This window comes from Lepus europaeus, unplaced genomic scaffold, assembly GCF_033115175.1.
Source record: "Lepus europaeus isolate LE1 unplaced genomic scaffold, mLepTim1.pri SCAFFOLD_105, whole genome shotgun sequence".
NCBI classification, from domain to species: domain Eukaryota; kingdom Metazoa; phylum Chordata; class Mammalia; order Lagomorpha; family Leporidae; genus Lepus; species Lepus europaeus.
This window is the reverse complement of record NW_026909023.1, coordinates 313,254-378,630: the sequence shown is the minus strand read 5'-3', so window position 1 is coordinate 378,630 and position 65,377 is coordinate 313,254. Positions and strand designations below refer to the sequence as shown.

Genomic DNA, 65,377 nt, shown 5'->3' with positions numbered 1-65,377 from the left:
GGGGCGGGGCTCTCTGGCTACCCCTCTCCCCTTTCTGCCTCTGCCCTGTGCCCGGCCCCGGGCTCTCTCAGGTGTCCTCTGGGCTCCCCTCTAGGATCCTGGCAGGGTGAGAGGGTGGGGGCGCAGGCGCTGGCCGGAGGCACGAAGTATGGAAGGCATTTCAGTGCGAAAGCGTCCATGGTAAGAACGCGGCCAGCCAGATCCGTCCCCGCCTGCCTTGGCCACGCCCTCCTAGGGCCCCTGTCCCAATAAAACTTTATTTACAAAAATGTCTTGCGGACGGTCTTCCTGCGCGCCCCAGCATGCTCTGCTCCCCCAGCCTGCTCCTCACTGGCCCACCAGGTCCTGCACCCGGACTCAGCACCGCAGCAGGCCCCGCCCCCACGGCAGATAGCCCCGCCCAAGGGCCACGCCCCCCGCGCATGCGCTCTGCCGGCCGCCGGGCGCCCTCGGCCCCCCGCGTGCCGCCGCGCGTCACTTCCGGGGCGCGGCGGGAGCGAGGCTCACTTCCGCTCGCTGAGGAGCGGCGGCGGCGGCGGCGCAGGCCGGACTCGGGCGCGGAGGGACCGACGGACGGACGCACGGGCGGGCGGCCGGGAGCCATGGAGCGCGGCCCCGGGGCCGGGGGGCGCGGGCCGGGGCGGTGAGTGCGGGGCGGGGGCGGGGGCGGGCGGGGCGGCGGCCGGGTGGCCGCGGCCGTTTGGGGAGCCGGGCCGGGCCCGCGAGGCCCCGAGACCCCCCCACCGTCCTGGTGGCCGGCGGGGACGCAGCTCGGCAGCTCTGCCGCAGGCGCCGTCTGGCCCCCGAGGGCCGCGGCCGGCCCGAGCCTGGCGCCCTGTGTCTCACAGCCCGGCTCCGCCCCTCGTCAGGTGCACGGCTGCCTGCGGGACCCCCGCCCCCCGCCGGGCGTCCCGCCGCCGCTCTGCTCCGTGTCCGCAGCCCCGCCCCCGGGGTCCGCCCCAAGACGAAGCCTGGACCGCGCAGCCGGGCTCCCCGACCCCCACCCGCATTCCCTGGGACCCCTGCGCGCGCTGCCTCCCGGGCCGGGTCCTCGCTCGTCCCTCTGTCCATCGGCTGTCACCTGACCGCTCCACGTGTCCCTGTCCCCAGGCAGGTGTCCTGCCCGGGCCCGTGGCCCCTGCAGTGCGAGCCTGGTTCCACGCCTGCGGGCAGCACGGGGGCCGGGGTGTGTGCCCGCTGCTCCCTGGTGTGGGCCGGGGACCCGGGGGACCCTGAGGGTCCCCTGAGCCTTGCCCACCCCCGCAGTGCTGGTGAAGGGGCCGGGGCCCGCCGATCCTGGTCTTCCTGCTCCTGGAGTGGCGGGGCGGGGTCTCAGGGGAGCAGAGGGGGCAGGTGAGCGGGTCCTGGCCAGGGGGAGGCCTGGCGGCTGTGGCCCGGGGTCCGAGCTGGGGTCCCGGTTAGATGGAGGCCTGGCGGCTGTGGCCGGGGTCCGAGCTGGGGTCCCTGTTAGATGGAGGCCTGGCGGCTGTGGCCGGGGTCCGAGCTGGGGTCCCGGCCAGGGGGAGGCCTGGCGGCTGTGGCAGGGGTCTGAGCTGGGGTCCCGGCCAGCGGGAGGCCTGGCGGCTGTGGCCGGGGTCCGAGCTGGGGTCCCGGTTAGATGGAGGCCTGGCGGCTGTGGCCCGGGTCCGAGCTGGGGTCCCGGTTAGATGGAGGCCTGGAGGCTGTGGCTGGGGTCTGAGCGGTAGCCTGGCAGTGCGGGGAGGCTGTGGGGACGCCTGCAGAGTTGTCCACCCCAGGGAGGGGTGAGTGGTCTGGGGGGGGGGGGTGCTGTGAAAGTGACAGGTGATGCCGGCTTGCGGCCCCTGGTGGGTGGAGGGAGGTGTCCGGGTGGCACTGTCCCTGCTTGGATAGCGTGGCCTTGTCCGCCCTGGTTGTGTCCCTTGATTGTCCAGGCTCGCCCTGCCCTGTGGGCACTCAGCCAGAGGGCGCTCCCATGTCTGAGGCCTGGGCTTGCTTTCTTCCTTTTTTTTTTTTTTTTTTTTTTTTAGCCAAGCAGAGTTAGTGAGAGAGAGACAGAGACAAAGGTCTTCCTTCCGTTGGTTCACCCCCCAAATGGCTGCCATGGCCGGAGCTACGCCGACCCAAAGCCAGGAGCTTCTCCTGGTCTCCATGGGGTGCAGGGCCGAAGCACTTGGACCATCCTCCACTGCACTCCTGGGCCACAGCAGAGAGCTGGCCTGGAAGAGGGGCAACCGGGACAGAATCCAGCGCCCCAACCCGGACTAGAACCCGGGGTGCCGGCGCCACAGGCGGAGGATTAGCCTAGTGAGCTGCGGCGCCGGCCTAGGGGCTGGCTCTCTGGCACTGCACGCCAGGCCAGGTTGTTCAGCGCTGGGTCCCCCGGGCACTGCGGGGCACAGGGCAGTGTTGCTGGCCACCCCCACTCCGTGCCAGGGCCGAGTGGGCTCCCTTGGAGACCCAGCCTCACAGCTGCTCTATGAGGAGTGCTTGGCGGGAGCTGCACCCTGCCCCCCCCACCCCCTACCCCCGTCCCTGGGTCTGCGGGTGCGGCCCTGTGCCCCCCCCCCCCATCTCGCTGCGTCCCTGGGCCTGAGACAGCTCAGCGGCGGCCTGCGTCTGAAGCACACCGCCCCGGCCAGCTGTGGCTCAGAGGCGGGCGTGCCCAGGTGCGCGGGGCCTCCCACAGCAGTCCCACGGCAGTGCCCCGGCAGCCTGGCTGCACAGCTCCGTGGTGTCCTACAGACAGGCCCCTTGTCCCGCCTCCAGCCCCCTCCCCTCCCCGGCCTCTGTCTGACTGCACCCTGCCCGCCGCACCTCTGGGAAGAGCCTTTGTTTGCTGCACGCCTGGCTCCTGTCTCCAGTCGCCCGGTCCCGAGGGGCTGGCCCCGGGCGCACCCTGGGGCCTGCTGCCGCACAGAGACCCTGCGGGCTGAGGTCTCGCTGGCCGTGTGGACAGCAGCGGGGCCGTTGTGGCCGTGGGGACGGCCCCCTGCCTGGCCGGCCCCCCAGGACGCGTCTCCGTGTCCCCACAGGGCTTCCCGCCGCACGGCATGGAGACCTGCAGCTGCGCGGCTCCCGGGGGCTCAGCTTGGACCACGATGGGGCTGGGCTGCGGCCTCCTAACGGGCTCTCGTCTGGGGGGCGCCCTCCTCCCTGCCCGCGTCGCCCTCGCCCGCCATGAACGGCCTGTCAGTGAGCGAACTGTGCTGCTTGTTCTGCTGCCCGCCCTGCCCCGGCCGCATTGCCGCCAAGCTCGCCTTCCTGCCCCCCGAGGCCACCTACTCCCTGGTGCCCGAGCCGGAGCCCGGCCCCGGAGGCGCCGGGGCGTCCTCGCTGGGGGACCCTGCGCTCCTCTGCCGGCGCCCCCAGGCGCTGGAAGCTGCACCTGACGGAGCGCGCTGACTTCCAGTACGGCCAGCGCGAGCTGGACACCGTGGAGGTGTTCCTGACCAAGAGCGCGCGCGGCAGCCGCATCGCCTGCATGTACGTGCGCTGTGTGCCGGGCGCCAGGTGAGGAGCCCGGCCCGGGGCCCACCGGGGTGCTCGGGTGGGGGCCGGTGGGCAGGAGCAGCCCCAGGCTTGGGGAGGCAGCGGCTCAGGCCGGGGCGTGGCAGGCAGACTCCTTTGGGGCTGCCTGGCCGCCTGCTCGGGGGGGGGGGGGGGTTCCAGTGTTTTGAGTCCAAAGGGCGAGTTTTTCCCTTGGGCTGGGTCGGGCTGGACTGCTGGGCCTGGTCCCTGCTCTTGGTGTGACCGGGGCAGGCTGGCTGCTTCTGTAGATGGCGGCTCCGGGTGACCTGAGAGGGTGGGCTTCCTGGGCCTGCTGGGGGGCAGGATGGTGCCTGGGGAGGGGAGCTGGCCCCCAGCAGAGCAGTCAAGCACCTTTCCTGCCCTGAGCCGGGAGCGGGTGTGGGTGCCGCCCTGGGGCTGTCACGCCTCCCCCGCAGGGCGTGGGGTCCAGGGTTGCCTCCGGTCCAGGGGCGGCTGCTGCGGCTGCAGCTTAGCCTGGAGACCCCCAGAGAGTCTCAGGGTGTTCTTGAGATGAGAGGTCTCAGGGTGTTCTTGAGATGGAAGCCTGGGCTACTGCTGGCTGACCCTGGCCCTGGGGGAGGAGCCAGTCCCTGTGCAGCCTGGGAGACCTCAGAGACAGAGCTGAGTGTCCCCCCCGGCCCCGTGCCCCTGATGTGCCCTCCCTGGGAGACAGAGATGGGGCTGAGCGTCCCCCGGCCCGTGCCCCTGATGTGCCCTCCCCTGGGAGACAGAGATGGGGCTGAGCGTCCCCCGGCCCGTGCCCCTGATGTGCCCTCCCCTGGGAGACAGAGATGGGGCTGAGCGTCCCCCCGGCCCGTGCCCCTGATGTGCCCTCCCCTGGGAGACAGAGATGGGCTGAGCGTCCCCCCGGGCCGTGCCCCTGATGTGCCCTCCCCTGGGAGACAGAGATGGGGCTGAGCGTCCCCCCGGCCCGTGCCCCTGATGTGCCCTCCCCTGGGAGACAGAGATGGGGCTGAGCGTCCCCCCGGGCCGTGCCCCTTGCCAGGTACACGGTCCTCTTCTCGCACGGCAACGCGGTGGACCTGGGCCAGATGAGCAGCTTCTACCTCGGCCTGGGCACACGCATCGGCTGCAACATCTTCTCATACGACTACTCCGGCTACGGCGTGAGCTCGGGCAAGCCCTCGGAAAAGAACCTCTACGCCGACGTGGACGCCGCCTGGCAGGCCCTGCGTGCCAGGTGCGGTGCCCGCCGGGGTGGGTCAGCCTGCTTGCCCCGCGGTGTCGCTCAGCCCTGTGGTCCACGGAGGGAAGGAGCTGCACAGGTCCTGCTGGGTGGGGTTTCAGGAGAGGGAGCCCCAGGGGCCGCCCTGGACCCTCACCTGGCACCTGGGGGCGCGGGCTGGGGCTCGTGGCAGGGCCTGGGGGACTCTGTCGGGCAGTCTGGTGCCAGGCACGGCCTTGGTGGCCAGGGAGGTCAGTGGGATGCGCCTGGACTCCAGATGGCTAGCCAGGGTCGCCCTGTGTGGACTGTGCTCCCTACTTCTGCCCTCAGACACGCTCATCCAGGCCCTCGCTGGGGTGTGTGGACAGCCGGCCTGGCCCTGCCTGCTCTGAGTGGGACCAGGTGCAGCGTGGGAATTGGCACCCCGGTGGGGGGGACCCGGTCGCCAGGCTGGGAGCTGGGTCCCCGATGTGGCCTGGCGCTGGCCACCTGTCCTGGGCTCCCAGCAGCCTCAGCGCCTTCCTCCTCGTGCCCAGAGGGTGTGGCCGTGAGCTGTGTGCGTGTTCAGGTGGTGTCCGGGGCTCGCCTGGAGCTGGGTGACAGGGCTGGGCTGGCACTCGGTGTGGAGGGAGCCCGGCCGGCCTTCAGGTGGCTCCTGAGGCTGGGGGTGCCGGCCGTGCCACGGCCCCTGGGTGGCGTGGGGGGCTTGTCTGGGTTACTTGTGCACCAGGCCGGGCATCCCTAGGGTCAGGGCTGGAGGGAGGAGAGCCAAGGAGTCCTGTGTGGGCGCTGGCCAGCAGCCCCCAAGCAGGCGGGAACCTGAATCAGGCCAAGGACACGGGACGTGGCGTGGCGTGGTGTGGTATGGGCAGGCCCAGGAACCCAGCACTCTGAGGGTTTACTGCCGTGATGGCCTGCAAGCCGGCAGGGCCCCCGGGGACCGGGAGGGGGGGGGCAGCTGTCTCCTGCTGGGGCAGGACGAGGTGCAGGGAGGGCGCTGTCGGGGTAACCCTCCACCCGCCTGTGGCAGGTGAGAGAGGCCAGGACCCACCTTGCCCCGCAGCCACCTCACCTGGCGCCTTGCCATGGTGGGGGCGGGGAGCAGTGGGCTGGGACCTCTTTCGGCCGGCTTTTTCTTTTTTTTTTTTTTAAGATTGATTGATGTATTGAAAAGTAGAGTTAGAGAGGCAGAGAGAGGTCTCCATCCCCTGATTCCGTCCCAGAGGGCCGCAGCCAGGAGCTGCTTCCGGTCCCCACAGGGGTGCAGGGCCCAAGGACCTGGGCCGCAGCAGGGAGCCGGATGGGAAGTGGAGCCGCCCATGTGGGATGTGGGCAGCGGTGGGATTGGGATGCGGGCGCTGCCGGCGGCGGCTCCACCCGCTGCGCCCCAGCGCCGGCCCCCTGGCCTGCTTTTGCAGGCTGACTCCGCGGCACCCGTCGTGGAGCCTGGGCCTCACCCTGCTAGCTGGAGGCCGTGCCTGGGGGGCTGCAGGGGGAGGCCCGCGTGCGGGCACAGGTGACCCTGCCTCGTGCCGCCAGGTACGGCATCAGCCCGGACAGCATCATCCTGTACGGGCAGAGCATCGGCACGGTGCCCACCGTGGACCTGGCCTCGCGCTACGAGTGCGCCGCCGTGGTGCTGCACTCGCCGCTGACGTCCGGCATGCGCGTCGCCTTCCCCGACACCAAGAAGACCTACTGCTTCGATGCGTTCCCCAAGTGAGCGAGCGGGGGTGGGCGGGGCCCGGAGGGGCGGGGCCGGGGAGGGGCGGGGCGCCCAGGCCTGACCCGCCCCTCCCGCCCCAGCATCGAGAAGGTGTCCAAGATCACGTCTCCCGTGCTCATCATCCACGGCACAGAGGACGAGGTGATCGACTTCTCGCACGGGCTGGCGCTGTACGAGCGCTGCCCCAAGGCCGTGGAGCCGCTGTGGGTGGAGGCGCCGGGCACAACGACATCGAGCTGTACAGCCAGTACCTGGAGCGCCTGCGCCACTTCATCTCACAGGAGCTGGCCAGCCAGCGCTCCTAGCGGTGCCCGCCGCGCCGGGACCTCAGCAATAAGGGGCCAGCGGACTCGCCCCGCCGCGGCCCGGGGCTGCATGTGGACCCCGGGCCCGGGCCCCAGGCGGTGCGCGGGTGGCCTGAACCCGCCCCGGCCCAGGGGCCACGGACAGTGCAGGCGAGGGAGCCGCGCGCTCTCTCCTCTGGAGGCAAAAGAAGGAGAAACGTGAAGACTATTAAAGAGTTAAAATTTTAGGGCTCCTGTCCTGCTCCTGGCCCAGTGCGCGCTCCTGGGGCTCTGAACTCCAGGACCCGACTTGGCGCGCGCCCCGGGGAGAGCCAGTGCGCACCTCCGTTCTCTGGGGCAGGGCGGGGTCTGGTCTGCAGCCCCGAGGGTGGTGGAGAGGGGGTGGCCTTGGAGCCCAGGGCCCTGGTCTGCGGCCCAGGGAAGTTGGCGGGTGCCATGGCGACCGTCGGGAGCTGCCGGAGGGGTGAGAACGCCCACCCCGGCTGTGAGGTCCAGAGAAAAGCCGTGGATGGCCCCGGGGACCCGTGTCGCCGGGCTCCTGCGCACCCCGGAGCTGTGTCCTCCCGTCGGGATGCCTTGTGGACAGGAGGTCCAGCCGCGTCTAGCAGCTCCCGCAGCGTTCCTGACAACGGTTAGGTCTTGAGGACCGGGGCTCCATCGTCCATCCCTGGGGCCTGGCAGCGGCTGGGCCAGGCCGCCAGTACGAGGTCGCTCGGGTGGGCGGCCCCTTTAAGGGAGGGCGGTGCTTCGGCCTCGTGGCGGGAGAGGGCGGTGAGGGGCGTGGCCGCCGCGGTCACCCCGCCCTTCCGTCGCGCGCGGGGCGGGGCGTGCCGGGCGGAAGCGGAAGCGGCGTCTCGCCTACGGAAGTGGAGGCTGCGGCGGCGGCTGGGGCGGTGAGTGGGCCGTCGCGGGGCCGGCTGCGGGCGCGATGGTCCTCCGAGCTGCAGGGCTCGCTCCCGAGTGGGAGGAGCGGGGCGCCGTGTCCGCCCGCGACCCGGGCAGCGCCCCTGGAGCCGGGCCGGCCTGCGCTCCGCTCCCGGGAGTATGCGCCCTGGGAGCGGCCGTCCCGAGCTGCTGCCCAGAGCGAGGGGCGTGGCTTCGGGGAGCCCGAGGGCCGCAGATACATCACTTAAAAAAAGTTTTTTAGTTATTTATTTGAAAGGCAGAGAGAGAGGTCTTCCATCCGCTGGGTCACTCCCCAGATGGCCACAACGGCCGGAGCCGCGCCAATCTAAAGCCAGGAGCTCCATCCGGGTCCCCCACGCGGGTGCAGGGCCCAGGACTTAGTCCATCGTGCACTGCTTTCCCAGGCCACAGCAGAGAGCGGGACCGGAAATGGAGCAGCCGGGACTCGAACCGGCGCCCACATGGAATACGGCCCTGCAGGCGGCGGCTTTACCCGCTGTACCCAGCGCCGGCCCCAAGTTTTTTTTTTTTTTTTTTTTTTTAGAGCTTCCATTCGCAGCTTCATTCCCCAGATGTTGCGGGGCAGGGCTAGGCCACAGCCAGGAGCCAGGAGCTCCGTGCAGGGACCCAGCCCCCTGCACCCGCACCTGCTGGCCCCCTCCCGGGATAGGTGAGCAGGAAGCTGGATTAGGAGCCGAGCAGGGGTGTGTGCCGTGGCGCAGGGTTAAAGCTGCGCCTGGCAAGGCTGTGGAGGACGGCCCGAGTGCTTGGCCCCTGCACCTGCTTGGGAGACCCGGATGGAGCTCCCGGGAGCAGGCCGTGGCAGGGCACACCCGTCACCTGGCCACGCCCCTCCTGTGCCTGCCCACTGACCTTGGTGCTCTCAGGCCCCTGGGGGACATGGACAGTGGGCAGGGGAGCCCAGCGGCCTGTCCAGGACACACGAGTTCACACTGGCAGCAGGGTGCCCCTCTGCCCAGCCCACGGCTCCCCGAGCAGACGCTCTGCACCCGAGCGCCCCCCAGCCAGGTGACCTCGTGGCTCCGAGGACTGGGTGCGGCTGGGGGGGGGTGCAGCTCCCCCCTGGGGAGCAGAGTGTGGGCCTCAGGCTAGGTCTCACGGGGTCCCCGTTGTCTGGGGGTGAGCTGGCCCTCCCCTGCTTACTCGGGCGGTGCCACCTGTGCACCTGCGCCCCTTGCTCCCCATCCCAGGGCCGGCGCAGACCGTGGGGGCCACTGAGGGAGGGAGCCAGGCCAGGTGGCCTCCAGGGACCCCACCCCTCAGGATCAGAGGAAGGGAGGGGAGAGAGCATCGTGCACCTGCTGCTACCTTCCCAGCCGAGGATCAGAGTTGGGGCCAGGCCGGCCAGAGCCAGCTTCCGGGTCTCCCACGTGGGCGGCAGGGGCTGAGCACTTGGGCCAGGCCAGCACCGTCCCAGCGTGAGCGGGGAGCTGTTCTCACAGGCGGCGACCGAGCCCACCACGCCTCACGGTGCGAGAAACCTCACCACCCAGCTGACCGCTGGAGAGGAGAGGCCTCCAACAGGGCCCCGGGAGCCGCCCCGCAGGTGGCACAAGGCCCAGCTGCTGGCTGGGGGTCTGGGTGGGCAGGCGGTCGCGTGGAGGAAGTGCAGGCCCGTCCCTGGGCAGGTCTGACCACATCCTGCCCTGGGGCGCCCAGCAGGGGCAGCGGGAACCCCGGAGGCGCCCCTGCAGGACGGCCACATGTGTTCCTCCTCGTGGCCCTCTGCCCCCACCCCTGCACCACAGTGAGTGATGGAAGTAAACAGAAGTAGGTTACGGGGACGGTGACCGACGGCGCGACGCGGAATCTGAGGACCAGCTCTGCGGGGAGCAGGGACAGGTGCCGCGCGTGCTCCCCCACGCCCCCAGGCGCTGGTTGGCCACCTGCGAACACTCCTCCCCCTCTGTGGGCCCCAGGCCTGGGGGTGTGGCTCGGTGAGAGTGGCGCATGGGGAGCCCAGCCCTGCTGGGGGTCAGTGGCAGCAGCCCCGCCCCCTGTGACCCTGTAACCAGCCTGTCTGCATCGACGCGGCCTTAGGGCAGGGCCACTGCCCAGCCGCCACCCCTCCTCCTCCTCCTGGGGGCTCGGTAGGGGTGGCATTGCTGGGGGGCAATCCCCCACCGCGGCACCTCAGTGCCAGCTGCCGGTGCGCCCGGCGTCTGATTAAACGGCCTCTCGCTCAGCTCCGGTGTCAGCTTGTTTTGTGTATTTTTTTTTTTTTAATATCTCTACATAAGGGGAGACACAGCGGTCGCACAGCTCGGCCGGGGTGGGGGGTTCTGGTCACCACGAGGCCGGGACGGGGGACCCACGCCCCCTGTGCCGTGTCCTCTCCTGCCCGGTCACCACGCAGGCTCCCGAGGCCTCTGCCTGTGTCAGCACTGACCTTGTCTGACCTCAGGGGCTGGCCCGGTGTCTGTCTTGTCTCACGGCCGGACTGACACCGCAGGTCTGGGGAGAGACTCACAGGTCAGGGGTACCCAAGACCCCCACGGCTTCACCACTGAGGCGGGGGCCCACAGGTGCCCCCCAGTCGGCTTCGGCCTTCCCACGCCCTGTCCTGAAGGGAGCCGCAGGTGCAGCCTACGCTGGGGGCGGGAGGGGGGCGAGGGGGCGCAGGCAGAGTCTTCATCCGCTCGCTCCCTCCCTCCTCAGATGCCAGCAATGGCTGTGGCTGAGCCAGGAGCCGGAGCGCTCTCCGGGGTCTCCCACGGCGGGGCAGAGGCCCGAGCACCGGGGCCGTCCTGCACTGGTTGCCCAGTGTCTCAGCCAGGAGCTGGATCCGAGGCAGAGCAGCTAGGCCGGGAAGGGGCGCTCCGATCCGGGATGCCAGTGCCTGGCAGCTTTGCTGCGCCACAGTGCCGGCCCGGGCCGGAGCATCTCAAAGAGCAGACGCCGACGTGCACCCTGGGCTCCGGGCGTGCGCTCCCACATCACGCCTTTGCTTCCGACCCTGGCGAGGGTGTGTGGTGGCTGTACCTCTGCTCTGCCAGGCCCGGGAGACGGGTGCCCTCCCGCTCTCAGGCAGGGGCCCGGCACCACCTGGCTCTCGTGTGTCCCCCAGCGAGCTCCACCCTAGGAGCCCCTGCCTTTGGAGACTCGGCCACAGGGCCATTGGGCTGTCCCTGGGCTCCTGCCCATATGCCGTGAGCACGGGGGAGGCACTTGCTCCTCTCCCAGCCCCGATCCCGTCTTTTTGAGGTTTATTTATTTGAAAGGCAGAGAGAGGACAGACAGGTCTTCCATCCAGTTTCTCACTCCCCAGATGGTTGCTACGGCCAGGGCCAGGACGCTCACGTGGGTGCAGGGGCCCAGACCCCTAGGCCGTCTTCCCCTGCTTCCCCAGGCACGTTAGCAGGGAGCCGGATCGCAGGTGGCACAGCTGGGACTTGAACCGGCGCCCACGTGGGATGCGGGGACCGAGGACATCCTGAGATTCCTCATCTGTGAGACGGTGCCACCAGGGCGAGGGGAGGCCGTCCCTGTGTCAGCGCCATGTGCTGGGCGGCGGCCTGCTGTCCAGAGGTGGGGGGGTGCACAGAACCCTCGTTGGCTGCTGCCTCCCACCCAGGAGCTGGTACCCATGGACTGGCCGTCACGGGCCCACAGGTGACAGCCACGGGCCCGGGACCCCGGGACCCACTAAGGACTCTGCTGAGAGGCACCTGTCCGAGGGGCGGGGCAGCTGTGTGCTGCACCCTGAGGCCCAGGCAGGGCTTGTGCACCCCCCCCCCCCGTCCTGTCGCTTACCTGCCTCCCGGGGACTGAACCCCCTCCCAGAGCAGGCCCACGGACCTCAGTGGAGCGGTGCCTGGGTACGAGCTCTGGGAGGGGCCGTCAGGCACACCCCGTCCTAGTCCTCCACAGCCCCCCCAGGCCCCCTGAGCGAGGGCGGGACGGCTTGCCGGGGCCCGCGGTGGTTCACCTGTGCACACAGGAGGCCCAGCAGCCATGGTCCTGCGGATGGGCTCTGCTGGGCCTGGCCAAGGGGCAGGTGTGTCCCCAGGGGGCCCGTCACAGCTTCCCGAGGGCCAGGCCTCGCACGGCCAGGTGTGCCAGTGGCCAGAGGGCAGCTGGCTGGGGTGGCAGGCGGGCGGGCGCCCTAGGATGGGACCAGGGCCAGGGCCGCTGTCCACACCCAGTCGGGGCAGCTCCGCCCCCTGGAGGCCGAGCCGGCCACTGCACGGCCTTCCCGACCGGCGGGAGCGTGGTCGCCCACTTCCTCGCTTACAGCCCGGGCCTAAGACTCTGGGTGACCGCGGCCCCTTAAGTCCTCCCCAAAGCTCAACAGCACGCGCTGGGCGTCCCGGGGGATTCTGGCCCGCGCCCCGAGGGGCCTGGCTCGGGACCAGGAAGCGGGGCCCCGAGTCCCATCAGGGCGCCCAAGCTTTGCCTCGCTGCCCCCGAGCCCTGCCCTCGCGTCGCGGGCCTCCCGGCGCCCCTCCGGCGAACCCCGGCCGCCCCACCCCCGTGGGACAAGCACGAGCAACTCCAGAGCCGGGTGCAAAAACAGGAACCAGCGCTGGCGCGGCCGAGCGGGTCAGGCCCCCACCCCGCCGGGTCCCGCCGCGGGGCAGCCGGTGCCGGGCCGCGGGGCCGCGCGGGGCTTCGGGTGGGGCGGCGGGTGCGGGGCCGAAGCGGGGCCCAGGCCGGGAAAAAGGTGGGGGGGAGGGTCGCGCACGTGGCCTGGGGGCGGGGCTGGCCGCTTCCGCACCCCCCACTCCGGCCACGTGGGGATCGGAGCCCTCCTCCCATGGCGAGCGGGGGCGCGCCCGGGGCCAAGGTGGAAGCGTCCGGGCTGGGGGCGGGCTCCCGCCGGCCGCGCGCTCCGGCGCGGGGTGGGCGCGCCCGCGGGGAGGCTGGGGCCGGGGCGGGGCGATCCGAGCGGGCGGAGGAGAGGGGGGCGCGCCGGCATCGCGCTCCTCCCGCGTGGGGCGGGGGCCTCCGGGGAAACGAGTGAGAGAGCGCGCGCGCGCGCGCGTGGAGACCCCGCGCTCTCCGGCGCCGGGGTGGGCGCGCCCGGGCCGGGCTCCCCCGCCGGCCCCGCCCCCGCCGGCCGCGCGCGGCCCGCGGGCTGGTGGCGGAGGGCGCGCCGCGCGGGGGGCGTGGCCGCGGCGCCCCGAGGGGGCGTCCTCCGGGCGGGGCGGGCCGCGGCCGCCCCCGCGGGCTCCGGTGCGTCAGGGCGCGTCAGGCGGGGCGGGGCGGGCCGAGCGCGGGCGGCGGCGGCGGCGGCGCGCGCCGGGCCTCCTCCTCCTCCGCCTCCGCCTCCCGCACTCGAGCAGCCGCCGCCGGCCGGACGGGCGCCGCTGCCTCCTCCTGCGCCCGGCATGTCGGCGGCCGTGGCGTGCGTGGACTACTTCGCGGCCGACGTGCTCATGGCCATCTCCTCGGGCGCCGTGGTGCACCGCGGGCGGCCCGGCCCCGAGGGCGCGGGCCCCGCCGCCGGCCTGGAGGTGCGCGCCGCGCGCCGCGAGGCCGCCCCGCCCGGGGCCCCGGCGCCCCCGCCGCCGGCCCCCAGCGCCCCCCAGCCCCGGCGCCCCGGCCGCCGCGCCCCACCTGCTGGCCGCCAGCATCCTGGCCGACCTGCGCGGCGGGCCCGGGGTGGCCCCGGGGGGCGCCTCTCCCGCCTCCTCCTCTTCGGCCGCCTCGTCCCCGGGCTCCGGCCGCGCCCCCGGCGCCGCGCCCGCCGCCGCCGCCAAGAGCCACCGCTGCCCCTTCCCGGGCTGCGCCAAAGCCTACTACAAGTCCTCGCACCTGAAGTCGCACCTGCGGACGCACACAGGTGAGCCGCGCCGGGGCCCTCGGCCTCCCCCTCCCCCGTCGGGACCCCGAAACTGCGTGGCGCGTGGGGGGCGGGGAGGGGGCGCGCCCGGGCCGCCGCCGCCGCCGCCGCGCCGGCCGGGAGGGCGGGGCCCCGTGGGTGGGGCGCGCCGGGGGGCGTGGCGGCCACGCGGTCGGGCGGCCCGCGGAGGGCGGCCGCGGCGGCCCGGGCCGGGGGCTGCGCCGGGGGTCGGGGCCGCCGGCCGGACCGCGCAGCCCCCCGGGAGCCTGGCCTGGCTTCTTTCTCTTTCCCTTTCGCCTTGCGCCCTGGGCGGTGGGCGCCGCGGTCGGAGCATCCGGCCTCAGTTTCCTTATCCGAGGAGGGGGAGAAGGCGCGGGGTCTCCCGGGAGGGCGCTGGCGCCGGGCCAGGGTGGGGGTGCCCCGCACGCCATCTCTCCCAGCTTCTGTGCTCGACCGGGGTGGGAGGCGGGGCTGGGAGCCGTGCGCCTCGGGAGGGAGAGGGCCTTGGAGAGGGGGCTCCTGGGAGGGGACCAGGCCCCTCCGCTCTGCCCCCGTGCCGCCCCCGCACACCCACTCACCTGTCGCGGGGTCCAGGCGGTGGCCCGGCTGGAGGGGCCAGCGGTCAGGCGGCACTGGGCCCCTGGCAGGCTTCCCCGGGGGTAGGGGGGCCGCTAAGTGAATCCCGCTCTGGGAGCTGCTGGGTACCCACCCCCACCTCGGGACTGGGGCCTTGGGCAGGTGGGCATCGGAGGCCTTCGTCCATTTAGGCAGTGACCGCGGGCGAGGGGGTGGGGGTAGGGGGTGCGTGCCCCTGTCTGTGTAGACTCTACAGTGGGGGTGGGAGGGGTGGTGGGGGCGGCACTGGGAGAGGGCTTTGTCCCGGGCTGCGGGGGGAGGGCACTGGCCGGAGCACAGGGGGCCCCAGGCGGGATGGGGTCTCTGGCTCATGCCAGGAGCCCCTGTTACCCTCTCTGCCGGGGGCATCCTGAGTGTGGGAGGCAGGGGTCTGCAATTCTGGGGGTGACTTTTGGGGTCCCCCAAGGAGGGTCCCCGGGCCCTGGCTGGTTGGGGGTGAGTATGGGCTGAGGGCAGACAGACCCGGCGTTCCCAGGGTGGAGGTCGTGAGGTGGCCCTTGGGCTCCGCCGGTCCCCAGCCTGCTTGCCCAGCCTTGTCTCTGCCTGGCTTGGGTGGATGGAGAGGCCAGGCATCCTCCCACGGGTGGACGAGAAACCGAGCCATGGGGGTCCTGTCGCCGAGCCCGCCTCCTAGCAACAGCCTCGGGACCACCTGTGGTGCTGTGTGATGCCAGGGTCCCCTGGACGCCCCTGGGGTCACTGAGCGGGTCTGGGGAGCAGGCCGCTTTTGGTGGAAGGGGTTGGGGGCTCCCAGCTCCCCCACCCCACACCGGAGAGCCCCAGGACCGGCATGCTGGCGTCCACGGTGTGCGAAAGATCTGGTGAGGAGCCGTAATGAGGCACCGGCTGGCTGCAGAGCCGCCCGGGGGGGGGGTCCCTTGACCTGGGAGAGGGTCCTGCCCCTGCCCCCCCTTCCTGGGGACCTCCCCGCTCTTCTGCAGGCTCCCCGGCCGGCAGCTTGGGGCTGTGTGCAAGGGCCTGGCTGACGGAAACGTGGCGCCCCCGTGGCCCTGGAAGGGGCAGGAGAGGCAGGAGCAGCGTGGGGTAGCAGCCCCCCTGCACCTGGCCCGCAGCCCCCAGCCCTGCCAGAGAGCTGCGTGGAGCCGGGAAGGACTTTGGAAGCTATGCGAGATGTTGACGCCGTTGCCATGGATACAGAGCAGGGCGCGGGGGCGGGGGCGGAGAGAGGCTGCCAGCCACCAGCTCCTGCACCCCCGGGAAGGGCGGGCAGCCGCTCTCCCAGCCCCCTGAGCCGAGCCCCCCAGGGGTGGTCTCTGGTCCCCACTCCTCACCACCTGGGGCTGTCCTGCGCTCCACACGGTGCCCCTGGACCCACCCCCTCCGTGTCAGGAGCAGCCCCCAGGTGGGACAAGCAGCCAGGCCCCCAGCGTCACCCCCGGCTGTAGCCCACCATTTATGTTGAAGCCCTGTGTGTGGAGGCCTGAGAGAGGCCGGTGAGCACCTACTGTGTGCCAGGCACCGACGAGAGGAGAGGGCTTCCCGGGCTGGGGGTGGGGGCGGCCCTGGGGCGCAAGGTGAGGGCCGCACTAATCCTGGGAGTGGAGGCTGGGGAGGCAGGCGCTCCGACCACGGCGAAAATCCGGTTACAGAGGAGGGATTAGCATGGGGGAGGGGCGGGGATGGCTGCGGTGACCCCCAGGCTCCTGGCCAGGGAGGGGTAGTGGTGGTCGTGAACCTGGTTCCCGGAAGAGGAGCCCGATGTGGACGGGGAAACTGGGCCCCACCCTGCTGGTCTCCCAGAGCCGCCCCCCCCATGCTGGAGGCACAGACAGGGTGGGTGGTCTGTGGGGGTGCAGATGGGCAGCCTCACCCCCCAGGGGCGCGGCGCTCCCACTAGGGAGGGCTGGGTGGGGACAGCAGCTGGCATGGCTGCAGGTGCCCCAGCTGGTGGGGTGGGGAGGGTCCCCAGCACTGCAGGGGGTGATAACCACCGGCACCCGCCCATGCTCCCTGATAAAGGTTTGCCCAGATGGGCTGGGAGGGGGCCGTGATACCAGCAGGAGGGGCTGTCCAGGCCTGGCAGCACGCACGTTAGGGGGTGGGGGGCTAGAGGCACCCAGAGCCCCCATGTGGAGGGGCTGGTTCGGGTGGGGAGGCATTCAGGGTGCTCCCAGAGGGAGGGATCCTTGGGCCTGGGTGGGGCGGGGTAGGTGAGGTCCGTCCCCGTGCTGGGAGCCAGGGTGTCTGTCCCGAGGCCTGTAGCCACTGCTGCTTGCAGAAACATACATTAAACGCCAACTGCACGCTGAGACCCAGCTGGGGACAAAGTGTGTGACCTCGGCTCTTGGCACAAGGATGGAAGAAGGGGTTAGGGAGTGGGGGCCCTGCAGAGCCTGGGGAGACCGCTCAGAGCAGCGGGCAGCCATGTCAACAGGTGGACAGGGTGGGCCAGAGCGGGTGGGAGTTGGCTGGGCAGTGGACTTCACCAGCGTAGGTGCCGGCGGGGTCCGGAGTGGGAGCTGGGAGCAGCTGGGTGAGGTGTGTGGGTCTGGAGGTAGCCGTGGTGGCCCTGCTGGCCAGTGGCCCCTCGGGGCTGCAGGGAGGGACTGAGACGTTCGGATACTCTGCCAGCCGCTGGGCGGGACAGCGCGGTGGCCGGAAAGGGGGCTCCTGCAGGAGGAGTGAGCGACAGTGCAGCCAGGGAGCTGGGGGTGGGCTGGGGGTGGAGGTGACCAGGGCCCAGCACGCCGTCGGGTGGCCTGGCCACAGGACCCCCCACTCAGGCTCCCCTGGGGGTTGTGTGCCACCTGCCTGCCTCCGCCTCTCCACCCACCCCGCTCTGGGGAAGCGGCTCCTGCCTTACAAGCTCCACCCCTTTGGAGCCCGCCGCGCCCCTTCAACCCGGGAAGCTTGCCTGGCCCCCTTGAAGACCCGAGCAAGCCGGATGAGGCCGGGCCTCGCGGCCTCGCCAGGGGCCGGGGCTGCCCCGGCCGTCCCGAGCTCACCCGGGCCCAGCCTGAGTCAGAGGGTCAAGTCCAGCCTGGGCCCGCCCCCAGTGCCCTTCCTCCGTGGTCCCCACCCACCGCATCCTCCGGCGCACTCCAGCCAGGTAGCCTGCAGCTGCACGCGGGACCCGGCTGGCTCTGAACTCGCCTCCCTCCCCCGCGAGCGATCGTGAGCCCGGGTGGCCGAGCCTGGCATTCTGCAGGCGGTCGCCTTGTCGGGGGAGGGGAGAGGATGGGAAGCCGCGCACCACCCCCCCCCCCGCGCGCGCGCCGTCCCGTGCCGCCACCCACGTGCGCACGTGCGCGCCCCAGCCAGTGAGCGTGGGGCGGGGGCTGGCAGGCGCCCAGGCTGGGGAGGCGACCCTGGCCCGGGCCCCTGCCCCTGGCGGGAGCGGGACCACGTGAGCGGGGCCGGCTGGGGCCGCGGATGTCCCCGCCGCCGCGGAGCTACGTGCGGCAGCTGTGTTCCCAGCGGCTGCTCGCGCCCTGCCCCGGCGGGCCGGCGGGCGGGCGGGCGGGCGGGCGCTGGCACTGCGCGCGCCTCCGGCCTCGGTTGCAACCTGCTCGTTGCAAAGTGGCACTGGGGGAGGGGGAGAGGCAGGGACCAGCCCCGCTGGCCTGAAAGGGGAAGCAGCCGCGGGGTGCCCCTCTCCCCCTCTGCCTCCACCCGCCTGCGCCCTGCAAGATGGCGACAGCTCCGCCTGCCCCCCTAGGCGTGCGTCGCTCCTCCACCCGGGGTCTGCTCCAAAGCCAACAGCACGGCTTCCCAGAGACCCAGGCCCCTGGGGCTGTCCGATCTCGGAGCTCGGGGTGAGAGTGGCGCTCCCTCCAGGGTCTGGGTGGTCCCTGGGCTGTGGGGGGCAGGTCCCCCGGGCCTGAGACTGCCCGTGGTCTTGGGGACAGCTGCCCTCCCCTGCAGCCCAGGGGGTGGCACCACCGCCCCTCCCCAGCTGTCTGGGTCCCAGCCTCCTGGGGCCTGTGGCTCCTCCAGGTGTGTGGGGGTGTCGGGGCGTGGCAGGGAGGAAGGGGGGAGGGGTGGCAGGTCCATCTCAGCCTCCCTCCGCCCTCTGCACCAGCCCTTGAGTTGCTCTGAGGTTACCCCGGGCGTTCTGAGGACCCCCTGGTGTGGGACCCAGCCGGGGACCACCCTCCTGGCCATCCGCACAGCTCTGGGGGCCTGGTCCTGCTGTCTCCCTGCTTCCTACCTCGGACCCCAGCCGGCCGTGGCGTATGCGTGGATTACCCCGCCCACGTGTCCAAGCCTATCCACCCCCCCCCCCCATAAAGACTGGGTTTGGGGCTGCGAGTTTTCTCCTGGGAGTTGCGCGTGGTCAGAGAGGGCCGAGCTGCCCCTCGGAGACCCCTGTCGCTGGGCAGGCACTGACCACGCTGTTGTCACGCGCACCAGGCCCAAGGCCCCCAAGGAGTGGGGACGAATGACAGACAGGGGGGAGAGACCGCGGGGCCAGGGCAGGATGGGCGAGGCCCAGCCTGGGCGGTGGGAGGGGTTTGTAGAGGAAGTCGCCCCGCCCCCGTCCGGCACTCGCTGTCCCACGGGGAGGGGCGTGGCCAGCCGGCTGCTCCGCGGGGTCCCGCCCCTCCCCGAGGCTCCGCCCCCTCCACCATCCCGCCTGAACTGCACCGGCTCATTCCGGCCTTCGCTTTCCCCGGCCCTGGCTTGGCGCGCGGGTTAGGGAGTGTTTTGGGGGGACCTCGGACGACCCGCAGGTGGGGCGCCGGGGGTGTCGGAGGGAGACCCTTCCTCATCCCCCCTCCTGGGCGGGGCAGGCCTAGGGGAACCCATCCGTGGTGTCTCAGGGTCCCTGTGCCATGGGAAGGGCTCCCAGGGGTGCGCGCTGGGGCATGGGGGCGGGGTCCCCGCGCGTTTTAAATTCATTCCCTTCGGTCTCCGGGGAGGGAGGCAGGCGACCGGTCCTCTACACCGCTGACCACCCCCTGTCCTCTGCTCCCCCCCCCCAGGTGAACGCCCTTTTGCCTGCGACTGGCCAGGTTGCGACAAGAAGTTCGCGCGTTCGGACGAGCTGGCCCGCCACCACCGGACGCACACGGGCGAGAAGCGCTTCCCCTGCCCGCTGTGCACCAAGCGCTTCACCCGCAGTGACCACCTGACCAAGCACGCCCGGCGCCACCCCGGCTTCCGCCCGGAACTGCTCCGGCGCCCCGGCACCCGCAGCACCTCGCCCAGCGACTCGCTGGCCGGCAGCCCCGCCCCCAGCCCAGCGCCCAGCCCGGCCCCCGCCGGCCTGTAGGGCCCCGGTCCTGCCCAGCCCAGCCGGGTGCGAGTGTGGCCCCCCGCTGGGTCTCCCCATGGACCACCAGCATCATGGACGCGCCTGTGTCCGGGGCCCACGGCCAGGCGGGGACCCTGTACTTGCCCCCTGCCCACCTTGAGGAAGCAAGGAGGGGGGGCGTGAGACTGGACCTGGGCCAGCCTGGCCCGCAGAGGTGACCACGCTGAGTCTGTAAATAGCCACAACCGTTAACTTCTAACTTCCCATCCCGGAGACACGGACCCCAGGGGGGCAGCCAGCAGCCCCTCCCCCACCCTCCCCAGGGGCGGGGGGTCTGGGAGCCTCGCCCAGTGCCTGGACTCCTTCCCTGGGGCCCCTGCCTGTCCCCACCCCACCCCACCCCACTGAAAGCCATTGGAGACGTTCAGGGAAATCGGGGTGCAGCCCGGCTGCCCCCCGACTTGGGTACTCAATCTCAGGTGTCCGTAGGTCCTGCCCACAGGAGGGGCCGCCCAGCACCCGGGCCTCGGAGCAGGGCAGGGCTGGGCAGATGCTGGGGTCCCCCTGCTCCCTGAGGCTGGGGGACGGGGGCGGGCGAGCGGAGGGGAAAACGGGTTCATCCAAAGAGCCGGGGGCGGGGGGGGGGTTGCTAACTCTGGTGGGGGAGGGGCGGGTGCCCGGCCTCCCCGCTCCCACCTGGGTAGGGGTCCCCGGCTTTGGCCTTCAGCATCCTGTGACAATCAGTGTCCCGCGGGACCCTGGCAGCCCTGGGGAGGGGCGCGCTCCGCCCTGTGCCGCAGGTGGGGCCCGAGGAGCCACAGCGCTGGCCCCTGGGTTCCTGGAAGGGGTGGCCCCTGGGGCGGGAGGCCCAGCCCTTCGGCCTTCTGGGAGAGCTCGGTTTTTTTGGACGGGGTAGAATATTTTTTCAGGCACCAATCCCTTTGTTGCCCGGGGCCCGCGGTGGGTGGGCCCTCATCCTCAGGGGCTGTGTGTGTGTGTGGGGAGGGGTCTCTGATCCCAGCTGGGGGGGCTTGGATCTCTTTCTGGATGGAGGACCTTGCGGTGGGAGGGGCCCCGGGTCTCCCATTGGTCCAGAACCTCCGTGTGTCCCGACTGGAGGGTGCTGGTGTGTATCCTGGAGGAGGGGCCCCGCCCAGCCTGCAGTGTCCACTGGGGGCCGCGTGGGCCCCGCGTGGGCCCGAGCCCTCCAGTCTCCGGCAGCGGGAGGAGTGATATGCCTTAGTCCGTGGGGTGGGGGTGTGGGCGGCCCCCAGCCCTGGCAGTGCCCAGGGCTGGGGCTGTGCTGTCCACGGGCCTGGAGGCACGTGCGCCCCCCAGCGCCCGAACCTGGTTGCAGCCATTTAGCGGTGGGGTGGGCGGGGAGGGGCCCCAGGGACCGGCGCTTTCTGTGGATGGCCCCTCCTACCTGCCTGCCCCCTTGTATTTAATTAAACAAGCCCTTTTTTAACCCTGTCTCCAGTGTGTCTGTGTGGTCCTTTGACCGCCGTTGGAGCTCCCCGGCCTCACGGCCCCTCCCACCCGGGTGACCCCAAAGCCATCAGCCTCCCGGGGAAACTGAGGCAGCAGCTCGTGAGTCCAGGGGTCTCGACCAGGCCTGGGCGACCCGGACGCCCCCGGCCCTGAGGCCCCGGGCGGGAGCAGGCGCGTGCCTGCAGCTGCGCGCGCGCGGTGTCGCTGGGCCGGGCGCAGCTGCGCCCCGGGCCTCGTTACCCGGTTACCCGGCAACGGAGGCGCAGCCACGCGGCGCCCGGGGGCGTCGTGCGCCCGCCGGGGCCCTTGCGGGCGGGGGCTGGGGGCGCGCACGCCGGGCCGCCCCCCGCCCCGCGGTCCGTGGCTGAGCCCTCCGGGGAGCGGGCTCCTGCTGCGTGCTGGCTGCCAGTTAGGATGGGGCCCGGGGAGACGCGCGCTGCGGGGCAGACCCTCCCCAGGGGGGCCGCAGCCCGGCGTCCCCTTCTGGTCTCGTCACCGCCCGGGGCGTCGCTTACCCGCAGCAGTGTGACCCCCAGTGCTCCGGTGGCCGGCCAGGGGCACCTGTGACCTGACCCAGGGCTGGGGGACCACCTGCCTGAGCCCCGCCCCAGCTCGGGTCCCAATGCTGGGCGGCCGCTCCCTGCAGGTGCGCCCCCCCCCCGGGGGGGACATCGGTGACGGCTCAGGAGGGGACGGGGACGGGGTGGGGGTGAGAGATCTGTCGCCCTCATACATCCTTGTATTTAGGTTACAGGAAGAAAAGTCTTCAACAAGGCCGGGGCCGGCGTGGAGGTGGCCGTGCCGCGGGTGGGGAGTTGCCGGTTCGGGCCCCTGCTGTTCGGCTTCCAGCCTAGCTGAGCACAGCCCGGAGGCCCCACGCGCACTGCTGCCTTCGGACCACCTGGGTGTGGGCTCCTGACTTTCACGCCCTCCCCAGACCCCAGGGGATCAGGTGGGCCCGGGGTGGAGACAGACATCCTGGGGAGGAAGTTGACCGGGCTCCCCCCACCCCGCACCCTCTCGCTGGGACTTTGCTCAAGATGGAATCTCCCTGGGGAGGACGCCGGCCTCCATCCCAGCTCTTCTGCACCCCCCCCCCGTGTCTGTTTCGGACGGTCACGTGGTCACGTGGCACCCTAGCCACAACCTGTGCTCCCCAGGCCAGCGAGGAGACAGGATTTGCACGAAAACTTCGGCCAGAGCCCACTGGCCCAAATCAATTGTTGCTAAAAAATAAAGAAAACCAAAAACACTCCAAACTCTACACGCAAGACTGACCACTTTAAAAAAAAAAAAGGATTTTTTTATTTGAAAGGCAGAGAGAGAGAGAGAGAGAGAGGTCCTCTATCTGCTGGTTCAACCAGCACTCGGGCCATCCTCCATTGCTTTCCCAGGCCATGGCAGAGAGCTGGACCGGAAGAGGAGCAGCCGGGACTCGAACCGGCGCCCATATAGGATACCAGCACTGCAGGAGGAGGATTAACCCACCGCCCCACGGCGCCGGCCCCTGATGCAGGGCCTTGCATACAGTAGGCGCTCACTGTATCGTGACCACATGAGTGCACTTGGGCCTGGAATTTCGACTGCTGGGGGCAACCCCAGTGGGTCAAATCCTGCACAAGCCCTGCACCGGGCTGGAGCCCCTGGGATAGGGAAGACCCGCGCGCAGGACTCGCCTTGTCCAGCAGAGGGCGCGCTAAGGGATATGCTAACTATACGCAAATGAATGCAAATAAGCCACAGCCAGGCCCGCAGGGAGGTTTTTTTTTTTTTTGGTCAGGCGCGCCGTAGACAGCCCGGGCGGCACCGGAGCTTGGGGCTCAAGATGGCGCAGCCGCCGCCGCGGAGGGACGGGCGGCGGCGCCGGCGAGGCTCCCGGAGGTGGCCAGCAGAGCATCCCGCGCCCTCCATGCCCCTTCTAGCGGCTGCATGTCTCGGCCCATGGGCTCGCGTCCCGGCGCGGCCTCGCGGGGGCCCGCGATTCTGAGCAGGCGCGCTGTGGGCAGCCCCTCCCGGGCTCCCTTGCGGCAGCGTCCCGGGGGCCTCCCGGGGCCTTTGAGCAAGATGGCGGCGGCGGGGTCCAGGCGCGGGCGGCGGCGACCGCGGCGCCAGTGAAGGGCCCCGGGGGCCCGCCGGCTCCGGGCCGAGGCCCCGCCGCGGGACGGACCATGCTACGTTCCACTGGCTTCTTCCGGGCCATCGACTGCCCCTACTGGGATGGGGCGCCCGGGGGTCCCTGCCGGCGGCCCTACTGCCACTTCCGGCACCGCGGGGCCCGGGTCCCCGGCGCGCCCGGCGGCGGAGCGGCGCCCCCCGCAGCAGGTAAAGGCCGTGCGCCCGCTGCGGGTCTGGGCCGCGCTGTTGGCGGGCGGCGGTCCCTGCCCGCCGCAGCCCGCGTCCGGTGCGCATCGCGGGGCGTCTCGGGTTCCTGCGAGCGGCCGGTGTGGACGGAGCGCGGACGGAGCGCGGACGCGGCCGAGGGGGCGCGGAAGCCTGGGAGGGAGAGGGGCCGCAGCGTGCCAGCCCTTGTTTGTGTCCCTGACAGCGCGCCGGGCCGCGCCCGCCCTCGGAGCGCGTGCGCCAGACACGACCCTGCGGCGTCTACACCCGCTTGGCGGGCGGCGGGCGGGCGTCCAGAACAAAAGGAGGGGTGGCGGAGGTGGAGGTGTCCGGGGCGGAGCGCCTGCACCTGCGCCCGGCCGGCGAAGCGCGGGTTCTTTCCAGAACCGGCCTTGACCTGCGGGACGCACAGAGGGAGAGCGGGCTGCACCTGCTGGGCCGTCCCCGGAGCCCCGCGGGCGCCCGGCGGGGGTGGGCCTGTGCCTCCTGCCCCGGGTGTCCGCGCCCGCTGTGCCCGTGGGTCGCTCTGGGGCGCTGCGGTGAGAATGAGCGGCCCCCGTCCGGCTTTGGGGCCGCGGGCCTCCCTGGGCGCCCCCAGGAGATGCGCGGGCGGGAGGCCGCCCCGCTCTGTGTCCCGGCGGTGCCGCCGGCTTCTGTGTGTGTTCCTGAGCGCCTGCTCCGGGCCCGCTGTGCCTCTGGAGGGGCTCGGGTGGTCGGGCAGGGCCGCAGCTGACAGGGGGCCCGAGCGCCTGCTGGGCGGCTCTGCTGGGTGGGCGGGCGGGAGGCCTCGGGGCCAGCGGCGGAGACAGTCATGGAGCCCCGGCCTCGGGGCCAGCGGTGTAGCGGGTAAAGCCGCCGTCTGCAGGGCCGGCCTCCCGCGTGGGCACCAAAGCCCCGGCTGCTCCACTTGCCATCCAGCTCCCTGCTGTGGTCTGGGGAAGCCGCGGAGGACGGGCCAGGTGCCGGAGCCCTGCACCCCTGCGGGGGACCTGGAGGTACCTCCTGGCTGCGCCTGGCCGGGCCCTGGCTGTTCATGCCATCTGGGGAGTGACCCCTCCCCCCAACACTGCCTTTCAGATAAACAAATCTTTTTTTTTTTTTTTGAAAGACTTACTTATTTGAAAGTCAGAGTTACACAGAGAGAGGGAGAGAGGGAGAGGGAGAGGGAGGGAGAGGTCTTCCATCCACTGCTTCACTCTCCAGATGGCTGCAAAGGCCAGAGCTGGGCCAATCCAAAGCCAGGAGCTCCATCCGGGTCTCCCACGTGGGTGCAGGGGCCCAAGGACTTGGCCCGTCCTCTACTGTTTTCCCAGGCCACAGCAGAGAGCTGGGTCAGAAGAGGAGCAGCCGGGACTTGAACCCGCGTCCACATGGGATGCGGGCACTGCAGGCCAGGGTGTTAACCCGCTGCGCCACAGCGCCGGCCCCTCAAATTAAGAAAACAAAAACGAAAACTTGAGACCTCTGAGCCTGTCTGGTCTGGATCCTGAGCGTGGGCTGCCGTGGTCATGTCCCTCTGAGAGCCCTGCAGAGCGGGGTCCTCCACATCCCGGCTGCTCCCCCACGTCCCGGCTGCTCCCCCACGTCCCGGGGCTGCTCCACGTCCCGGCTGCTCCCCCAGGTCCCGGGCTGCTCCCCCACGTCCCAGGGCTGCTCCACGTCCCGGGGCTGCTCCACGTCCCGGCTGCTCCCCCACGTCCCGGCTGCTCCCCCACGTCCCGGGGCTGCTCCACGTCCCGGCTGCTCCCCCACGTCCCGGGCTGCTCCAGGTCCCCGGCTGCTCCCCCAGGTCCCCGGCTGCTCCCCCAGGTCCCGGGGCTGCTCCACGTCCCGGGCTGCTCCAGGTCCCAGGGCTGCTGCTCCATGCCCTGGGCTCCTGTTTCCCCTGGGGTGGGAGCCGCCCTCTGCCGTACAGTGCCCCCCCCCCCCCATTGTGAGCTGGGCAAGTGCCTGGGCGCTGCTGCAAGTCCCTGGTGGGCAGGCTTGCCGTGGGCGGGGCCTGCTGAGCTGGGCTGTTCCCTGCCCGCCCCTCTGGGGAGGCCGCAAGCCAGGGCCTGGGGGACGGGAGGCCTGCTGTCCCCCAGGAGCCACCAGCCCTGTGTTCGCCCTGCTGGGGGCGGCTCCACTGTTGTGTTTTCCTCGTGTCTGGAGCCAAGGGCAAGGGGCGCTGGGTTGGCGAGCTGCTCCCGCTGTCAGTGTCGCTGGGCGAGCTGCCCCCCTGAGCTGCGCCGTCCTGAGGTTTGCTTATTTGCAAGGCAGAATGACAGAGGGAGAGAGTCCGGGGCAGGGTCCTCCGCCGCGGGTCCACTCCCCTGAGGCCCACGAGTGCTGGGGCTGGGCCGACTGGGAGCCAGGAGCTCCCTGCAGGCCTGCCAGTGGGCGCAGGGGCCCAGGCACTCGGGCCATCCTCCTCTGCCTTCCCAGCCCACAGCGGGAGCTAGACCGGAAGTGGAGCCCACGTGGGATGCCGGTGCTGCAGGCGGCTGCTTTACCGGCTAAGCCATAGCACCGGCCTCAAGGTCTGTCTTTCTAAAATAATTTTTATCTGTTTATTGGGGAAACAGGACTCTTTCTGCCGGTTCACTTCCCAAGCGGGGCGCCCAGGACTCGATGCAGGTCCCCCGTGGGGGCAGGGAGCTGTCACCTGAGCCGTCACCTGCTGCCGGCCGGGCCCGTTCGTGCCGTGTTGCGGCGGTGGTGTGGTGGTGTTTGGTTTGGTTTTCTTTAATGTTTGGGAGCAGCAGGGACTTGGTGGGGGACCACAGGCTCCACGTGGGTGGTGGGTGGCAGGGACCCAGGCTCTGCTGCCCCCAGGGTGTATTGGCAGGAGCTGCACTGGATGTGGGGTCGCTGGGCCGTGCGCCGGGCCCTCCGGCGTGGCTCAGCCTGCAGCGCCCACCCCCGAGAGGCACCGTGTCTGCCGGGCCCCGGGCCTGCCTGTGCGTGTGAGGCAGAGGGAGAGAGGGAGGTCTTCCGTCTGCTGCTTCACTCCCCAAATGGCCGGAGCTGCACCATCTGAAGCCAGGAGCTCCATCCGGGTCTCCCACGCAGGTGCAGGGCCCAGGCACTTGGGCCATCGTCCACTGCTCTCCCAGGCCACAGCAGGGAGCTGGATGGGAAGTGGAGCAGCCGGGACTCGAACCCGCGCCCGTATGGGATGCTGGCACCACAAGCGTTGCTCTACCCACTCCGCCCCAGCGCTTGGTTTCTGTTTGACCTGCACAGGTAGCTTCATGGGGGAGCAGCAGGCGGCAGCTTCTGCCTGTGGCCTCAGTACCCAGGCCCCCTTTTGCTCTGCCCCGGGAGCGGTGGCCTCTGGGGACCTCGTGGACACGACCTTAGCCCGGCACCTGCCAGCCAGGGGTCCCTCCGTCTGCGCCAAGAGGCAGCGGCCGCACGGTTCTGGCCCTGACACCGGCCTGGAGCCACGGGGGCGCCCCTGGGCACCAGACGACGTCTGGGGACACAGCTGGGGTGCCACTCCACGCCCGCCCAGGGTAGCAGGACCCGGAGGTTTCTGGTGCGGGGGTGGGGGTGGGGTGGGAGGCCCACAGGGCCTGCAGGTGGAGGCAGGAACCCGCGGGAACTCCGGCCCGTGCCTCCAGCCGGGTCTCAGGAGGCACCAGCCCCCACTGCCCTGGCCCCCTAGAGAGTGCCCTCGCGTGCTCCTGTGGTGCCCAGCTGCTCACGGCCACCCCTGCGCCTCGGCCGCCCCCTCCCCTCCTCTCCACCCACGAGGCGAGGGCGCAGGGCTGTGGGGGAGTGGGCGCCGGTCTGCCGTGCTGCACTGGCCGCGGCCCACGACGCCCGCGCTGCCCGTCCCAGCCCCAGCTGCTCTGCCCCCAGGGCAGTGATGGCCAAGTGTCTGGGCCCCCGCCGCCCACGTGGGAGCCCTGGACGGAGCTCCTGGCTCGGCCTGGCCCAGCCCTGGCTGTTGTGGCCATTGGGGGAGTGACCCAGCGGATGGAAGACCTCTCTCTCTCTGTCACTCTGCCGAATGAATGAATAAATCTTTATTAAAAAGCAGCGGCGACAGAACGGCCTGGAGTCGCGATCCTGGTCCTCAGTGGCCAAGTCCTGGGGCCCTGTGGTGCCGGCGCCGGCGCCGTAGCCTTAGGGGCAGGAGCACGCCAGCAGTGCCGGGCTGGGGGCGACCCCTGAGAGCTCCCAAGGGAGAGCTCGGGTCTCCGGGAAAGGGCTTGGGGGGTGGGCTGTGCAGACGGAAGGCGGGGTTGTTGGGGCACCACCTTGCTCTCTGCCCAATTTGCTGGGGAACAAGAGGGGAGGGGCTGGGGCTGGACTCAGGTCCTCTCCGGGCCCCTCCCGTCCCCGAGGACCTGTGGGACCAGGCCGGGGCTGGGCCAGCACCCCCAGCATGCCTTGCTCTGCTGGGATTGGAGAGGTGAAGGGGAGTCTGGGGCGGGGGCGCGGCCACGGGTGCTGGAGGCCTGTGGGGTGACTCGGGCACCGCTCCTGCCCACCGCGGGGTGGGGTTCTCGCCGGCTGGCCTGCCTGCGGCTGCTGAGCTGTGTCCTGCAGAGGGCGTCTCGCAGTCACAGGCCTCCGTAGGCTCCGGCAGCCACTGGCGCTGGGCCTGTGGGTCCATCACGGAGCCGCGGGGCGCAGGGGCAGGGCCTGGGGGTGACGCGGGCTCCGGCACCTCCATCTGCGTGCAGGGGGGACCGTCGTCCTCGTGTGTCCCCGCTCAGCTCGTGGCCGTCCACCACCGTCCACTGTGCAGAGCGGCCTGCGCTCCCCGCCGAGGGCCCACACCGTCCTAGGGACCGAGCGGGGCAGCGGGCAGTGAGGGCGGGGCTCTGGCCTGGATGCCATTGTCCCTACGGTGTTGCGTAGTAGGAACAGTCGGTGCACACGCGTGACCCTGGCGTGCGGGCTCCTCCCTGGGAGTGGAGGCCGCAGTCCTGGGAGCAGCCCATGGAAGCCTGGCTGGACTGCCTGGCCTGGGGTGGGGTGGAGTGGGGAAGGGGCCACGTGGGCTCCTGGATGTGTCGGGGTCCTGCAGGTGCACCTGCGTCCTGCCGCGTTCTACGCCAGTAGTCCACCTGCAGCTCCTGCCAGGGGTGCCGGGTCCCCAGGGGGCGAGGCAGGGCAGAGGCAGGGTGAGCCCTGTTCCCGGCGCTGTGCTGGCAGTGCCAGCCGGAGCACCAGCAGAGGGCGCTGTGCCCGAGGGTCTGGCAGGCCCTGGGTCGCTCCTGCGCCCGGCTCTGGGCGCTCCTCCCCACGGGAGGCTGGCGGTGGCCTGGGCAAGGGGTCGCCCTCTAGTCAGGGCCATGCAGGGCGCCCCCGGCTCCTCCCTTCAGGAAGCCCTGTTTGCACACATGAGGGGCCCCTTGCTCCCCTCCAGGGCTCTCCCGCCGATGGTGCGCCAGCAGAACGCACCGGGGAGTCTCCGCTGACGGGGCCCTGGAGGACCTGGCCCTCGGGGGCCCCAGGACCTCAGGTTACCTGGGGGAGCTCGGGGGCTGTGTGCCCAGTTCCGAGCCCCCGGCTGCCACATGCACCCCACCTGGGCCCTTCCCCGGCAGCACTCTCGGCCCCACCTGACCTCCTGCCTCCTCAGAGGACAGCCCGGGTCCCCGTCCGTAACCCGGCAGATCCCATCTCTGCGTCCCTCATCTGGTGCCATCGGCAGAGTCTGCTGTGGGGGAGGGCAGGGGGGGACAGCCTGGAGACCCTGCCAGTTCTTTTTTTTTTTTTAGAGTTTATTTATTTGAGAGGCAGCGTGACAGAGGCAGATGGAGAGGTCTTCCATCTACCGGTTCACTCCCCACAGCTGCCAGAGCTGTGCCGGGAACAGCCAGGAGCTCCATCCGGGTCTCCCATGGGGGTGCAGGGCCCCCGTCACTGCTGCTTTCCCAGGCCACAGCAGGGAGCTGGGTGGGACGTGGGGCGCCCACGTGGATGGCTGTGCCGCACGCCCGCCCCGGCCCGCTAACTTCCTTGGCCAGAGTGAAACCATTGTTATTCCTGTCGTCGCCACCCGCCGTGGGCAGAGGTGTGGCCACCGTGATCTCCTTCTTGCTCCTGGGCGGTAGGTGGGTGGGTGGCGCGCGCCGTGGTCGCTGGGGCCTCCCTGCCCCAGGCTGACCCCTCGTGTGGAGATGCCTGCTCGCCCCCGCCCCCGCCGTCCCTGCTGCTCCCTGGCGCCCGTGGCCCAGCCCCGGGGACCTGCGTGGAGGAGCCGGGTCCTGTCCTCTCGGGGTTCGCTGCTCTGAGTGGTGTCTTCCTGAGGCCTGCTGGGTCCCGGGCGTTCCCGGCCGCTCTGTGCTGAAGCCCGCGTTTCAGGGTGGGAGCTGCCTCTGTTCTGGGGCGCACACTTCCCCTCCCGCGGCCTGGGGTGCGTGTGAAAACGGCCCTCTCTGGGGCTGAAGCTGTGGGGAGACCTGGGGGGACCCAGGCCCCGCCCCCCCAGTGTCCGCAGGAGCCGTGCACCTGGGCTCGTGACCCCCGCCCACCCAGGCCCACCCTGGGCTGATCCAGGACCCTGGGAGACGTGAGGACGGGGCCGGCCCTCCCAGACGCCCGCTGCTCCCCCCGGCCTTCCCGAGTCTCAGCTCTGTGTGACAGTGGTGGTCCTGTGGGCCCAGGCGGGGTGCGGCCCTGGGTAGCTGCGTGCCTGAGTGGACGGCCTCCGTGCCCAGGCTGACCGGGCCGAGGTGCGTGTGCAGGGCTGAGCGGGGTGCCCGGCACAGCTGCTGGCCACCCGGCACTGTCGTCCCTGGGACACCCTGCTGAGTGGCCAGTCCAGCCCAGGGCCCCCTGCCCTGTGTGCTTGGAACGCGTCCACCCTGTCGCTGCCCCTGTGTGGTCCCGAGAGCTATGCCAGGAGGCCTTGCACCTGCGCAGCTGCCCACTGGTGCCCGGCTGCTCTACAGTGCTAGCCACCGCGCGCCCACTCCGCACGTCTGGGCCTCAGCCGGGCAGGGCCTGGCCAGGGGAAGGCGGGCGTGTGCTGGGGCCCAGAGCCTGGCACGTGGAAGGTTCTGGAAGGCATGCTGTCCGCTCTTCTGTTCCCTGCGCCTGGCTCTGGGGCCGTGTAGACATCGGCTGTTCTCTCCTCTCCCCCTCAGGGCTCTGTTACGACCCGTACAACCCCGAGCTGCCCAAGCCGCCCGCCCACAGGGAGAATGGCGTCCTGGGCCGGGGGCCCGAGCCGCGCTCGGACAGCCTGGAGCTGGAGCTGGTCAACCAGGCCATCGAGGCCGTGCGCAGCGAGGTGGAGCTGCAGCAGCGGCGCTACCAGGAGCTGCTGGAGACCGCGCGCGAGTTCGGCTCCGGCGAGGCCTCGGCCCTGGCTCCCTGCGACCCCGCCACAGACCTGGACGAGGACGCCTTCCCGCTGGCCTTCGACTACACCCCGGGCAGCTGCGGCCTGCTGGACCCCGACGCCGGCTACCAGCCCACCCCGCTAGCCGCCCCCGCCGAGCCGGGCAGCAAGTACTCGCTGGCCGTGCCGGAGCAGGGCCGGGCCGGCAGGGGGAACGGCGCCTTGGAGTACGTGCCCAAGGCCGTGAGCCAGCCCCGGCGCTCCGGCCGCGCCGCCCCCAGCAGCAAGTACGTGGTGGACGACTCCAAGCCCTGCACGGACCTGGAGTATGACCCGCTGTCCAACTACTGGGCCCGGCACCTGAGCAGGGCCAGCCGGCGGCCCCGGGGCTGCCGCGCCGGCGACTCCCACGACCCCGAGCTCAAGAGGACCTGCGAGCCGCTGGGTGCCTGCGAAGCCAGGTTCTCAGACTCCGACGACGACGCCGACGCCAGCCTGGCGCCCGGGGACGCGCCTGCCACCACCGACGCCCCCAAGGCGGGGGGTGAGAGCAAGCCCCCCGGGAAGCCACCCTCCAGCGAGGGCTCGGAGGCCGCGGGGAGCGTCCTGCGGGAGACCAAGGAGATGGCCGTGCAGTACGACGTGGGCGACCTCCGGCAGCCCGAGCTCGGCTCCCCCGCCGGCGGCCCCAAGGAGGGGAAGCCCAAGAAGAAGAAGAGCGGGGCCCCCCCAGCCCCAGGCCCCAAGGACGGCGCCCGGAGGAGGGAGAAGGCCAAGGCCAAGGAGCAGGCCGGGCCCCGCCAGAGAGCGGCGGACAGGAAGAGCCCGCAGGCCGGCAGCCCCCGGCACCAGGCGGAGCGGCCGGAGGGGACCCAGAAGAAGCCGGCCAGCTCAGGGAAGGGGCGGCCCGACCGGCCCGGGCGCCCGCCGAGCCCCGCGAGCGGCCCCCACTCGCTGCCGGACAGGAAGGCCGGGGGGAAGACCTCGCCCGGGAAGCTGGCGGAGCGCAAGGCCCGCTCGCTGGACGAGGGCGCCTCCCGCGACGGCCCCCGGCGGAAGAAGCGCACCCTGAGCCATGCCGACCTCTTCGGGGACGAGAGTGGGGACGAGGACACAGCCGCGGGGCCCGGGGCGCCGCCGGCCTGGCCCCCCGCCCTCCCGAGCCTCAGCTCCGACTCGGAGTCCTCCACCTCCAGCCTGGGGCGCTCCCCGCCCAAGCGGCTCAAGGCCTCCACGCCCCCGCGGCCTGCCCCTGCCTCCCCCGCCGCTGCCTCCTCTTCCTCCTCCTCCTCCTCCGATGACCTGGACTACGCGGCCCTGGAGAAGGAGGTGGCCTTCGACTCGGACCCCATGGAGGAGTGCCTGCGCATCTTCAACGAGCCCACCAGCGCCGCCGAGGGCACGGCCCGGCTGGCCCCGCAGGTGAGGGCGCAGGCCCCGCCGCCCCTCGGCCCGGCCGCCCTGGGGAGCCTGCGCCTGCTGCAGTGTCCTCCCCGGGCCGGCAGAGGGCGCTCGGCCGAAGCAGACACAGCCAGAGTGGGCAGCTCCCGCGGGGCGTGGGCTTCAGACCCCCGTGCTGACCCCTCACGTCTCCGAGTCCCGCGGGACCGGGCGCCGGCTGCCTAGGACGGTGCCCCTGCCAGTGGCCTGGGGCTGCGAGCTGCTGAGTCTCCCAGCCCCGGGCCAGGGTCTTGGAAGCCCCCTCCACTGCCAGACATGTGCTGGGGGGCGTCTGTGCTGAGGGACCCACTCGTGTGAGGCCTGTGGGAGGGTCTGTGCTGAGGGACCCACTCGTGTGAGGCCTGTGGGAGGGTCTGTGCTGAGGGACCCACGCGTGTGAGGCCCGTGGGAGGGTCTGCTGAGGTCCCTGTGGGGTCCGTGGGAGGGTCTGTGCTGAGGGACCCACGCGTGTGAGGCCCGTGGGAGGGTCTGCTGAGGTCCCTGTGGGGTCCGTGGGAGGGTCTGTGCTGAGGTCCGTGCGGGGTCCGTGGGAGGGTCTGCTGAGGTCCCTGTGGGGTCCGTGGGAGGGTCTGTGCTGAGGTCCCTGTGGGGTCCGTGGGAGGGTCTGTGCTGAGGTCCGTGCGGGGTCCGTGGGAGGGTCTGCTGAGGTCCCTGTGGGGTCCGTGGGAGGGTCTGTGCTGAGGTCCCTGTGGGGTCCGTGGGAGGGTCTGTGCTGAGGTCCGTGCGGTGTCCGTGGGAGGGTCTGCTGAGGTCCCTGTGGGGTCCATGGGAGGGTCTGTGCTGAGGTCCCTGTGGGGTCCGTGGGAGGGTCTGTGCTGAGGTCCCTGTGGGGTCCGTGGGAGGGTCTGTGCTGAGGTCCCTGTGGGGTCCGTGGGAGGGTCTGTGCTGAGGTCCCTGTGGGGTCCGTGGGAGGGTCTGCTGAGGTCCCTGTGGGGTCCGTGGGAGGGTCTGTGCTGAGGTCTGTGCGGGGTCCCTGTGGGGTCCGTGGGAGGGTCTGTGCTGAGGTCCCTGTGGGGTCCGTGGGAGGGTCTGTGCTGAGGCCGGTGTGTTCTAGCCCCCCAAGGAAGACCAGAGCCAGGACAAGGGGCGCACGGAGCCCCCCGCCCTGGTGCCGGGGCAGAAGAGGAGAATCTCCCATCTCGCCAAGCAGGGCCGGGAGGTGAGGAGGGGCTGGAGGCTGGTGGGTGGGGAGCGGGGTCTGCTGGGGTCTGTGGGTCAGCCCCTCCCCCCGCCGCAGAAACCATGGCGCAGGTGCTGTGGCTTCATTTGGCAAACTTGTATCCAGCACTGTGTCCTGGGGCAGATGGGTCCCGCCCACTTCCTGTCCTCAGCTCTCCGGAGCCCGAGGCCGGCGGACAGCTCCTCGGCGCTGGACCTGTGGAGGCCGTGTGGCCCGCGAGCTCCCTGCCGGCCCTGCCGAGGGTGGAGAGCAGGACAGGCCCGGGGCTGACCCCGGGGGACAGGACTGGAGCGTGAAGCCAGGCGGGGGCTCACATCGGAGTCCCAAATGCTGGGCGGCAGGGGCTGGGGGGCCGCTGTGCTGTGTGCGTTCCCGCCAGGGCCCATGGAGGCCTGGAAGGTGCCTGGGGGCACGGCCTGGCCACCCGGCCCTCAGCCTGCCTCCCACTGCCTGCCCTGGGCACCCCAGACTCACAGACAGGCCCTGGAATTTGTCCTCATCCAGGCGGAGCCTCCGAGGAGGGGCCCGGCGGCGCCCCCAGCCCGGCCCCCCACCGCCCAGGAGGTGTGCTACCGTCGGGCCCAGCAGGCGCAGCAGGCGTCGGCCAGCCTGCTGCAGGAGAAGCCCTCCTCCGTCCACATCTCCGCCCCCGGCGAGAGGAGGAGGATCGCCCACGTCCCCAACCCCCGCCTGGCCACCGGTGAGTGCTCTGGGGAGGGGTGGGCCTGAGGGTGTTTCTCTGTGGGCAGGAGAGCTCCCGGGCGGGACCCCCGTGCCATTCTGGGGCCCCCACTTGTCCTGGACAGCAGGGACACAGACTCCCAACCCCTGTGGGGCGGGGAGCGGAGGAGGCCTGGCCCCGTCGCTGGGCTCCGTGGGGCCGCCTGGGCCTCTGCCTGCGGGGCCCCAGCTGGGGTGGGGGGAGTGGGGACGGCCTTCATCGGCTGGCCGGATCTGGAGGGCTGAAGGTCAGGCCAGCTGGGCAGGAGTGGGAGGGGCCGCCCGCACCGCCATGCCGTGGGGGACGTGGCTCTGGAGTGTTACAGCCTGGGTGCCGCCCAGAGGCGCTGGCTGGCTCCCGGGAGGTAGGAGACCTGAGAGCCACCGCGCCGTGACGACGGGCAGAGGCGGAGGGGTCCCAGCCCTGGTCTGGCGCGCTGGGTGGAGGGGCAGGCGGCTGGCGTCGCTCCCAAGGCACTCGCACCCCTCCCAAGCCTGCATCTTGGAGTGGTCCACTTGTCCCCTTCACGGGTGACAGCTTGGGCCGTCCCCTCTGCGGCTAGACACTGACCTGAGCCCGGGGGCCCCGATGAGCCCTCCGTGCCTGTACTTCCTCTCGGAGGGCTGCCGGGAGCCCAGGGGACTCTCCCGGGGCAGCTGGCACATCGGGGGAGGGGGGCTTCAGAGGCCTGCAGTAGGTGCCCAAGACCAGGCATGGCTGTCCCAGTGCACCTGCCCTTGCTGTCCGGGCTGAGCCCCCAAGTGTCAGCCTCGGGTGGGGCCCTGCTGGTTGTGACCTCATCAGAGGGAGAGAGAGAACTCGGAGCCGTTGGCAGGTGGCCGGCTGTCACAATGGCCGGGCTGGGGGCGTCCCGTACCCTCTGGTCCTTTGTCCAGGAGCCAGGGCCTTTCCCCCGTCAGATGTCAGTGCCTCGGAGTCGGGGGCCAGAACATGTGGCAGAGGCCCCGCCTGCCCCGCGCCGCCCGCCACAGACCTCGCCCCCACAGCCGGAGTCTCCTCGCCCCGCGCCCATGGCCTCGCCCGCGCGCACATAGAGCCTGATGTCCGCCCGCAGCCCGCGCCCCGCGCCCCGGCCGCTGCCCCTGCGCCCCCAGCTGCACGTGCTGCTGGCCCTCGGCGACCACGGCTGCCTGCTGCTGCGCGGCTCCGTGATGGGCCTGCTCGCCTCCTGCGCTCACGCCCCCCGTGCCCCGCCAGCCCCCGCAGGCGCCAAGAGGACCCTCGCCGCCAGCAGCAGCCAGGCCTCCCGGGGCCCCGAGCCCGGCGGGCAGCCGCTGAAGACGCGCACGCTGGCAGGGATGGCGTCCAAGACCACCACCCCCAACATCCCCAAGCGCGTCGCCCACAGCCCGTCTCTGCAGGTAGCCTGCCCAGGGCCCTCTGCGGGGCGGGGGTGGGGTCTCCCCAGGGCTGCAGCGGGCTGAAGGTCGGGTCTCCCATGTGGGTGGCAGGGGCTCGTGGACGGGGGCTGCCTTCCACTGTCCTCCCAGGCCTAGCAGGCCGCTGGGTCAGAAGTGGGGCAGCTGGGACTTCGACGCTGCACCCCAGCACCGGCCCCTGTGCAGCGGGCGTGGGGGTGCTGCCAGCCCTGCGCCCCCTGCCCCACTGCTGGTGGCCCGCGTCAGGCTGTGCTCAGCCCGCTCTCTGCCGCGGCCCCGAGCTCACGGGCTGTGTCGCTGCTACCGAAGGGACCTGGAGGGCGTGCTGGGGTCACCCTCCACCCGTTTTTGTCCCTCCAGAGCTTAAAGAAACCCATTATCCCGAAAGAGTTTGGGGGCAAGGTCCCCACCGTCATCCGCCAGCGCTACCTGAACCTGTTCATCGAGGAGTGCCTCAAGTCCTGCCCCTCCAGCCAGGAGGCCGTGGAGAAGGTGGGGCGGGGTGCGGCCCACGCGCCAGCCGGGAGAGGGAGGTGCGGCCCACGCGCCCGCCGCCCCGGGCCTGCTCTCACGCGTGCGGCCAAGGTGGGGCGGGGGCGCCAGCCGGGAGACGGGGGTGCGGCCCACGTGCCCGCCGCCCCGGGCCTGCTCTCACGCGTGCGGCCCCCAGGCGCTGAGCGAGGAGAAGGTGGCCTACGACCGCAGCCCCAGCAAGAACATCTACCTGAACGTGGCCGTGAACACCCTCAAGAAGCTGCGCGGCCTGGTGCCCAGCGCCGTGCCCAGCCTCCACAGTGAGCCTCGGCCCGTGCCCCCGGCGGCCCCTTCTCGCTGCGCGGCCCGGCTGCCGAGCGAGTGCCGCTAATGGGCGGCTCGCGGCCTCTTCAAAGCGGGAGGCCCGCGGGCCGTGGGTGCATTAAGCCTGGGGAGGGAGAGGGGGCGCAGGCCACTTCATTACCGCCTCTCGAGAGCCTGCATTAAGCTGGCAGCTGGCGCTCCCACCCCGGCTCTCGCTCTCGCTCTCGCCCGCCCCCACCTCCATTAGCGGCCCCGCGGCCTCGCCTGCGGCAGGTGTCAACACAAAGCCCTCGAGAGCTATTAGGCCTGCTCGCCTGTCCCCCGTCCCCTCCTCCCCCGGGACCCAAGCGAGGGGAGGGGCGGCCGGGGGAGGGCGGGTGTCCCCCGTCGCGCTGACCCCTCCCTCGCCTCCCCCAGAGGCCAGCGGCCGCAAGGTCGTGTCCCACGAGGTGGTGCTGGGGGGCAGGTTGGCCGCCAAGACCAGCTTCTCCCTCAGCCGCCCCAGCAGCCCCCGGGTGGAGGATCTGAAAGGTGAGCCCCCCGGACCCCTCCCAGGCGCTCAGCCCCGGCCAGGGCCGCGCCAGGCCGGGCTGAGCAGCGCTCTGGCCCTCACAGGGGCGGCGCTGTACGGCCGGCTCAGGGAGTACCTGCTCACGGAGGACCAGCTCAAGGAGAACGGCTACCCCTTCCCCCACCCCGAGCGGCCCGGCGGCGCCATCATCTTCACGCCGGAAGAGAAGAGGCCCAAGGACCGTGAGTCCGCTACAGGGCGGGGCCGGGGGCGAGGGTGGGGGGACAAGGGCCGGGGGCCGGGCGCGGGGTCCCTGGCGAGACCCTGAGCCCGACTCAGCCCGCGCGGCCCACAGCCTCCTGCAGGATCTGCTGCCGCTGCGGCACCGAGTACGTGGTGTCGTCCTCCGGCCGCTGCATCCGCGACGAGGAGTGCTACTACCACTGGGGCCGGCTGCGCCGGAACCGAGGTGGGCCCCGCCCCCGCCGCCTGTGTCCCGAGCGCCGCCTTCCCGGGCCTGCCCACGTGCTGCCCGGCGTGGCCTCACGGCCCTGCGGCCCCCGAGAGCACCCGTGGGGAGGGGCCTGGCCTGCTGCCTGCGGGGGGAGGGCTGGGGGCCCGGCCAGAAGCCGCTGATCGCTCCGTCTGTCCGGCACAGTGGCGGGAGGCTGGGAGACGCAGTACGTGTGCTGCTCCACGGCCATCGGCTCCATGGGCTGCCAGGTAGCCAAGGTGAGTCCTGCGCCCCGCCCTCCCCCGCTGGGCCCTCCCCGTGCCCCACCCTCCCCCCCGCTGGGCCCGCCCTCCCCTGCTGGGCCCGTCCCACCGCCCCGCACTCGCCCGCAGCAACACGTGCAGGACGGCCGCAAGGACTGCCTGGAGGGCTTCGTGAGGACCTTCGAGAAGGAGGTCTCGGGGGATGCTCACGCCGGCATCTACGCGCTGGACTGTGAGATGGTGTGTGGGCGCAGGCGGGGGCGGGAGATGGGGGGAGGAGGGTAGCCCGCGCCGGGTCTCGTGCCCAGAGGCCGCCGCACCCCCAGGCCCAGGGCCCGTCTCTGCCTGGTGCGGGGGTGCGGGCCGCGGTGTGGCGCCCGCTCGGAGCCCTGAGGCCTGTGCCGCCGCCCGCAGTCCTACACCACCTACGGCCTGGAGCTGACCCGGGTCACGGTGGTGGACACCGACATGCAGGTGGTCTACGACACCTTCGTGAAGCCGGACAACGAGATCGTGGACTACAACACCAGGTGGGGTCCCGCAGCGCCCCTGCCCAGGCCCGCCCTCCACGCGGAGCCCCGCCCTCTGCGGGCCCGCCCCGGCCTGCCCTCTGCCCTGAGCCCCGCCCGCCCAGCCCCGCCCTCTGCCCTCTGCTGAGCCACGCCCAGCCCCGCCCTCTGCCCTGCTCAGCCCCGCCCAGCCCCGCCCTCTGCCCTCTGCTGAGCCACGCCCAGCCCCGCCCTCTGCCCTGCTCAGCCCCGCCCAGCCCCGCCCTCTGTCCTCTGCTGAGCCACGCCCAGCCTGGCCGTCTGCACTGAGGCCGGCCCCGCCCTCTGCCCTGGGCTCAGCCACGCCCTCTGCCGCCCGCAGGTTCTCGGGGGTGACCGAGGCCGACCTGGCGGACGTGCGCGTGACGCTGCGGGACGTCCAGGCCGTCCTGCTGAGCATGTTCAGCGCCGACACCATCCTCATCGGACACAGCCTGCAGAGCGACCTGCTGGCCTTGAAGGTGGCGCGGGCGCGCGCTGGGCGGGCGGGCGCCGCCCCCCGCCGCCCCCCGCCTGACCCTAAGCGCCCGCAGGTCATCCACCGCACCGTGGTGGACACGTCCGTGCTGTTCCCGCACCGCCTGGGCCTGCCCTACAAGCGCTCCCTGCGGAACCTCACGGCCGACTACCTCAGACAGATCATCCAGGACAGCGCGGGCGGGCACAGCTCCAGCGAGGACGCCAGCGCCTGCATGCACCTGCTCATCTGGAAGATGCGGGAGGACGCCAAGACCAAGCGCTGACCCCGTGCAATAAACCTCCAGAGCTAGCCTGGCCCGGCCTGTGCTGGGAGGGCGGGCAGGCCGGGCCCCGCCCCCGCCCCGCCCCCAACTAGGGTGGCCGGGCCCCGCCCCTCCCCAGGCCCCGCCCCTGGCCTGCCCCTGTGCTGGGAGAGACCAGGCAGGCCGGGCCCCGCCCCACCCCGCCCTCAACCAGGCTGGCCGAGCCCCGCCCCCTCCCCAGGCCCCGCCCCCAGGCCTGTCCTCCAGAGAGACCAGGCAGGCCGAGCCCCCGCCCGCCCTCCCGGCCAGGTCCCCGCCCTGCTCAGCCCCTTGGCGGCGCCCGGGGGCGGGCGGTTTGAGACGGGTCCTCCCTTTTGTTTTGTATTGTTATTTTTATTATTAACTTAAACCTGTTCACTTGCACAGCTCCCCAAGGGCCTTCGCGGGTCCGGGGTGGGGCCCTGGACTCCCCACCCACCCCCGGGGGGGCTGCAGGGGTGGGGCCGCCCACCTCCACGACCTCCGACCTCCGGGAACCAAGCCACCCCTGTGGCCCCCGGCCCCGCCTCCATGGAGCCCCTCCCCCGCTCCTGGGCCCTTGCTCCCCTCCCCCACCCCGGGCAGGGACAGAATAAATGTTTGTATGGATTTTAGCTGTTGTGAGTGTGGCGTTCTTGGTGCAGGCCGAGCAGCGGGCCAGGGGCAGGGCTCCTCATGTCTGTGCCTGGGGCCTCGGGGCCTTTGCACGCACCCCGCCCCCCTGCAGGGGCTCACAGCTCCACCCAGCAGCCCCTCTCCGAAGGAAACAGGCCTCCCGACGCCCCCACCCCGCGTTCCCCTGACCCCTGGCAGGCGCTGCCAAGCTGTTCGCTGAGTGAGTGGGTGTGGGACGGAGAGGGTCCCCGCTTGCAGGAGCTTGGTGCTGAGGGTGCGGCCCCGCCCTCGCCCCTCCCTGCTCGCCGCCTTCACCCACCTGCCGTCCGATGAGTGTCTGCAGAGGCCCCCCGGAGACTGGCGGGGGTGCCAGGGCATGGGCAGGATCTCACACTGAAGCCACAGCCCTGGGCTTCCTCCAGGCCTCGGGCAAGGCCCCCGGCTGGGGCGGCGCGCGACCCTGCTCCTGGGGGCAGGAGGCGCTCACCTGATGTGCCGGAGCGAACCCGGGGCCGCGGGACGGACATGGCCCGCGCGGCCCTCCGTCCACTCGGGGCTGCCCCCTGCATTCTACATACAGAACCTCCACCCCCACTGGCCTGCCCCACGCCCAGCAGGCCCCGCCTTCGGGCCTTGGCTCCGCCCCTACAGTGGCAGCGCCCCTGTGCCCCAGGCCCCGCCCCTGTCCGGCCCCGCGCCTCTCCCCGCCTCCTGCCGTGGCCCCGCCCCCGGGCCCGCGCCGCCCGCCCGTTTCAGACCCGTTGGCACCGGGCTAACAGCTCCATCAAGTCCGCCGCCCTGGACGCCGGCGCCCCGCTCCAGGCAGCCCGGCCCCGCCCGCCCCGGCCCGCGCAGGTGAGCGTCGGGCGCTCGCTCGCCCGGCTCTGCGTCCCCGGGCGCCCGTGCCCCCGCGCTGGACCCCGCCGGGACGGAGGGGCGCCCCCTGGAGGCTCGCGCGGCCCAGGCCCTGAGGAGGTGTCGGAGCCGGTTAGGGGCGAGCTCCGGACAGCGGAGGGCAGGAGACCGGGCGCCGCGCTGCGCGGGGTTCCCGCCCGGAAAGCGGGGAGCGGCGCCGGCCACGTGGGCGGCCCTGTCCACATGCGGGGCCTGGTCTCAGGCTCCGGGGAGCGCCAGAGCTGGCCCTGAGCCCGGAGCCTGTCCTCCCGGGGCGCCCGCCGGCCCTGGCCCCAGGCCTGGAGGGCTCAGGGAGGAGGCAGGCAAGTGAGGAGAGGGGGTGGGGGGGAGCCCCGCGGGGCGGGGGCCTCGGCCTGGCCCACCTGGGCAGTGTGGAGCGAGGCGGCCAGGGGGAGCAGGCGCCGACCCTGTGCGCAGGGGTGAGGCCTGGAGAGAGGGGAGCCGCTGTGTGGGGGCGGTTTGCGCCACGACCTGCGGGCTGGTGCAGTTTGACTCCGACCCCAGAGCCGGTCAGCTGGTCAGCTGGGCTCTCGGTGAGGTTTGCCGCCTGCGGGTGTCTCCCTGGTCAGGGCTGTTGGTGCCTCCAGCAGCGCCAGGGCCTCGCTGGGACCCCTGGGACGCCTGGACCTTGCTGACCGAGCCCCCATGTGGGGCAGTGGCCGTGGACACAGGGTTTGGGAAGAGCTGCAGGTCCCTGGGGGTCGTGGCATGTGTGAGGCCACCTGGGGCTGCCGCCGCCCTTCTGAGCCCAGTGAGCGGACGCCGGGGGCCAGGGCCACTGCCGACCTGGGCCCTCTCCCCGGCAGCCTCAACAGCATGGGCAGCCTGACCTACAGAGACCATCTGGAAGATGACAAGAATGCAGGTGCGCATGCGGGGGCCTGTGCCCCCCGGCCTTCGCGAGGGGGCCGCACCAGGTCCCACGTGGTCCTGCCCGGACCCTGTCACCCCAGCTGGGGTCTCCTGCGGCTCTGGACACCCGGGAGCCCACCCATCAGCATGTGGGTGTCGCTGGCCATCCGGGGCGGGGGCTCACTCCCCAGAGCCTCCTGTGCCGGGACCGGGCCGGCCCCGTGGCACCCGCTTGTTTACGGGCTCCCCAACACATGTGCACAGGCCTGGGTCCCCGGGGGCCCCCCCGGCTTTCCTCTGGGAGGTCGTTAGGGGTGTTTGTCCCCAGGCCGCCTCTGACGCCCGGCTCTGTCCCGGCTCCAGCGTTCACCTGGGAGGTGCAGGCCAACGTCCGAGCCTTCCAGAAACAGGTCAAGGACGGGGGCTTCCTGTACCGGCGGCGGAGGAAGTACAAGGTGGGCCCCCCCGCCCTGGGAGTGTGCCGCCCACCAGTGCCGCCCGCACCGGCCTTCGCCGCCAGGGCTGGTTGCTCGCCATGGCTGTGGCGCCGGCTTCACATCACTGGTTCGGCGCCAGCCGTCTGGGGTCCCCTCTGCTCTGGCCCGGAGGTTAATGTATAACCTACAGGTACACAGTGTCTGCCAGGGCCCCACGTGCGGCCCCCTGGCGTGAGTCTCCTTAGGGAAATACGGGAGTCGCCACTCAAACCACCCTGGCTCCACACAGGCTCAGCTACTGCAGGCTCCAGCCTCGCACCCAGCAGGCGCTCGCTAGATGCTGGCCCGAGACCTCGGCACCCAGCAGGCGCTGAGCAAAGGCAGGCTTTAGATCTTGCATCCAGCAGGTGCTCACTAAACGCTGGGTCAGCGGGTTAATTCATAGTGGCCGTGGCAGCTGGGCAGGGCCGGGCAGGCCAGGAGTGGCCGGGGCTGGGCGGGGCCGGGCAGGCCAGGAGTGGCCGGGCTGGTGGGCAGGGCCGGGCAGAGCCTCCATGCCTGCCCCTCATAGACCAACGTCATCCACACGGCCAAGTACAACGTCTTCTCGTTCCTGCCGCTGAACCTGTACGAGCAGTTCCACCGCATGTCCAACCTCTACTTCCTCCTTGTCATCATCTTGCAGGTGAGCCGGGGCCCGGGGTCAGGGGTCAGGGTCAGGGGTCGGGGGCTGGGCCCCTCCCTGGAGCCCCAGGGCGCCCTGCTCCTGCCTCTGGCTGAGCCTGGCACCCCACCCTCACCGTGGGGCCCCCGCTGCCCGGTCGGCTCGAGGGGGCGTTCAGCACGTGTCCCTGTGGGAGGGAGGTAGGTGAAGGGTGGCAGGCGGGGGCAGGGACATCCCCCCAGGCCAGGCGGGGGCAGGGACACTGGAGCAACCCCCCCCCCCCCCCGCAGTGACCCTCACACTGTCCCTGGGTGGCTCAGAGCTGGTGGGGAAGGGAGGGGCCGCGTGGCCTGGGGGACCCCTTGGAGGAAGCGGACATGAGACTCGCAGGTCCAGCGTGTCTGGGGGGCAGGGGCTGCCCCGGGCCTGGGGCGCGGCCGCCGTGACGCCCCGCCTCCCCCCCCCCCCCAGAGCATTCCCGAGATATCCACGCTGCCCTGGTTCACGCTGTTCGCCCCGCTGGTGTGCCTGCTGGTCATCCGTGCCGGCCGTGACCTGGTGGATGACATCGTGAGCGGGGTACCCCGGGCACGGCGGGGCCGGGGGACGCTGGCCGGGGCGGCCCTGACCCGCTGCCTTGGGCCCAGGGGCGGCACCGGAGCGACAGAGCCATCAACAACAGGCCATGCCAGATCCTGCTGGGGAAGAGGTGAGGCCGCGGCCGCCTGCGTGGCCCTGGGGGGCGCCTGCTGTCTCCCCGCCCGGGGCTCGGCCTGAGGACCCTGGATGCGGGGCCCCGGGGGCCGGGGCAGGAACCCGGACGTCTGAGGCCGGGCGGTGCAAGATGACCACGGGCTCCCGGGCGGGGCTCGGCGGAGCTCAGGCCAGCAGGGCCCCCCGCCCTGGCTACGGCCTCCCGTGGCCCCCCGAGGGGGCCCGCTCTCAGGCCTCCCCTCCATCCCCCCAGCTTTGTGTGGAAGAAGTGGAAGAACCTGCGTGTGGGGGACGTGGTGTGTCTCAGCTCGGACAGCATCGTCCCTGTGAGCACACGGCCGGCGCCCGCCCCGCCCATGCCCCGTGCATCCTCACCCCCCACCCCCCGCCCCCGCCCGTCCCCACCCCCATCTCCCCGTGGCACGCCCACCCTGCCCTGCCTGTCCTCTACCCCATCTCCCCCTGCCCGGCCCGTCCTCACCCCCATCCCTCCCCGTGGCACGCCCACCCTGCCCTGCCTGTCCTCTCCCCCATCTCCCCCTACCCCGCCCGTCCTCACCCCATCCCTCCCCGTGGCACGCCCACCCTGCCCCGCCCCTCCTCTCCCCCATCTCCCCCTACCCCGCCCGTCCTCACCCCCACCCCAGTACACGCCCACCCCTGCCGTAGGCTGACTTGCTCCTGCTGGCCAGCACGGAGCCCAGCAGCTTGTGCTACGTGGAGACGGCCGACATCGACGGGTGAGCAAGCTCCTAGTGACCCGCGGGAGGGGGCAGGGAGAGCAGGTGTGCGGTGGGGCCTGGGGAGCCTGTCTCCCTCTCTGGGCCTCGACCTGCCGACTGGCAGCTGGCACCCCTAGGAGCGACGGGCGCCCCGACCCCCACCTTCTTGTTCCAGGGAGACCAACCTGAAGTTCCGACAGGCCCCCAGCATCACCCACCACGAGCTGACGGGCTTGAAGAAGATGCTGTCCTTCCAGGGTGAGGGACCTCCACCTCACAGGGTCCAGGAGGGGTCCCGGGTCACTCCCGGCCTCCCACGGCCCACTGTCCCCACCAGCCCTCACTGGACACTGCCTGTCCCCCACCGGTGCTCCCAAACACACGCAAGGCTGAACGTGGGGGACAGGCCCGGCGCCCAGGAGGAGTGGGGGCTGCTGCCACACCCCTGAGGGGGTCAGGTGCTGGGCGGGCCCTGCCATACTGTCACCTGTCCCCGGGGGCACCACTGCAAACACAGATGGCCAGGGACATGTCAGGGTCAGGAGCCCAGGGGAGGGGGCTGGGGCAGGAGCAGGGGAGGGGCTGGGGCAGGAGCAGGGGAGGGGCTGGGGCAGGAGGAGCAATGTGTACCAAGGCCCCCGGGCCGTGGGGACCCAGTTCTGGACCAAGCGCAGGCCTGGGCTGTGGGTCAGGGGTACCAGGGGCGGGTCGCTGCAGGGCCCTCGGGGGTGGCCGGTGGGCAGGAGCACGTCGTCCCGCCATGCAACTGGCCAGCCGACCGCCGGCTCCCGTGCCCGCAGGCAGGGTGTTGTGCGAGGCCCCCAACAGCCGTATGCACCAGTTCGTGGGGCGCCTGGACTGGAACGGCAGGAAGTACCCGCTGGACATCGGCAACATCCTGCTCCGGGGCTGCAAGATCCGCAACACGGACACCTGCTACGGCCTGGTCATCTACGCGGGTACCGCGGCCAGGCTGGGCACACGGGGCCCCGGGAGGTGGGGCGCCACCCGCTACGGCCTGGTCATCTACGCGGGTACCGCGGCCAGGCTGGGCACACGGGGCCCCGGGAGGTGGGGCGCCACCCGCTACGGCCTGGTCATCTACGCGGGTACCGCGGCCAGGCCGGCCATCGGGGTCCCGGGAGGCGGGGCGCCACCCGCTACGGCCTGGTCATCTACGCGGGTACCGCGGCCAGGCCGGCCATCGGGGTCCCGGGAGGTGGGGCGCCACCCGCTACGGCCTGGTCATCTACGCGGGTACCGCGGCCAGGCCGGCCATCGGGGTCCCGGGAGGTGGGGGCACATGGCTGGGCTGATGGCTGGGTGCCCACCTGCAGGTTTTGACACGAAGATCATGAAGAATTGTGGGAAGATCCACTTGAAGAGGACCAAGCTGGACCTCCTGATGAACAAGCTGGTGATCATGGTGTGCGCCCAGGGGCCCCGCCACCACCTGGCTGCCAGCCCACTGCCCACCCACCCGTCCACTCTGCTACCCGTCCACCCACCCGTCCACTCTGCTACCTGTCCATCCATCTGCCCATCCACCCGCCCGCCCATCCACCTGCCCATGCGCCCACCCACCCACCCACCCACTCTGCTACCTGTCCATCCACCCACCCATCCACCCGCCCGCCCACCCATGCGCCCATCCTTAGCCACCATCTTTGTCCTGTAGGCACAGGGAGAGTCTGGTGGGTGGGCGTGTGGGGGGGTGGATGGGCACAAATCAGCCACCGGGGCCCAGCAGAAAGTCCCCACCCCCTGGCGCCTGCTCTGCTCCCCGCTCCCCTGCTGGCGCCCCCCCACGCGCCCACCCTGCCCGCCCTGCTCCCCGCCCCCTGGCGCCCGCTCTGCTCCCCGCTCCCCTGCCGGCACTGCCCCCACACCTGCCCGCCCTGCTCCCCGCCCCCTGGCGCCTGCTCTGCTCCCCGCTCCCCTGCTGGCACTGCCCCCCCACGCGCCCACCCTGCCCGCCCTGCTCCCCGCCCCCTGGCGCCCTCTCTGCTCCCCGCTCCCCTGCCGGCACTGCCCCCCCGCGCGCCCACCCTGCCCGCCCTGCTCCCCGCCCCCTGGCGCCCGCTCTGCTCCCCGCTCCCCTGCCGGCACTGCCCCCACGCGCGCCCACCCTGCGCGCCCTGCTCCCCGCCCCCTGGCGCCCGCTCTGCTCCCCGCTCCCCTGCCGGCACTGCCCCCCCACGCGCCCACCCTGCCCGCCCTGCTCCCCGCCCCCTGGCGCCCGCTCTGCTCCCCGCTCCCCTGCCGGCACTGCCCCCACACGCACCCACCCTGCCCGCTCCCCTGCCCTTCCAGATCTTCCTGGCGCTGCTGGTCATCTCTCTGGGCCTGACCCTGGGCTTCTCCCTGACGGCCAGGGAGTTCCGAGAGAAGCACCACTACCTGGGGGCCGCTGCGCGCTGGGGCGGCGTGGCCGCTGAGTCCTTCCTCATCTTTTGGGGCTTCCTCATCCTGCTCAGCGTCATGGTGCCCATGGCCATGTTCATCATGTGAGCCCTGCGGTGGGCGGGCCGGGCCCGAGGGGCGGGGCCCAGGCGGGGCTGGGGCTGGAGGGCGGGGCCGAGGCTGGAGGGGTGAGGCCACGGAGGGGCAGGACCAGGCCAAGACTGAATGGGGAGGGGCCGAGGGATGGGGAGGGTCAAGGCGGGGCTGGGGCGGGATGGGGGGCTGAAAGGGAGGGGCCAAGGCGGGGCTGGGGATGGAGGGGCGGGGTGGGGGCGGGCCGGGCCCGAGGTGGGGGGCCAGGGCGGGGTTGGGGATGGAGAGGCAGAGCAGAAACAGGAGTGGGGGCTGTGGCTGGAAGGTGGGGCTGGGAGGGAGGGGCCGTGGAGGGGCAGGGCCAGGGCTGGACTGGGGAGCTGGAGAGGAGGGTCCGTGGAGGGGAAGGACCGGGGCTGAAACTGAATGGTGTGGGGTGGGGCCAAGGCAGGGCTGGGTCTGGAGGGGTGGCGATGGGATTGGCTGCAGTGGGGGCGGGACTGCTGGGGTGGGGCAGGAAGGGGCGGGGCCGGGATTGGATGGGGCGGGGCGGGGGCTGGGGTAGAGCCAGGAGGGGCAGGGCCAGGGGGCCATGGAGGGGGAGGACCGGGCGGGACTGGATGGGGTGGGGCTGGAGGGGCGGGGCCGGCCTGGGGCTGGAGGGGCGGGGCGTGACCGCTCGAGTGCGCTTGCGCGCATGTGCGTTGGCAGAGCCGAATTCATCTACCTGGGGAACAGCGTCTTCATCAACTGGGACGCGCAGATGTACTACGAGCCGCAGGACATGGCCGCCAAGGCCCGCAGCACGAGCCTCAACGACCAGCTGGGCCAGGTGGAGTACGTCTTCTCGGACAAGACGGGCACGCTCACGCAGAACGTGATGACCTTCAAGAAGTGCTGCATCGCCGGCCGCGTCTACGGTGCGGCCCCGCGCGCGCCCCAGCCATTCCGGTGACCCTGGCCCTGCGGCGGAGAAACGGGGCCTGGGCCCCTGACAGATGCCGGCGGCCTGGGCCTGGGTCCGAGAAGGCGCGGGGATGGGCGGGGCCTGTGGTTAGCGGGAGACAGGTGCACCCGGACCGACCACAGGGGTAGCGGAAGCCCGAGGACCCAGCCGCGTGTCTGTGAAATCGGCCAATTTAGGGGCCAGCAGAGGCTGGAGCAAAGCTGCACCCCCGGGGCACGGCAGGAGAAACCGGGGGCCCCGGGTGGTCCAGGGCTCCCGGAAGGTCCGGGGCTCCCGGGCGTCCAGGCCCCTCCTCCCCGGTCCAGGGCTCCCGGGCGTCCAGGCCCCCCTCCTCGCCGTCCAGGGCCCCTGGGCAGGGGCGGTTCCTGGGACCCCAGGTGAGCGGGGCCTGAAGCGGAACGTCTCCCCAGGTCCGGATGACAAGGATGGGGCCTTCCGCAAGGTGAGCCCCCTGGCCCGGCGGCGCTGCCCCTGGGTGGGGGGCGGGCAGTGCCCCGGCCCGAGCCACCTGTCGCCGCCCCCCCTCCCCCAGGAAAACCCGTACCTGTGGAACAAATTCGCGACCCGAAGGTTCTCCTTCTACAACGAGGAGCTGCTGGCCCTGGTGCGCGCCAACAAGGACGCGGTGGTGCGGGAGTTCTGGCGCGTGCTGGCCATCTGCCACACGGTCATGGTGCACGAGAAAGGCGGTGAGCGCCACCCCGCCCCGTGAGGGTCTCACCCCCGGGGCCGAGGTCGCCAGGGGCCCAAGGACCGGGTGCAGGCGCAGGCGCCGGGACGCAGCGGTGAACTAACCCGCCCCCGCACCCACAGGCCAGCTGGTGTACCAGGCGGCCTCCCCGGACGAGGAGGCACTGGTCACGGCGGCCCGGAACTTTGGCTACGTGTTCGTGGCGCGCACACAGGACACCATCACGCTGCTGGAGCTGGGGGAGCAGCGGGTCTACCGGGTGCTGGCCATGATGGACTTCAACAGCACGCGCAAGCGGATGTCGGTGCTGGGTGAGCCCCGCGGGCCACCCACAGGACCCGGGCCGAGGAGGCCAGGGCGGGCGGGTCCCAACTCAATGAGGGGTGGAGCCAAAGCGGGCAGGACCCAACCCAGGGAGGGGCGGAGCCAGAGTGGGCTCCACTAGGGCGGAGCCACAGTGGGCGGGTCCCAACCCAGGGAAGGGTGGAGTCAGAGTGGGCACCCCTGGGACAGAGCCAGAGTGGGTGGGGCCTATTAGGAGAGGTGGGGTGGGGTGGGCAGGGTGTGGCAGAGCCATAGTGGGCGGAGTAGAGCCAGAGTGGGCGGGCCTATCACAGAGGTGAGGGTGAGGTGGGGTGGGCAGATCCAGAGTAGGTGTGGCCCCATCCCAGGGTGGGTGGGGCAGAGCCAGAGTGTATGGGGTGGAGCCACAGTGGGCAGGGCCCCAGCCCATGGAGGGACGGGGTGGGGTGGGGCCAGTGTGGGTGGTGCAGATGGGGCGGAGCCGGAGTGGGCGGGCCTCCCAGGAGAGGCAGGGTGGATGGGTGGTGGGGGCGGAGCCGGAGTGGGCAGCCCGGCCTCTCCCCGCAGTGCGGACCCCCGAGGGCTCCATCTGTCTGTACACCAAGGGCGCGGACACCGTGATCCTGGAACGGCTGCGCAGCAGGGGGGCGGTGGAGGTCACCACGGAGGAGGCCCTGTCCGTGAGTCCCTGCGAGGGGCGTGCACAGGGGGCGGGGCGGCCCCCACTCGGGCGGGGCTGGCCCAGGAAGCCTCTCTGAGCCACACCAGGGAACCCTGTGCCTGGGCGCTGGCCCGGGACATCACCCTGTCTCCCGCCCCGCCCCGCCCCACCCCCAGTCTTCCCTGTCCCTGGCTGAGGCCCAGACCACCTGATTGGTGGCTGTCGGCTGCTGTCTCCTGCTGGCCTTCCGGCCTGGCTTGTGCGCGCACTGCGGGGGACCCTGGTGCTGGGGCTTCCCCGGGGTCTTCGGGCGTCCCTGCCTTGTCACTGGGGAGCCTTTGGTCTGCCCGTCATCTGGACTCGGACAGGGCTGTCGCCACCGCCGGTCTCCTCCCTCTGGCCCAGCGGGGCTGGGGGCTGTGTCCAGGCTCCGGGACCCTTGGGGGCATTTCTGGGTGTCCAAGGACCCCCTCGGCGTGGGCCAGTGAGAGGGCTCTGGGGAAGGCATGGACCACAAGGCAGGGCCAGGGGTCGGGACCACGGAAGCACGGTGGGGATAATCACGCAGGGGCTCAGACCAACCCTGCCCCGGAGCAATGGGTAAACTGAGGCTTGAGACCCATCGCTTGGGCCCAGCCCCTCCCCCACCAAGGCCCGGGGCAGAGAGCCTTTCTCAGGGACCACTGGGGCCTCAGCTGCCCGAGGGGTGGGTGGGCTCTTGGTCAGTCTGTCCCCGTGCCACCCCCACCCTGGAGGCCTGAGCACCCTGGGTCCCGCTGAGGAAGCGGAGGGAGGGGCACGGAGGGGGTCTTGGGAGGGGCGGCGGGGGTCCCGGGGAGCTGGGCGCAGTGCGCGGGCGCAGGGCGGTGACGGCCCCGCCCGGGCCCCCAGGCCTTCGCGGAGCAGACCCTGCGGACCCTGTGCCTGGCCTCCAAGGTGGTGGCCGAGGACGAGTACGAGGGGTGGCAGCGGGGCCACCAGGAGGCGTCCCTGCTGCTGCAGAACCGGGCGCAGGCCCTGCACCAGGTGTACAGCGAGATGGAGCAGAACCTGCAGGTGGGGCGGGCTGCGCGGGCTCGCCCCCCCCCGGCCCAGAGCCCCCCGCCCCGCCCTGAGCCCCCCGCCCCAGAGCCCCCCACCCTGCCCTGAGGCTCCCCAGAGCCCCCTGTCCTACCCCAAGCCCCCCACCCCACCTGGAAGCCCCCCACCCCGCCCTGAGCCTCCCCAGAGCCCCCGCCCTGCCCGAGCCTCCCTGGCCCCGCCCCAGAGCCCCCCACCCTGCCCTGAGCCCCCAGCCCCACCCCGGAGCCCCTCACCCCGCCCTGAACCTCCCCGGCCCCCACCCGCCCAGTGGGCTCAGTCTCTAGCACCCTCCCCGCCCTGAGCCCCCGGAGCCCCCCCCTACTGTGCTCAGGCTCCGCCCCCTCCCTGCCCTGAGCCCCCCCTGCCCCGTAGCCCCCCTGCCCTGAGCCTCCCCGGGCCTGACCTTGCCCCGGAGTCCCCCCATGGAGCCTCCCCCGCCCCCAGCTGCCCTCACCCCCACCCTGAGCCTCTCCAGCCCCCACCCGCCCACTGCACTCAGGCTCCGCCCCCCTCCCCACCCTGAGCCTCCCTTGCCCCCCCCAGAGCCTCCACCCCGCACTCAGTCTCTAGCCCCCTCCTCCCCGCCCTGAGCCCCCCTTGCCCCGGAGCCCCCTCCCCGCCCTGAGCCTCCCTCGCCCCAGAGTCCCCCCCCCCTGCACTCAGGCTCCGCCCCCTCCCCCGCCCTGAGCCCCCGGAGACCCCCACCTCGCTCAGGCTCCGCCCCGCCGCCCGCAGCTACTGGGTGTGACGGCCATCGAGGACAGGCTGCAGGACGGCGTCCCCGACACCATCCGCTGCCTGCGCAGGGGCAACATCAGAGTGTGGGTGCTCACCGGGGACAAGCAAGGTGCCACCCTGCCCACCCCTGCCCAGAGGGAGCCCTGCTTTTCCCCGCTGTGGGGTCCTGGGACCGCACTGGGTGTCCCCGAGAGAAGCTGACAGCTGCCACGCTGGACTTTGATGGGGCCCAGGCGCTTTGGCCCTCATGAATCCTGTCCTTCATGCAGGCACACGTGCACACACGCACGTACACACACATGTACACACGCACGCAAACTATAGCGCATGTTTTAGGACTTCATAAAGCCCAGGATTGATTATGTTCACTTCCACCCCCCATTTCAAAGGCAATCCAGGTATTTTTGTGCTGACTTAAGACTGAGCTGGCCAGCTCAGAGCGGACGCCCCTCCCGCTTTGCTCGGAGTTGCCCCCAAAATCCCAGGGCTGGCTCTCATTGGCCAGCCTGGGTTCCCCGCCCTGCTCTGCGCCAATCCGCGGGGCGCGGGGCCGGGGCGCGCGGCTGTGATTGGCCAGCCTCGGCCTGGGGGCTGAGCTGCGCGGGCCGGCTTTCAGAGACGGCGGTGAACATCGGCTTTGCGTGCCAGCTGCTGTCGGAGAACACGCTGATCCTGGAGGAGCAGGACATCAAGTGAGCGTCGCAGCGGGGGCGCCCGCGGGGGGCCCGGGGCCGCGGGGGGCCGGCTGACCGCGCCCTGCGCCCGCAGCTCCATCCTCGAGGCCTACTGGGAGAGTAACAACCACCTGCGGCCGTCCAAGAAGGGCTTCCTGCGGGCGCTGCCGCAGGCCAGGATGGCCATGGTGGTGAACGGGGACTTCCTGGTGCGTGCGGGCGCGGGGCGGGGGCGGGGAGCGAGGGTGCGGGGAGCGGGAGCCCTGCCGCAGGCCAGGATGGCCATGGTGGTGAACGGGGACTTCCTGGTGCGTGCGGGGAGCGAGGGGGCGGGGCCGGCTGGTGACGCGGCGCCTTCCCCGCCCCGCGCCGGCCAGGACCAGCTGCTGCTGTCCCTGCGCAAGGAGCCGCACGCCCTGGTGCAGAACGTGGTCGTGGACGAGGCCTGGCCGGAGGCCGGCCAGGGCCGGAGGAACTTCCTGCAGTCCCGGCGCATCTCCACGCTGTGGCGAACCCTGGGCACCCAGCGGGGCCCCGTGGCGCCCACGCGCGACGAGGCGGCGGCGGTGGCGGGGCCGGCGTGCCCCGAGATGCTGCGGGAGCGCGCCTTCGTGGACCTGGCGTCGCGGTGCCAGGCGGTCATCTGCTGCCGCGTGACCCCGAAGCAGAAGGCGTTGGTCGTGGCGCTGGTCAAGAAGTACCAGCAGGTGGTGACGCTGGCCATCGGGGACGGCGCCAACGACGTGAACATGATCAAGAGTGGGTGGAGCGGGGCGGGGCGGGCTGGGGCGGGGCTGCGGGGCAGGGGCGGGGCTGCGGGGCAGGGGCAGGGGCGGCACACGGCCGCCCGCCCACCCACCGGCCGCCGCGTCCCGCAGCTGCGGACATCGGCGTGGGGCTGGCGGGCCAGGAGGGCATGCAGGCCGTGCAGAACAGCGACTACGTGCTGGCGCAGTTCCGCTTCCTGCAGCGCCTGCTGCTGGTGCACGGCCGCTGGTCCTACATGCGCACCTGCAAGTTCCTGCGCTACTTCATCTACAAGACGCTGGCCAGCATGATGGCGCAGGTCTGGTTCGCCTTCTACAGCGGCTTCACGGCGCAGGTGGGCGTGGCCGGGCGTGGCGGGGGTGGGGCGAGGAGCGGGGGTGGGGGAGAGGGCGTGGGCAGGCAAGCATGGGGCGGGCTGCTGGCAGGGCGGGGCGTGGGCGGGGCCACGGCACCTGCCAGGCGCATCCGCGGCCTGGGATCCCCGCCCTCAGTCCATTTATTTATTTGAAAGGTAGATTTCCAAAGGAGAAGTCAGAGAGGGAGAGAGAGAGAGAGAGAGAGAGTGAGCGCGAGCGAGCTTCCATCTGCTGGTTCACTCCCCAGATGGCTGAAAGTTCCAGGGCTGGGCAGGGCCAAAGCCAGGAGCCAGGAGCTCCATCGGGGCTCCCACGTGGGTGCAGGGCCCCCAGCACTTGGGGGCCATCTGCTACTGCTTTCCCAGGCCACAGCAGGGAGCTGGATCGGAAGTGGAGCAGCCAGGACTCGAACAGGCGCCCATGTGGGATGCCGGCGCTGCACAACACTGGCCCTGCACGTTACGTTTTAAGAAACAGTGGGTTAGGGCCGGCGCTGTGGCTAAGCCACTGTCAGCAGAGCCGGCATCCCATGTGGGCGCCGGTTCCAGTCCCGGCTGCTCCACTTCCGATCCAGCTCCCCGCTGTGGCCTGGGAAAGCAGCAGAAAACAGGCCAAGTCCTGCGGCCCCTGTGCCCACGTGGGAGACCTGGATGGAGCTCCTGGCTTCTGGCTTTGGCCTGGGCCAGCTCTGGGCATTACAGCCATTTGGGGAGTGACCCAGTGGATGGAAGACCTCTCTCCCTCTCTCTCTCCCCCTCCTTCTCTCTCTCTCTCTCTCTAACTCTGGTTTTCACATAAATAAACAAGAAAGCACCCGTGTATCTGCTCGGGAGGCAGAGGGCTGCACAGAGAGGGAGCTCCTGCAGGCGGGGCCGCCCGGCTGACGGGCGTGCGCCTGCCCCCGCCCCACCCCGCCCCGCAGCCGCTGTACGAAGGCTGGTTCCTGGCCCTCTTCAACCTGCTGTACAGCACCCTGCCTGTCCTCTACATCGGACTCTTCGAGCAGGTGAGCAGGTGGGGACCCCACGTCCGGGAGACCTGTGCCCGGCCCTCTGGGGGAAGGGGCACTGGAGGGCAGGGCTGTGGGACGCTGGGACCTGCCTGGTGACCCGGAGTGTGGGGGGGGGGCGGGGCAGGACCCCACGGAACATTCTAGACGAAGCGCATGTCCTGCACCTGCCCTGCCACTCGGCGCCCCTGAGCTGCAGCTGGTGGGGTCGAGGAACCAGATTTTACGGTTTTTTATATGTATTAATATCTGAAAGAGGCAGAGATTTCCAACCCGCGGTTCACTCCCCAAACGCCCACGACAGCCGGGGCTGGGCCAGGCCGCAGCCAGCAGCCGCCAGCTCCACCCGGGGCTGCCCCGTGGGTGGCGGGGGCCATCAGCAGCGGGGACCGGAGGTGGGAGGCAGGGCGCGCTCAGGGGTCCAGGCCTCTGGGGACTCTCCGGCAGGACGTGAGCGCCGAGCGCAGCCTGGGGATGCCCGAGCTCTATGTGGCCGGGCAGAGGGACGAGCTGTTCAACTATGGCACCTTCCTGCAAGCGCTGGCCCACGGCACGGCCACCTCCCTGGTCAACTTCTTCGGGACGCTCTTCGCCAGCCGCGACCTGGCCGGGCCCTCCAGCCTGAGCGACCACCAGTCCTTCGCCGTTGTGGTGGCCCTGTCGGGACTGCTGTCCGTCACGGTGGAGGTGGGCGGGGCCCGGCTCCGACGGCGGGCGGGGCCGCTGGGGTCCTGGCCCCGGGCTGACGCCGCCCCCTGCGTCCAGGTGATGCTGATCATCAAGTACTGGACGGTGCTGAGTGTGGTGGCCATCGCGCTCAGCCTGGCGGCCTACGCCCTGCTCACCTGGGCCAGCCAGAGCTACCTGCTGTTCAGGGTCTCCCCGACCACCTTCCCGTTCCTGTGTGAGCACCTGGGCGGGGGGAGGGGGCAGGGCCCCCTCAGGAAGGGCGGGTGGGGGGCGAGGGACCCCCAGGAAGCGGTGCCCCACGGTGCGGGGGCGTCTGGGGGTGGGGGGGGAGGGAGGAGGGGCAGGACCCCCAGGAAGCGGTGCCCCACGGTGCGGGGGCGTCTGGGGGCGGGGGGGGAGGGAGGAGGGGCAGGACCCCCAGGAAGCGGTGCCCCACGGTGCGGGGGCGTCTGGGGGCGGGGGGGGAGGGAGGAGGGGCAGGACCCCCAGGAAGTGGTGCCCCACGGTGCGGGGGCGTCTGGGGGCGGGGGGGGGGGAGAAGGGGCAGGACCCCCAGGAAGCGGTGCCTCACGGTGCAGGGGCGTCTGGGGGCGGGGGGGAGGAGGAACAGGACCCCCCAGGAAGCGGTGCCCCACGGTGCGGGGGCGTCTGGGGGAGGAGGCCCCCAGGAAGGGCGACTTGCAGTGCTGGGGTGGGGGGAAGGGAAGGGGTGCAGGGCCCCCAGGAAGGGCGCCCCGCAGTGCCGGGATGTCGGGGTGGGGCGGGGAAGGGAAGAGGTGGGGGCCCCCAGGAAGCGGCGTCTGGGGGAGGAGGGCCCCAGGAAGGTGCGGGGGCGGGGGGAAGGGAGGGGAACGCGCAGGCCCCTGCAGGCCGTGCGGTGACCCCGCCCACCCCCAGACGCCGACCGCAACGTGCTGGCGCAGCCGTCCATCCTGCTGGTGGTGCTGCTCAACGTGGCGCTCAACACGCTGCCCACGCTGGCCCTGCGCCTGGTCCTTCAGGAGCTGCAGAAGGCCCGCCGCAAGGTGGGCGCCCGTGCGACACCACCGGGTTTCCCTAGGGCCACAGGGGACACTGACAGGAGCAGCCGCGACCCGGGTGTCCGTCAGCGGGTGGGCGGGCAGAGGCAGGTGTCCGTCAGCGGGTGGGCAGGCAGAGGCAGGTGTCCGTCAGCAGGTGGGCGGGTACAGGCAGCTGTCCATCAGCTGGCGGGTAGGTGAGCCTGGGAGGCACAGGCCGCCCTGGGGAAGGGACAGAACATAGCCACCTTCTGCCCACACAGGCTGGGCACAAGGCTGCCCCAGGCTCTGCTCTCCTGGCCTTGCCACCACAGGATGCCCAGGGGACCCAGGGCTGGACCAGGGTTAGGGCCCAGGGAAGGGCTCTGATTGGCTGTGCTGGAGTTAGGACCAGGGAAGGGCTCTGATTGGCTGTGCTGGAGTTAGGACCAGGGAAGAGCTCTGATTGGCTGTGCTGGAGTCAGCCTATTGGGGCTCCCACTGGCTCTGGCCTAGTGGGGAGGCCCGGGGGCGAGGCGGGCGCTGACCGGGGCCTCACCCCTGCAGAAGGCAGAGGAGGACGCCCTGCGCGAGGAGATCTTCACCGTGGAGCCCATGCCCCACCTGCGCCGCGAGTCCCGGGGCCGGCGCTCCAGCTATGCCTTCTCCCACCGCGAGGGCTACGCCAACCTCATCACCCAGGGCACCAGCCTGAGGAGGGCCCCGGGGGACAACGGGCTGCCCTACGACGCGGTGGCCAGTGACCAGCCGCCCGAGACCCCCCCAGGGGCCGCCTGGCCCCCCAGGGAGCCGTCCATCCCGGACACGGACACGCCGCCGCTGGGCGGGGCGGCCGTGCAGGACGTGCCCCCGCCCTCCCTGAGCTCGTTCGAGACGCTGGACGAGGGGTCCGCGGCCGGCTCGGAGTCCCAGGCCGGCGCCTCCGCCGTGCGCTCCTGGTCCACCCAGGACCGCGGCCCGAGGGCCCGGGAGAGGTCCCCGTCGCCCCAGCAGCGGCGGGCTCCCCTCGGGGAGGCGCTGGCCCCTTCCCTGCCCACGGAGAGCAGCGGGTCGCGGCTCTCGGCGCTCTCCAGCGTGCCGGACAGCGGGCGGGCCTCGCCGGAGTCGGGCTCCTGGTTCTGGAGGAACCCGCTCGTGTTCTGGAAGAGCCGGCAGGTGGCGTGGCTCGGGAACGCGCGCGAGGACGCGGAGCCGCCGCCCGCCGGCCCGGGCGAGCCCCCCGCGGGCGGGCAGCCCATGGAGGTGGAGCCGTGGCCCGTGGAGAGGCAGCCGTCGCCCATGGAGTGGCTGCCGGTGCCCGCCGACGACCAGCCCGCCGACGACCTCTCGCGGCCGCCACTGCCCCTCGACGGGCAGGCGCCCTGCAGCTGCCAGCCCGCGGGCCGCAGGCCGCCCTCAAACGACAGGGGCTCCGCGCCTTTCCCGTTTGCTAATAAACCAGGCTCGGCCTGACCCCAGGGCTTCTTCACGCTCGCGCGGCTCCTGCCTGCCTCCTTCCGCGCGCCCGCCTCTCGCCGTGCCAGGCGGGGCCCACCGCGGAACAGCCTCTCCGCCGGCCCCGGGCCGCCCGGAGCGCGCCCCCCGCCCCGCCCCAGTCCAGAGCGCGCCCCCGCCCCTGCCCAGTCCCCGCCCGGAGCGCGCCCGGTCTGCCCAGAGCGGGCCCCTGGCCCTGGCCCTGACCAGAGCGCGCCCCCGCCCTGGCCCTGCCCAGAGCGCGCCCCCGCCCGCCCCAGTCCAGAGCGCGCCCCCGCCCTGCCCCTGCCCAGAGCGCGCCCCCGCCCTACCCTCGCCCCGAGCGCGCCCTGTCCTGCCCAGAGCGGGCCCCTGGCCCTGGCCCTGACCAGAGCGCGCCCCCGCCCGCCCCAGTCCAGAGCGCGCCCCCGCCCGCCCCAGTCCAGAGCGCGCCCCCGCCCTGCCCCTGCCCAGAGCGCGCCCCCGCCCTACCCTCGCCCCGAGCGCGCCCTGTCCTGCCCAGAGCGGGCCCCTGGCACTGGCCCTGCCCGAGAGCGCGCCCCCGCCCGCCCCAGTCCAGAGCGCGCCCCCCGCCCTGCCCCTGCCCAGAGCGCGCCCTCGCCCCTGCCCTGCCCCCGCCCGGAGCGCGCCCTGTCCTGCCCAGAGCGGGGCCCCTGGCACTGGCCCTGCCCGAGAGCGCGCCCCCGCCCTGCCCCTGCCCAGAGCGCGCCCTCGCCCCTGCCCTGCCCCCGCCCGGAGCGCGCCCCGTCCTGCCCAGAGCGGGGCCCCTGGCACTGGCCCTGCCCGAGAGCGCGCCCCCGCCCTGCCCCTGCCCAGAGCGCGCCCTCGCCCCTGCCCTGCCCCCGCCCGGAGCGCGCCCCGTCCTGCCCAGAGGGCCCCCGCCGCCGCCCCTGCCCTGCCGACCCCTCGCCCCGCGGCTCCCTTCCCCGCGCCGCCCGCCCGCGCTCCTCAGAGGAACCGTCCTGCGCTTCAGAACAGAAAAGCGCCGGGCACCGACGGCGTCGTCCCGCGACCTGCACGGCGCGGATGCGCACGGGGACCCGGGGCGGGGGGCGGGGAGACAGAGCCGAGAGGGGCCGCCGACAGCGACTCGCACGACCGCCCGCACCCAGCACGCACACACACGCAGGTGCGTGACTGGAAAATAATTTATTCAAGGAAAAAACAGAACAGCAAACCCAGCACAGCAATGGTTAACAATGCGATGATTTTTTTTTTCCATTTTTGAGCCTGTCGCCCGGGGGTGGGGGCAGGGAGGGCCTCCCTTCCTGAGCTCAGGGGCGGGGGCGGGGGGCTCTGGAGGACCCGGTTAGGCCGCCCCCTCCCCTGACATGCAGCCTGGGTTCCAAGCTCTCTGGGGCGCTCCTGGACTCCCGAGGGGACCGACCCTGGTCCACAGGGGCCGCTGGACACTGGAGGGCCTGGCAGCCCCGCTGCACTGGAGCCACTTGGGGGGGGGCCGCGCAAGGAGCCAGGCCCCCGGGCACCCCCACTCTGCTGGCCCTCGGGTGGGCTTCTGTCCTGCAGGGGGCTTGGGGGGCGGACGTCCCCCGCCAGGGCCTTGCTACCCAGCCTGTTCCGTGTGTGTGTGTGTGTGTGTGTGAGCATGTGTGTGGGTGAGCTGGCAAAGCCACAGGCAGAGAGACAAGGTCCCAGAACTCCCTTTTGTGGTTTTTGGGGGCCCCAAAGTGGGCGGGAGAGAGGCCTGCACCCCTGGCCTCCCTCGCAGGCTGGAGAGAAGGGGAGCTCGCGTCCAGCCCAGGCCCCCGGAGGCCAAGGGGCGGCGGGGACAAGACTGGCGCTGCCTGATTGTCGGTGTCCACTGCACGAGACACTTGGGGGTTCACGAGGAGGGGCAGGGGGCCGGAGGAGACCCCTCCCCAGGTGGGGGCCCTGCCTGCCCACCTGCAGCGGCCACACAACGTGCGTTGGCCACAGAGACGCTGGGCAGGCAGCACAACATAGGAACAGCAGGGACCACGCGTGACAGGGACCACGCATGACAGGGACCACGCATGACACACACAGATGCGATGGACTGGCCCCCCCCGCCCTCCCCTCCCCCCACAGCAGCTCCAGGAGCTCCTTAGCCATGCAGCAAATCAAATCCATCTTTTTTTTTTAACAGTTTTTTCCTTTTTTTCTCTTAAATTACATTTGAACGCAGAACACATAGAATAATAAATACTCTCATCAGACAGGACTCCAGGCCACGGGACAGACGAGCCGGAGACGAGAAGGTGGCCCCGCCCCCCACCGGCCTGACATTCAATATGTCTCCCACGGAACTCGTCGAAGGGACCACCGGCCATGGTCTGCAAAATTATAATTTCACGGTATAAAGCTTCAAGTCACGTGTTCCAAAAACTAGCTAAGGACTTCTCTTCTGTAATCACATAAACTATACATTAAATATTTTGAGGTATTTCAGAGGAAATTGCAAAGGCTCCAAGGATTGTGCTGGGGGTGGGTGTTCCCTGCTTGGGGCGGGGGCTGGGGGAGGCAGGAGAGGACCCAAGGGAGCTCAAGGGGCGGGGGGGGGGGGCTGGCCTAGCTTGGGTGGGGAGTAGGGGCAGGTGCGTGTGTGTGTTGTGCGTGTACCTGTACGGCCATGCCCACATGCCTGTGTGCGTGCGTGACAGGAGGGTCTGCGAAGAAGCCAGGGGTCCCGGGGCTGCTCGGGCGGCGGTGGGGCCTGGGGGGCCCCGAGCGCGTTCGCTCGTCGCTACAATGTCCCACCAAGGGCTCCACCCCAAGCCGGACACAGCAGCGGACCCCTGGCCTCCGACGCTTGGGCTGTAAGGGTCTCGGCCAGCAGAGGGCGCCCGAGAGCGCCGGGCCCTGCGCCCGCTGCGGCGGCCCGGGCCGGGGTTCTGAGAATTCTCTGTGGGCTGCACGGGGCGGACCGCCGCGCCAGCCCTGCAGGTTCCAACACTTCCTCCCGCCTGATTTTAAAAGAAGTTAAAACCTGGGCCCTGCCCAGAGCAGGCCGCTGGGGGGCGTGGGGCAGGGACGGGGCTTGCACGCCTCCCCCCACCCTGCAGCGGCAGCATGCAAGTGAGCGTGTGTGCGCGCCTGTGTGTGTGCGTGCGTGGGCACCTGTGTGTGTCTGTGTGCGCGTGCGCATGTGTGTGCGTGCGAGTCTGTGCGCGTGCGCATGTGTGTGTGTGCGAGGGCACCTGTGTGTCTGCGAGTTTGGGGAGGGTTGGCCGCTGGGAGGGAAGGGGGACTCTACACTTTAGGATCCTGCCCCACCCCCCCCAGAAGGTTCTAGAAGCATCATTCAGCTCGGGTTTCTCAAAAGCCTGGAGCAGAGCGAGTCGATAAGGACAGAGAACATTCCACACACTTCTTTGGTTCAGGAGAAAGGCACTCATCGAACTCACTGCGCGCGCTCTCTCTCTCTCTCTCTCTCTCTCTCTCTGGAGGGGGCGGAGGCAGGGAACTTCGCATCCAGTCGGGTCCTTGGGGAGGGGGTCTTTGGTATCAGGTGTGATTTTCCAACCACAGACGTGAAGTTAGAGTGAGGTAGCCTTTACCTGGAGGGCGGGGCTCGGGGAGGGGAGGCTGCGGCGGCGGGGTCCAGCGGCCGTCAGTCCCGCGGGGCGCGCAGGCGCGGAGGGCTCCGCGTCCTCTCGGACCCCTGCCCCCGGCACAGTTCTTGGTTTTGGCAAAGAAATGTTAACAGGCAGCCCCCACCTTCCTCGGCGTCCGCGTCTCCAGGCTGCGCGCCCATGAGGGCAGGAGGTGGGGCTGTGCGCGTCCCCCCCCCCCCCCGAGGGCGGCGACCCGGGGTCCGCGCGCGCGGGGACGGAGGCCGACGCCGGGGTCTCCCGCGCTGTCCTGGCACTGCTCGCCGTCCGTCAAGGTGCCTACAGGTAAAGTGAATTGGCAGGAGTGCGGGGGGCGGAGGGGCCGTCTGGAGCTGCCCCCCGGCTGCGGGTCCGCGCGGGAGGGCTGAGCGCGGCCGCCGCCTCCGCGAACGTTAAGGCAGGCGATTCTTGGCACGGGGGTCCTGGCCGCCGGGGTGGGGGGCTGGCGCTGGGGAGGGGTCGTCGGGGCGGCGTGGGGGGACGCCGTCAGGGTCCCGCCGGTCCTGGGCTTGGGCAACTGGGGAGGGGGCGGGGACGGGGCTGGGGGCTCCCGGGGAGGGGAGGGGGGCGAGTGATTGTTGGAATCCCTTTAGTGTAGACCCGGTTTGTGTGTGCTTCTCAACCCGCTTTAAAAGGAGACGACGCAGGGAGCGCCAGGGCCCCCCCACCCCCACCCCCGCGCGCGTCCGGAACCGAGGCTGGGGGCGGGGGAGCCTCTTTCTCCGGCCCCGGTGCCCCCTCCCCTGGGGGCCCGGGGCGGGGCGGGGCGCGCCTAGGCCTTGGAGAAGGCGGCGCCCGCGCCGGCCGGGCCCCCGGGCGCAGCGCCCGGCTCCTCGGCCCAGCGGTTCATGCAGCGGCGGCGCGCGTTCATGAAGAAGTTGCTGACGGTGTTGAGCTCCAGGCCGAGCTGCTGCGAGATGGTCAGCTGCATCTCCTTGGACGGCCGCTTGTTCTCCTTGAAGATGGCGATGAGCGTTCGCCGCTGCAGGTCGGTGAACACCAGTCGCTGCTTCTTGGGCTGCAGCGCGCGTTCCTTCTGCTGCTCCTGCTCCTTGCGCTTGCAGGCTGCGCGCGCGCGGGGGAGAGCAGGGCCGCGGGTGAGCGCCGCGCGCGGGGCGGACGCGACCCGCCCCCACCCCCACTCCGGGTGAGCCAGGGGCGGCCCCGCGCTGGCCAGGGCCTCCGTTCCCCTCCCCACACCAGGCCCGAGCCCCCAGGCCCCGGCGACGGTCACCCCAGGAGTGAGCTTGCGCGCGCACAGCAGGGCTACCCGTGCAGTGCAGTGCGCATAGCAGGTTCCCCGGCTACCTCCGGAGCTTCGTGCGCCCTGGCGGGGGATCCGCCGAGCTGCTAATCGCTTGTTTCCTGGTTTAGGATCACACACCAGTGATGGCAGGGCTGGCGCTGTGGCTCAGCGGGTTAAGGCACCGGTTCGAGTCCCGGCTGCTCCACTTCTTATCCAGCTCCCTGCTAATGCGCCTGGGGAAGCAGAAGATGGCCCAAGTGCCTGGGCCCCTGCACCCACGTGGGAGACCCGGATGGAGCTCCTGGCTCCCGGCTTCGGGCTGGCCCGGCCCTGGCTGTTGCAGCCATGTGGGGAGTGACCCAGCGGATGGAAGACCTCTCTCTCTCTCTCTCTCTCTCTGCACCTGCCTCTCCGTAACCTTTCAAATAAATACATACATATTAAAAAAAGAGCAAGAATTCAGCGTAAGGAGGGATTCAGGACAAAGTTAAGCGAATCTCCCCAGGAAACAGACGCGGAGAGAAGGGTTAACCACCTTTGCCATCTGAGGGACAGAGGAAAGACATCTCCCGGGCCGGCTGGAGTTGGGAGTCCCTGGGAGCAGGAGGAGATGCGCGTCCTCCCCCCACCCCCGTCACTGCCCAGCCTCGCACCATGCACCTGCCGCGCACTCAGGGCCCGGCAACACAGGGGCCGCGCAGGGAGCTGGCCAGGCCCCGGTGCCACGGCCCGACAGCTGCACTCAGAGAGGGTCAGACACTGGCCCAGGGTAGCCCAGCCAGCTCTGGCCCAGAGGAGGGAGGGGGAAAGATGGCGCCAGGGAGCCCAGAGGCAGAGGCTGGGGGAGGGGGGGACTTCACGTTTTGTCGATCGCAGCAAAAAGAGGTTCCCGGCGCTCAATCTAATTACAGCGCCTCACGGCCGATCGATCTGCGCTGGCCGGGCTGCTCACCACCAGCGCTTCTGTCGCTCCCCTCCCCCACGAGGGGGGATGGGAGGCAGGTAACGCCCCCAGGGTGGCCGCCCCGCCCCAGAGGGCCTGGGGCCCTGTGCGAGGAGCCCCTTTTACGGGAGTGCACGCTGGGCCGGGTCAAGGGCGCAGAACTGGGGCAGAGGGAGCCGGGTACCTGTGCCCGGTCAGCAGGTCACCAGTCAGGTCACCGCCATGAAGGCCACGTGTCCACGGGACCCCATGGCCACCACACGGCTTCTCCCGCACTGCAGCCACCTCCCCACCCATCACCTCCTCCCCCATCTCCTCCTCCATCTCCTCCTCCATCTCCCCCATCTCCTCCTCCATCCCCCCACCCCATCTCCTCCTCCATCTCCCATCACCCCCTCCATCCCCATCTCCCCCTCCATCTCCTCCCCCATCTCCCCCTCCATCCCCATCTCCCCCTCCATCTCCTCCCCCATCTCCCCCTCCATCCCCCCATCTCCTCCTCCATCTCCCCCTCCATCTCCTCCTCCATCTCCTCATCACCTCCTCCATCCCCATCTCCCCCTCCATCTCCTCATCTCCTCCTCCATCCCCCATCACCCCCTCCATCCCCATCTCCTCCTCCATCCCTCCATCTCCCCCATCCCCCCCATCCCCTCCTGCACCTCCTCCCCTCCTGGAAGTGCATCAGCCACACCTCCCTCCCTCCCTGCGTCCCACTGTCCCTACCCCCAGTCAGCTGCACCCTCTGTGACTGCAGCCCCCTCCTGCCACCCCCACCTGCTCTGACACCTGCACCCCTGAAGCCGTCCTGGGCCCACGCATCCCACACAGGGGACTCAGCCCAGGTCCCACCATGGGGCTCCCAGCGCCTCCAGGCCGCCTGCCCCCCTCTCCACGGCACGGCCCAGGAAGTCAGCCCTCAGGGCCTTCACCTTCCTGGGAGGCCCACCCGGCCCCCCGCTGAGCCCTGCGACTCCCCCTCCCCTTGTTCTCCCACAGCACTTGCACTCCCCAGCCTGTGTCTTCCCCTCCCCGTCTCCTGGGAGATCGGGGCCGGGGGCCGGGGCTGGAGAGACTGGGGCCCTCACCACATCTGAGCCGGCCCATGGGCGCCCAGCGGCAGCACTAATGCCTGGGCCACAGGCCTGCCTCCTCCAACAACACCTAACAGGTGTCGGGTCACCCCACCCCCAACCCCAGCGGTGGCCGCCCCTGCAATTCCTGCTGCATCCAGCAGAGGGCGTCACCCCACCCCAGCCCCAGAAGCGATGTGGGACCAAAATGAGGTAAGGTCGCAGGGACCCTCAAGCTCCAGACAAATGTGCTTTGGGTCCAGACCGCCTGGGGCGCGCACCTGCCCCTGCCCCTCGCCGGCTGCTGCACCCCCCCCCACCGCGAAGTCGGCTCTGCCGGCTGGGGGCGGGGTTCGCTGGGAAAGCCCCGCTCTGAGGCCCCCACCGGGTGGACCCTGCCCCCCAGCCCCGCACTGGGCACGCCCTGACCTGACCGTCTCTCCTGGGATCTGCCCAGAGACGGGAGGGGTGGAGCGGCTGACCTCAGGGGCCAGGAACTGGGCTGTCCCAGCCGCGGAGCCCCTCCCCCGCTCCCTCCCCGCGGACTCCCATGGAGCCCAAGATGCTCACGGGGTCCACAGGCGGGAACTGCGCTGCTCCAACTCTAAACACTTCCCCCACGCAGGTGCTGGGGGACCCCGGCCACACCCCGGACAGTGGGCAGGACTGAGGGCCCCAACTCCCTCCCCGTCCCTCCCTCCACCCGTCTCCCCCTCTCATTGCCCCCTCAGCATGGCCCGTGGGGTGCAGACCGCCTGGCTCGGGGGTGCCCCTGACCCGCACTGTCGCCAGCTGACGCTTGGGCGCCCGTCCACCTGCCGGGCGCTCCCCTGTGGCTACAGCAGCAGGGGTTGTGTGGCACACCCGCCCAGACCACAGAAACCACAGGCAGAGCCAGGGCTGGGCTGGGCCAGGAAGTGTGGGCAGCCACCGGGGCCGGCACAGCCGTGGGAGAAGACCCCAGCGGCACGGAGGGTGTTGCTGGCACCTGGGGAGCTGCCGCCCCGGCTGAGGGCTGCAGACCCGTGTCTGTGAAGACCTGCGCGCTGGTCACCAGGTGGACTCAGGCCCCGTGGGTGCAGGGGTGCAGGGGGCCAAGCAGGGTCCTGCAGCCCCAGGTGCGCAGGGGGCGGAGCCCAGAGCGGGATGGGGCGGGGCACAGCTGGGCGCTCACTCACTGCTGACTTCGATCTGGGAGTCGTCACGCCCAGCACGCGTGGACTCGTGGGAAGGCGGCCACTGGGACCAGGCTCCCAGCGAGGGCAGGAGGTGGTGGCCTGGGTTCATGCCAAGCGGGGACACAGCGGAGTGGCGGCGGAACCCGGGGCCACGTCCAAGCGTCGGGGCGGGTGGGGGAGGATGTGCACAGCTCCTGTCCCGCTGTGCAGTGCCCCCAACCCCCCCGGGGGCCATTCCTGTCCCTCTCTGTGCTGCCCCCCTACCCCCGGGGCGGCGAGAGCGAGGGAGCGGCAGCCAGAGCCCTGGGCCCCATCCCCGGCCACCTCCTGCACCGGCTCAGACAGTTCGATACGCGGCCTGGTCTCCGGCTGGGATGATGGCGTTACCTTGGCAACGCGTCCTGCCCGGCCGCCAGCTGCCTGGCCCAGATGTGGGGCACAGCGCCCCCTGCCTGCCCCGGGGCTGGTCCTGGCGCTGACCCTCTGGTGCCGGGAGCACGTCCCTCCATCCCGCGGGTCCACCTCCACCCCGTGGGGATTTTCTCTGGGGAGGGGGTGCTAAGCTAGGCCTCTGCTCTGCCCCCACGCCCGTGAGGACCCAGAGAGGCCCTGCCCTGCCCTGTCCCTCCTCCCCCTCCTCCCCTTGCCTGCCCTGCCCCCACCTCACCTGGGCCCCAGCCCAGCCTGGGCGAGACGCCTCCCTCGGTCCCTGCCAGCCTCCCCTGATGGGATTTTAATGGCCACGTTTTCAAATCAGTTCTGCGCCTTTCAAAGACTTATCAGCGACTGCAGAAACCCACGGTTTCACCTGGAGCTGCCCCACCCTGGGGGCTGGTGTCGGGGCAGGGGCGGGGGTCAGTGTCCAGGAGCAACCACCAGCACCCTGGGCAGGTGCACACGGGCGCCCATGAACACACACACGCGGCACGCACTCGCACAACGCTTTGCTTTTTAAAAAGACATTAGGGAGCCAGCGGTCAGCAGTTGG

The 65,377-nt window shown here is 71.5% G+C and overlaps 5 protein-coding genes across 6 annotated transcripts in view; 4 read left to right on the top strand and 1 right to left on the bottom strand.

Moving 5' to 3' along the window:
- The first annotated feature begins 534 nt into the window (after window positions 1-534).
- On the top strand, window positions 535-6,829 carry ABHD17A (abhydrolase domain containing 17A, depalmitoylase). The gene is given in 7 exon segments (XM_062184953.1): window positions 535-643; window positions 3,015-3,324; window positions 3,326-3,492; window positions 4,517-4,711; window positions 6,236-6,415; window positions 6,503-6,630; window positions 6,633-6,829. Coding segments are annotated over 6 exon segments (930 nt in total). The 5' UTR covers window positions 535-643; window positions 3,015-3,159; the 3' UTR covers window positions 6,728-6,829.
- Window positions 6,830-12,901: 6,072 nt separating this feature from the next.
- Window positions 12,902-19,918, top strand: KLF16 (KLF transcription factor 16). The gene is given in 3 exon segments (XM_062184888.1): window positions 12,902-13,178; window positions 13,180-13,439; window positions 19,022-19,918. Coding segments are annotated over 3 exon segments (744 nt in total). The 5' UTR covers window positions 12,902-12,984; the 3' UTR covers window positions 19,312-19,918.
- A 2,981-nt stretch (window positions 19,919-22,899) lies between these two features.
- On the top strand, window positions 22,900-38,568 carry REXO1 (RNA exonuclease 1 homolog). Of its 2 annotated transcripts, XM_062184930.1 has the most exons (15): window positions 22,901-23,106; window positions 30,216-31,834; window positions 32,928-33,032; window positions 33,558-33,753; window positions 34,993-35,156; window positions 35,535-35,666; window positions 35,845-35,968; window positions 36,390-36,503; window positions 36,588-36,725; window positions 36,839-36,952; window positions 37,142-37,215; window positions 37,330-37,440; window positions 37,615-37,730; window positions 38,071-38,209; window positions 38,282-38,568. In XM_062184930.1, the coding sequence occupies exons 1-15, from the start codon at window positions 22,953-22,955 to the stop codon at window positions 38,489-38,491; spliced, it is 3,510 nt and encodes a 1,169-aa protein (XP_062040914.1). In that variant the 5' UTR covers window positions 22,901-22,952; the 3' UTR covers window positions 38,492-38,568. The 2 variants fall into 2 exon arrangements, with proteins under 2 accessions (XP_062040915.1, XP_062040914.1); XM_062184931.1 differs by lacking the exon at window positions 36,390-36,503 and having other exon boundaries at window positions 22,900-23,106.
- Window positions 38,569-39,957: 1,389 nt separating this feature from the next.
- Window positions 39,958-56,335, top strand: ATP8B3 (ATPase phospholipid transporting 8B3). Its single transcript, XM_062184866.1, has 28 exons — window positions 39,958-39,979; window positions 40,846-40,904; window positions 41,255-41,346; window positions 41,900-42,013; window positions 42,464-42,562; window positions 42,640-42,701; window positions 42,960-43,032; window positions 43,376-43,446; window positions 43,604-43,686; window positions 44,229-44,387; window positions 44,766-44,854; window positions 45,742-45,935; window positions 46,636-46,844; window positions 47,302-47,333; window positions 47,424-47,580; window positions 47,705-47,893; window positions 48,453-48,565; window positions 49,438-49,602; window positions 50,365-50,476; window positions 50,984-51,059; window positions 51,136-51,250; window positions 51,419-51,800; window positions 51,920-52,143; window positions 53,088-53,171; window positions 53,622-53,861; window positions 53,940-54,078; window positions 54,762-54,889; window positions 55,430-56,335. The coding sequence occupies exons 2-28, from the start codon at window positions 40,856-40,858 to the stop codon at window positions 56,333-56,335; spliced, it is 4,356 nt and encodes a 1,451-aa protein (XP_062040850.1). The 5' UTR covers window positions 39,958-39,979; window positions 40,846-40,855.
- A 4,386-nt stretch (window positions 56,336-60,721) lies between these two features.
- The window catches only part of ONECUT3 (one cut homeobox 3), a 10,780-nt gene continuing 6,124 nt past the window's right edge, over window positions 60,722-65,377 (bottom strand). The window contains 1 exon segment of the mRNA XM_062184945.1: window positions 60,722-61,014. Coding sequence (XP_062040929.1) covers window positions 60,722-61,014 — 293 coding nt within the window.

What these genes read in the sequence shown, in the direction of transcription:
- REXO1 (XM_062184930.1), top strand. Translation starts at nt 22,953, where the DNA reads ATGCTACGTTCCACTGGCTTCTTCCGGGCCATCGACTGCCCCTACTGG. An exon ending in CCCACAGCCCGTCTCTGCAG is followed by an intron (nt 35,157 to 35,534) that starts GTAGCCTGCCCA and finishes TTGTCCCTCCAG; the next exon opens with AGCTTAAAGAAACCCATTAT. An exon ending in CCGGCTGCGCCGGAACCGAG is followed by an intron (nt 36,953 to 37,141) that starts GTGGGCCCCGCC and finishes TGTCCGGCACAG; the next exon opens with TGGCGGGAGGCTGGGAGACG.
- ATP8B3 (XM_062184866.1), top strand. Translation starts at nt 40,856, where the DNA reads ATGGGCAGCCTGACCTACAGAGACCATCTGGAAGATGACAAGAATGCA. An exon ending in GCTCGGACAGCATCGTCCCT is followed by an intron (nt 43,033 to 43,375) that starts GTGAGCACACGG and finishes CCCCTGCCGTAG; the next exon opens with GCTGACTTGCTCCTGCTGGC. An exon ending in ACAGCGGCTTCACGGCGCAG is followed by an intron (nt 52,144 to 53,087) that starts GTGGGCGTGGCC and finishes CCCGCCCCGCAG; the next exon opens with CCGCTGTACGAAGGCTGGTT.